The sequence below is a fragment of the Pungitius pungitius genome, chromosome 17, assembly GCF_949316345.1.
Source record: "Pungitius pungitius chromosome 17, fPunPun2.1, whole genome shotgun sequence".
NCBI lineage: Eukaryota > Metazoa > Chordata > Actinopteri > Perciformes > Gasterosteidae > Pungitius > Pungitius pungitius.
In genome coordinates this window covers 11,768,063-11,831,774 of record NC_084916.1, presented here as the reverse complement: position 1 = coordinate 11,831,774, position 63,712 = coordinate 11,768,063, and the positions used below count along the sequence as shown (strand labels likewise).

Sequence of the window (63,712 nt, the reverse complement as noted above, 5' to 3'; positions counted from 1 at the left end):
TTCAATTCGCGTGATCTGATAATGTCTGCCCACATATTTGGTGAGAGCTGCTGTATCGACCACTAGTGACACTCGAACCACCGGCTCTGGCCAGGACCCATTCAGAAAAGAAAAAGCAAACATCACCCTCCTCTACTATCATTCAAAGGTAACTGGTTTGTTAGGCTGCAATTCCTAAAGAAGGAAACATCTGGAAGAGAGAGAGAGAGAGAGGCTGTAGTCTCGCGGTGGGTGACCAGACAAAGACGGGATTAGGTGCAAAAGTGGCAAAAATAAAAAATGATCACTACCGCTGCCCAGCAACAGGGTGGCTCGTGCACGCGGAGGTTCGCCGAGGTTCACGTGTGCACGCGCTGCCGCTGTAGCGCCCCCCCCCCTCCTCCCCCTTCCTCTCGCCGCCCTCAATGTGTAACCAGGCGTTACCACTGTGACATATTGACCGGTATAATACGCTGGCATGCTTTAAATCACAGAGACCACGTGGCTGTCGACACATGTGTGCCATTAAAAGTACTCGCTTTTCTGTCCCTCTGGGTTGAATGTGGACGTTTAATGAGAATGGAACGAGCATAAAGGTAAACCACAGCAGACATAGCGGGACATATAGCCTTACATTCCTGCAAAAGGCTTATTTCAATTCATTCAACATTTTGCTTAAATTATAAGGACATGGGCAACACGGCCATCCCAACTTCTAAAGCCCAAGAGGGATGAAGGAAAGCAGCATTTTTGGGGGGTCTCCTGCAGATTAGTCAGGTAATTAATTAATCGACTAATCATTTCAGCTTTACGTAAAAACCAATAAGTCCATCCTCGGAAACGTACAGACACAGATTGTCCTGGTGGTAATATGGATGAGATCCAGGCACAGGGGCTTTGAGCGCGTGCATACTGTGAGGTCCATCTGCCTTGCAGCCCCCAAAAGCTCACGATAAGTCACATTAGATCAGATCATCATCATCCCCCCCCCCCCACCACTGACTCCTTTTTATTCACAATCGCACACACACTCACACACACTGCAGCCATGAATATAATGGGGCTGGATGTTGCCGGTTGAAGAAACCATAATTGGTGTTAGTTTAGATTCCCTGTGTATTAACTGCAACCTTAATCTGAATGCGGACTAAATATGGCGGCGTGGACGTGTATCCCAAGTTGTGTCTCCATCCAGCAACAGCAGTCGCCAATCAATAATTGTAACTGTCTTGCTGGCTAGATGAAAAGGCTCATGGGAATCAGCCCTCTAGCCAATCACAGCGACTTCAGGTATAAAATGTCCTCTTGGTGACATGCTCAGTGTGATGCCAGAGGCGAAGGGCGGTTAAAAAAAGGCGTAGCAGGGGAGTGTGTGTGTGTGTGTGTGTGTGTACGTGCTTGAGTTACGCTTGTAATCTCTGCATGTTGCTGTTTGCTCTTGTAATCGCCAAAAGACTGACAGCATCTTACATGGTGCTGGAAGTCTCAATAGGGAACAAATTGGCAGATTGAACCTTTAAATGAAATTGAAGTCAGTCTTAATCAGCCTTAACTGGTGGTGCATGTCCATCTCGTTCACAAACTGTGAAGCATTCAAGTTCCTTCCCAACCTTGGTATTTTTCCCAGAGCCCGGAGTTGGCGTAAAACACTTACTGGCTGATTGATTGAAAAACAAGAGAGAGAGCGAGAGCACAAACACTGGATTCTCTGTTTCCACTGCAGCTCCCTCGCCCCACTCTTCCTTTCAACATGGCACCCCTTTACATCTCACCATGGCAACTGCAGTGTGCGTCTCAGGGTGTGTGTGTGTGTGTGTGTGTGTGTGAGAGGTGAATCTCACGGTTCCTCCGCCAACACTAGTCTTCGTGACTCGAGGCACGTTCAGATGGTTTTGCTATTAGCTGTGAATAAAGCGTCAGACACTGAAAGCAGTGATCTCCAAGGACACAGCGATTTCAGGGTGCCAGTGGGAGAGAAGTCGTCCGGCCAAGTATTTTGTCCCCAGAACCTCTGGTGCAATTCCGAAATTAGCTTCGCAAAAAAAAAAAAATCATTAAAAATCCTTCTTTGAGTTTGAACATAGCTGCACAAAATGAGTTTGTAATTAAAAGGTTTTTTAAGACCTCCCCGGTTGCTGTCTTCTCTTTTTTTCTGTGCATCTTTCATGCAAGATTGCCAAGGGCAGGAGAAGTGTCTGACCAGTCGGCCTCTAACCCATTGCTTTAAAGCCTAATCTAATCCTGACCCATGCTCCATCAACAGAGCACATTAGTCAGTCACTCAATGGGCTTAATCCCACATCACTGCAGTCTGATTACACCACAGTCTTCAGCCTTTGTTCTCATTTCCTTGACAATTAATCACTCAGCTCTCAAACCACAGCAGGTTCGTTTGCAGAGCTGCACTTTGCAACAAATCAAATCTCTGATGAGAACACGTTTTGGGCGTAGTTGCACATTTGCATTGTACTGCGTGTTGTCGAATTCAGCGGAATTTACGGTGGAGTATGTTGTGACTCGACAAACCTGATACGGCCATAAGGCATCTCTAGTATAACAGTAGGGACCCTTTTAAATGATTAATTTATCATCCTTGAGCCATAATGTTTATCCAACAAAACACGGTCACCTTGGGACTAGCTCCAATTAAAAAATAAAAGCAGTTTTTCATATTCATAGATACACGCCAGAGGATGTAACAGAATATCCAGAAAAAAACGACAAAATCTATTCTAAAATATCCAGCAGTATCGTAACCAGAGGATGTGAAAAAGGAAGAAAGGGGGGGGGAAAAACTCAAGGGAGACCATTAAATTACTGGCCTGCTTCATAAATTCCCATTTTGTGTGTCTGACTGACAGGGAGGCACTCGCTGATAAGGCATCATCATCACCACCACAACCAATCATCTTTGAGCAAGGAGGCACTGAACACCAGGATGGTGCTCAGTGACGACTCGGCTGAGCGGGACCACCTGATTGGAGCGGGGCTCGGGGCCAAACTCCCACTCGGCTCCACCCAACATCTCCACAAACATGCCCACCTAGACGTTGAAGAGGAGGACTCACCTGTGGGGGACGAGCTCACGGCCGGAGGGGCGGGTCCAGACCAGCCCGGAAACCCCATGTCCGATGACGTCATCACCGTCGAGTTTCACAGCCCTGCGCCTGATATTGTGCCCTCCGATGTCGCTCTGGATTGGGCCAAAGCCCCCAAATCCCAGAAACAAAAAGGTGGAGACCTAACAGCATGGGGGCTGTCAGACTTTTACGACTACCTGTCCCCTGAAAACGATCTGTCGGCGCTGGGCCCGACTCCAGAACCTGAGCCCACGCCTTCCCCCCCTCCTGAAATGGAGGACGAGAATCCACTCCTGGCTGGTTCTTCTGCTGCCCCTGCCTCTCCTGCTTCTCCTGCTTCTCCAGCCTCTCCTGCTTCTCCTGCTTCTCCAGCTTCTCCTGCTTCTCCTGCTTCTCCTGCTTCTCCTGCAGCTCCTGCCGCTCCTGCCGCCCCTGCTGTTCCTGTCGCTCCTGCCAACAGGAGGCCTAACATGGCCAGCGGGCCCTCCTTACCAGCTATTCCCATGCCCGGGACGGAGATAGCGGATGGGTTCGGCTTCGGCGCCATGGGGGCCGACGGCTGCAGACTGGGCTTTGTGCGCTCTGGACCTGGGGTTTGTGTGTCTCAGTGTGACAACCAACCCAATTTCTGCTTCAATGGAGGAGTTTGCACTGTGGTGGCGGGAATGGGAGCCTTCTGCAGGTCAAAACTATTTTAATTTTGTAATTTGACTAATTTTACTTTTTTTGTTTTAACAAAGATTACACATTCTTCTTTTCCTCATAGCAGTATTGGTACTGTTCAGTATGTGATTGGCAACAAGGGTGTTGGGGGGGGGGGACTGTAAGGCTCAAACACATTGCCCATTTTAATTGTCTTGGTATGATTTCCACTACGTTCCCCTTCCAAAACAAAAGAAAAGATTTAGGACACACCAGACGCTGAAAACACAGACACACACATAGATGGTTGGCTTAAAGCGTCGTGTGGGTTCCAGAAGATCACAGCGGGGTCGCCAAAGGATTAGATTTACACATGAAGTATAAGGACAATACAGTGAGGTCAGGGAGGGACACACACACACACACACACACCACGCCTTGCTAGCACCATCTGTTCTATGCGGTGGACCCAGTGTAAGCTCGGAGGTACACTGTTGCTCATCTCAGATACCTGCTGATTAACAGCACACACACACACATTTTCTCACACTCATGCGGACACGCTTCAAACAAACGTCCAATCATTTGTATTCAATTGCACAGAAAAAAGAATATGGGAAACACACACACACACGCTCACACATGCACGCACGTACGCTGATCGTTTGAGCTTATTAAAGGCTCGGCTGCAGGTCGAATCCTTGCTTTGCTGGACAGACCTCAGGACATTATGCAGCACTTCTTAGTACAACATATACTCTTTACCACATGCTGTGGATATAAATATGGTAAATATGGTCGTTCAGTGGGTTTGAACCGCTGTAGGAGCAGAGAACGATGTGTTATTAATGACGTGTTTGTGTTGCCTGACATCCAGGTGCAATGTGCAGGACTACATCTGGAACAAGGGCACGCGCTGCGATTGGGCGGTCACTGAGTTCCAGGTGATGTGTGCGGTGGTGGGCGTGGCCTCCCTGGTGGTCATCTTCCTCTTCATGATCATCGTGTTCTTTGCCAAGAGGCTGCACCGCCTCAAGAGTGAGAACATGCGCCTTCGCAAACGCAGGTGTGTGTGTGTCTGTGTGTGTGTGTGTGTGAGATGTCCAAGGGGATTCAAGCCAATGTTTCACACTGTGCGAAGCGACGCAGCAGAATATTTTTGTCACAAACCTCCCCACCTTTTGCCTCCTTCAGTAAGTACCGCCCACAGAGCAGCGAGCCTCAGACAGACGGCCTCTCCGTTTCCACAACAGCCGACGGCTCGCAGCCAAACGTAAGAAAACTGTGCGACACCCCTCCGATCGCTCCGCAAGCTCACACTCACAACCTGGCGTACTATGACAACATTATCTGTCAGGTACGCCACAACTTTCCTCTTCTCCTTCCATTCAACCTCTGTTGCTCACTGTCTTTGTGTGACGTTTTCCTTTCTCGGTCCATCTCTGTGTTCTCCATCTGTTTTCCCTCGTTGTTCATGAAGTCGACTCCGCTGTTTTTCTCTACTGTCCGTGATTTGTTTTTTTGTATCCGTCTTTCTGTCTCCATTCATTGCCATCCATCTGTAGCTCGTAATGTTATGCACGCATCCGTGTGAAGTGTGCTGCGAAAATGGGATTCCCACCTAAAATTTCAATTGTCTAGTTTGTGTGTGTTTAACGCTGTCCCCGTCAGAAGCCATCAACAACCAGCTATACCTGGGAATGTAAACCCAGAAACTCTTATAATCACTTCAAGGTAAGCACGGCGGAAATCCCCACATTGCGCCACAGCAATACCCCTCCCTGGCTTTGCTTTGAACCCACTGTGTGCGGCTGCTAGATGCCACTTTACCGCAGGCCCCGCTCCCCCCAAACTATTTCAGCGGCTGATCTCGTATCAGCTGCATTCCAGGAACGCTGTGTAGGTAGAAATGATTACTCACTCCCCCCGCGCAAAGAATCCCGCAAATAGGTGTTAAGCCGTGTGATTAAATAGCTAGTTCCCGCACACTTACCTGTGCCTTCGCAGCTTCCCGGGGAAGCTTTAGGAGAAAGCTCGGCCTCCATTTTGTTTTAACTGCCGGCTTCGCTAGTTCAGTCGGCCATTTCAAGGTCCCTGTGTCGCAGGTTTCCCCTTTTCCTCCGGCCAAGGTTGTGCATGTTGTGCTTCTATACGGTTCTATCCAACACATTAATCCATGCATTCATTTCATTCCATGTTTGTGTGTTCGTGGGGTTTTGTGACCGTGGTGTACAGTGTTCAACCGTCGCTTAGTAACTGGGTAATTAAGCTAACAAAAATATGTAGGTTTACTGATGCTTTCTTAAATTCCGAACCTCAATAAACAATAGAAACTCTTGTTAACAGAGGCTCATATGAGCAGAGATTATTCATGAGCAGCGAATAATATCATAACAGAACAAAGCCATGCGGCTCCCAGAACTTTAAGCTTTTTGAACGTGTTGTCTCTAATGTGAAAGGCCGTTTAGCGACTTTTGTCCAGCAGTAGCCAGTGGGGCCAATCGATGGTGCCCTACTTACGGCCTGCTGTCCCCACGACCTTCAGATGTCTGTGACACGCCAATCAATCGATGGCTTGGTAATTTACAAGCCGACGCATGCAGACGTACACAATAGTTTTGTTGTCATTGACAAATACAGCTCTTTAAATGATTGTAGCACGCAAACACAAGCGCAGGCGGATGGATTTTCAAACTCATGTATTAATTTGCCGTCCATTTGCAATACCTGGCTGGGCTAATTTAAAAAAAATAAAAAACAGTGCTCTCCGCGCTCGGCTGGCATTTAAGTGCAGTGGTTATGAATGCGTGTCTGTGACTTCGGGACGCTCTGAATGTCAGGTCAGAGGCTAAAAAGCCTGTGAAGACACTTTGTCTGCAATGCAGTTTTTTAAATGTCAGAGGTGGGATTGTTTTTTTTTTTTAATGCTGAGCCTGGATTGGTTGAAAATTATAAGCATACAATATCAGTATCAGCCCATAGAGTGACCCGTATCAGCTTAATAATGCTTAAAAAAAACAGCTGTGTGAAAAATGACACCTGCCCTACTATTATTGAGGGAGAGTGCAGACTCCCAATACACATCATGTAGCCAGCTTATTCTTTTCTGCTGTTCCCTTTCAAATGATCTCCTCCAGTTTATTGGAAATGTCAAGAAGTGTTACCCAGTCCATTCAAATGATGTGTAATGCACACTTTATATACAAAAGGTATCTATTAACAAAGCATCTGAGGCATAAAAGGTGTTCCAAAAAATTGGAACTTTGTCGTATTGCGTCCTGCGTGTGTGTGTATTCAGGTGTGTTTGTACATAAAACTGTGATGGCATGTTTTAAAAAGGTAATAAACTTCCCCCACAGGATGATCCTCAGAAGCAGGAATACCCAGCCAAGCCCCCTCAAGCCAAGGAAGAGGGGTCAATGAATATCCTCAACTCGCATTCCCCCAAACGCGAGAACAACCGCCCGACCTCCGTCGCCCACGACCACGGCCGCCACACCCCTAACAACACTGAGGAGAGCGCCGAGGTAAACTCGCTCCAGAACAACCTGGTATAATATCACCAGATGCCACAGAGATCCAGATCACCTACATTTAACGAGCACACAAACTAGAGGAGATTGTTGTTTAATGTTGCACACTGCGTGTTTTTAACAGTCCAATCAGGCCTAATGTCAAAAGCAAGCACCACATAAATTTAAGGATACAACTCGAGAAGCACAATGGTCCTGTTTACAAGGCTGCCATGGCGATGCTGATCAGATAGTGGCACCTCCTTTCTTTCCTCTATTGCCTCTTAAGCTGGACTAAAATCTCTGGCTTGGACCAATTAATGACTTACTTCCCTCTCTACTGATGCCCTGCCTTGGTCTTTGGCCAACGAACTCTCGCTCCTTCATTGTCTCCCCGCCCCCTCCCCCCCCTCCCCTTCCTCTGCCTCTCCCGCCTTACTGTCTCTCTCTGCCCGCATGCATTGTTGTTATTGACAAAGTGTCTGAAAACGTAATATTTGCAAAAGAAGTAAGTGGAAATCAAGTGAATCTGTATTTGCGGAACATTCATGTTTGACATAATAAGTGGATTTGTCTAGATTACATGAGGTCAAAATAATTGCTTGAAGTTGATATTTGAACCTATCTTGGTTTTCAATGTGATTTATAATACTTTAATGTACTTGAGGTTCTTTTGTACTTTTTGGGGTATGGAGAATTATAGTTCACAGTTGTTGGAATAAATCTTTTTAATTTTATCCAGCTTGTCCCTGTGTGTTGCTCTGAGCTCTATACTTTCCTTCTTGTTCTCTCTCTTTCTTTGCATGCCTGCTCATCATGAAGCTAACTACTGCCCAAACGGCTCCCCTGCTAACAATAACTGGCTGCACTGCTGACCCCGCTTGTGTGTTACAGTATAGGCCGCCGACAGATTACACCACACAAACAATGGTTACAGTGTGCCGATTCAGCACCACGGACAGCTCTGCAAATTGAATGGAAGCCACCACAGAAATATACCTCTTTTTTTAATCCTTCTTCTGAGAACATTCATATTTTACGCTGGATTTTTACTTAAAACCTCAGTGTTGTTGCTGGGTAAACCATGAAGAAATTTAACATTCAGCAGAGACTTACATTCATTCGTTAATTACAAAAAAGACTCCAAATGAATGCTAGTGTTGCTCCATTTGCCGTATGCGTGAATAGTCACGTATTGTTGTTTTAACTCAAAAGGTGATGACGTGTCAGTGTTGTTTATCCTGCCCAGAAAGTGGCCATGGCATCAGTTGTTACAGATTTCAGACCCCGCGTCTGTGCCCAGGGGTTTGTTGTCTCATAATTCATCCATGCCTGTATATTTCTTTCTATATTTTTTTATTTCTTCATTCTGGCCTTCTACATATTTCCATCCTTTTCCTCTACTTTCCATATTTCAACATCAGGATGGAGTCACTATCGGCCTGGAAGTGCTCTTCCCCAAAGAGGCCAAGCTCCACTCAGAGACCAGCTCGCCTCTACAGTATGACGTCTTCCTGTACAAGGTTGCCAACAACGGAGACCCTCCCAGTGCCAACTCTTACTGCTCTCATCCAATACCAATACCTAAATCGCCCAAAACACCCAAGTCGCCCAAGTCGCCCAAATCCCCGAGGTACACCAAGGACCACCCAAACAGTAACGACAAAGCCTTGTCTGGGGGGCGATCTTCACCTTGCCGTCACCCGTCACCCGGTCGCCACCCATCACCCGGTCATCACTCTGCTCCTGGTGGATATCCTTCCCCCACCTGCCACTTGTCTTCCCATCACTCCCCCTCTAAGTTCAAATGCATGCCAACCACCTCCTCCTCCTCCTCCTCCACCACCACCCCACCTGAGTTGCGCAGGCCCAGAGGTCGGTTGCAAGGTCCTGGCTCAGAGTGCTCTGGGACCGGGAGAGAGTCCCGGAGCGGACACATTCGTCCATCACCCTCTACCCCTCACCTGACCCAACCTTCGCCATCTCCATCCAGGGTGAAGTACAGCCCGGTCAGCACCCGATCTCTGCCGCCACTCTCTTGACCTGGCCTCCAGCCAGCCTCATACATTCACACACACACAAACATCTGTCACAAACTAATCGGCTCAGTGGCATGTCCATCGTGGCTCTAACTTTTTTTTATTAGCGATAGATAGATTCTCCATCCATCATATATCTCTGCACCTTGCCTCCTCGCGTTTATAGCCTGAGGAGTATGTCACCTGGCCTGCTCGAAAGAACCAGAACACTACAACTCTGCATACACCACACTCTCTAAAACTCAGACGTGGATGCACCGAAATACGCTCACACACACAAAAACACTGCACAAAAAACGAACCCCTACATGTGAACATGCTCTCCTAGCATGGTGCCAACGTCAGCGACCGTTGAAAATAATGTTCATTGATAGGTTGATGTCATTAGCCTTAGTATTATCAATGCTTTGTATAAATATTTTGCTATTCAATGTGAACAATTATTTCATGTTTTCACAGGCTTTTTGGTATGTTTTTCATGTTTATAATCCTCAATAAATAGACAAAACAACGAAGTGTGTAATATTGTGTTCTAAAGATGGGGGGAAAAGAGCAGAGAGGAAAAAACGAAGACTAAAACAGACAGAGAAGAGACAAGCAAACTGAGCTGAAAGGATATGATGGTCTCTACTGCCGTCTGGTGGCTCTGCGCACACTTCAGATGCAACGCCATCAGTGGAATAAAACCAATGCAGTAAATCACAGGAATCGCATTTTAATGTTCAGCGTCTGTCTACCGTGATTTCATTTGGCAGCGCACGTGCAAAAGAAGTGATTGACAACGTCTCCACATTTCGTAGTGATTACTAAAAACCAAGATGCAGCCCGGATAGCGCTGGACTCAGGGGCGGGTCCGCCGCCAGGTCGCCAGAGCCGCGCACCGTCTCACAGGACTCGGCCACGCGCCCGCAGCAGATCCGCCCCGCCTCCGGATCGCGCACATGAACGCGCATTTTCCTCCGCTAGCTCAAATACTGCAGGCAGGACGCAGGCCGCCTACCATTAGGACCCAGGCAACGGAGAACGGGACGGGCTGATCCACCTTGGTTTGTTAAGCGGTTTTTTCTTGCTTTTTTAATGTTGAAAATAGCTTTAAAAACATTTTCAAGAGTAACATTTTCGAAACACGGTGTGTTCTTTTTTTAGTTCATAGCAAAACAAATTGAAGATTTCGATAGGACGGTGACCTAGAAGGATAAATGAATACTTTTACGTTGTTGAGTGAGTGTGTGTGTGTGTGTGTGTGTGTGTGTGTGTCATTTGGTGACAAATACCTCCACTTCTGCCTGACTACACTCACCTCCCGCATGGTGCAGTTTAGTTTAAGTTGGTTTCTTTCTTTTCCGGTTGTTTTGATTCAGGCATTGTCAATAAAACATATTTTCTGTATAGCAGGATCCAGCTACAGGACGTAACACGGTCACGTGGAATCCACAAACGGCCCCCCGCTGCATCTTGGGTAACAAGCATTAATGCACACATGTTTGGAGGGAAATGTTTTCACAGCACCTTTAAAAAAACTAATTTAAGAGGGAATTTCATAACTAACTTTAAGAAAGTTGTAGTTTTAATGATATTGTTATGCTTGTAGCACAAGGAGTTGTTTTAATCCATCAAGATCTTTATTTGTTGAATTTTTAAAATTAATATTTTTCTAGATAACATGAAGAGAAAGACGGTTCCTGTCGCCAGCTCCACCCTAAGACGGAGGGGCCGTCAAGATGTTGAAAGAAGACTGGAACAAATTAGGGAGGACTGTACATTTTTAGGTAAATACTTGCAGGGAAGGCAAAGGACAAATAACTATATTTCTTCCGACACGTCCGATCAAGAGTCTGAAGTAGAGGCAATTCCTATAAAGAGCGAGCCAATGCCTGTGTGAGTAAATACACATACATTTTAATTTTTTTTTACCTTAAAGCATCTCATTGTGTTCTGTTATGACAAATTATTATTTTTCTACCCCCCCTTTTGTAGACATTTCTTTGAGGACTCTGATGATGAAAAGGAGGAGGAAAATCTCCGTAAAAGAGCCAGAGGTACAACCACTAGGGGGACAGTTGTCCCTTCAACTGTTGCCGCTCCTCTCTCCCGTTCTCCGTCACCTGTGCAATATGAAAGTGGACGACCAGCAGCAGAAACACCGTCTACAAGCAGCCATTTCGGACTCTCTTCCCAATGGGGATTGCCTGGATTAGACCGCTTTCCCTGCTGTGGTGAGCATGATGTTTCCGTATTCAAAGTGAAAGCTTTCATCCAATTATTTCTTCAACCATATGTGTAACATAACACGTACATATGTGTCAACAGCGGCTCAAATTCATATGCTGGGTTTAATGGAGAACATCAAACAGCAGCTAGATCAAGTGAAACAGCAGCAGGACCAATTGCTGGCAAGATTTGACAATCTTCTTCACAATAAGCAACAGACAACTGTCCCTGAAGTTGAATTGAGTGAAGTCCCGGTTCAGTTTCCCCTGAGCACCGTGGAGGAAGTGGATCTTTTTGAGGCACGGCTCAGTGATCCCCCCGACTTTCGACTGCAGAAGAGTGTGGTGAGTTTGGTTTTAAGCATCAAAATCGAGAGCTGAACTATTGTATCTAATTAATACTAGATATTGCCCTGCTTGGAAATGTTGTGGCTAAACAGTCTGTAAAGTATCAGATATAATGGTGCTTTTTTTTAATCCGTTTTTAGATTTCCTCCCTGGCAACCATCGGAGGGCGTGACTCAAAACGGGTTACGTGGAACATCCTCGCCCGCATGTTCAGTGACGATGTTGGGAAGAGCATCAACTGGAAAGGGGTGAATGGCAAAAGGGCTTTTAGCCAGATGACATCAAAGACGCTGCTCCTGCGTAAGTAACTAATTTGATAGAAAAATTTGAAGCCATCCAGAGGTCTTCAAACTCTGCATAGTTCCCGCGTCCTTTTCTAGCGTTTAGACGGCACGTCTGCTATGTGTTCCACTGAGGATTCATGGGATTTTGTACAATCCACTCGTGTCGTTGCAGATGCCGTCAGAGAACAACTTGACCCGCGACGCCACGGACGATAACATTCTCAAACATGCAATTCGGTGGTTCAACCTGGCAGCTGACCGGGGTAGCTCCAGGAGGCGTGCCACTCTCAACCCGCCACTCACTGACCAAAAATAAGTGTGTGTGTGTGTGTGTGTGTGTGTGTGTGTGTGTGTGTGTGTGTGTGTGTGTGTGTGTGTGTGTGTGTGTGTGTGTGTGTGTGTGTGTGTGTGTGTGTGTGTGTGTGTGTGTGTGTGTGTGTGTGTGTGTGTGTGTGTGTGTGTGTGTGTGTGTGTGTGTGTGTGTGTGTGTGTGTGTGTGTGTGTGTGTGTGTGTGTGTGTGTGTGTGTGTGTGTGTGTGTGTGTGTGTGTGGTATACAAATCTAAAAATCCATGTAAATCCCCTTTTTTAATTAAATTTTTTACGGTTGCAGTATATTTTTCCATTGAAGCATGTTGAATTATCCAAGCTATTTCTGGGGTTAGTTTAAAGTAATGGCTCTGCTTTGTGAACAGGTCGAAATAAATTACAGGTCTGGTCCAGAATCGGGCCGATGTGCATCTAGACCCCGCCGCTCCAGACCCATTTGGATCTAGGATTCTATCATTTAAGTTGGGATTTTGTCTCAAAGGAGAATGCTAAGATTCATAGAGCAGATGCGGCTGTTTTAGCAGCACAAATACCTGGACTACTAAAACCTGTCTGACATCGCCTACAGAGTAAAAAGACCACATATGCCCACAGTCATATTGATCTAGTTCACACATGGATTCCCTTTGAAGCCTTTTTACAGTTTCTCCTGCATGTTTTCCTCAGGTTACTGTATTATTTATAACGTGAAGGGCAGTGCTTTTTGTCTTTGGCGTTCAGGACATGAATCTGCTTACCTCTTGCAGAAGGCACTTCTGTTTCTTCGGGCGATTCCAATTAAGACTCTACGCCCATTTCATGCAACGTGACCTCCTCCGCAGTGGTTGCAGGCTGCAGTGGCTCAGCTAGCTTTTGTTCTCTTGACTGTTTCCTGGATTAAAAACGCCTCTTTCCAGATGGACCGGGTGAAGGTGACGTTATCCTCCCTGCTGTACTCCTCAGCAATAGGCTGTGTTGACATGAAAATGGTAATTGACAGGCTTTAAAGTAGTCTCTGTTTCGTGCATGGACACTTGAGGCCTCCAAAGAGCCCTCCTGTCTTCCTCCACCTGCACAGTGCTTATGATGTGTCCTTTAGATGCCCTCTGTCTCTTTTTTTGACTAGAGAAATGCCCCCATACATATTTTGTAAGGGCTTCTTGAAGCCCAGTGTACTTGATAAAGTTTCATTTTGGTGTGACAGTGAAACTAAAATAGCAATTACTGTATTTTTTTGCCATTCCATGAAATAACCCACATTGTAATAAAAGAATTAGCCAGGATATGTGTGAAAAAGATGCTTATACATTTATTATTTATGACAATGTTTGATTGCAATAATATGCATTTTTCCTGATTTTTTTGTGAGCAGCTGATAAGAGAGACCATTAAGATATTTTAACTTATTAATGTCAGGAAAGGTTTTTAGTATCAAGATATTTTTGCCGTAGGACATTGCAATCTATTTTATAGGTCATAAACATCCTGCCATTTATCATTTAGTTATAACCGGAAACATTTCAAGCAGCAGTGAAATTAAATACGGAACGGTGTGCGGAGAGCAAATAAATGGAGGAATATGGCTCAATTACACGATTCATGCTCGGGCTGAGACTTGCCCTGGGCTGCATTACTCTTCTAAGATGTCACCTTGCACCATCGTCTCTCCAACTTGTCCCACTTTTCTGCATGTCTTGTGTGTTGTGTGTGTGTGTGTGTGTGTGCGCATGCTGCTCCTGCAGCAACCACAGAGGGGCACCGTTGCCCTGCAGTCCAACATCCACTGCTGCTTTCGATTCAGATAGGGCCCCTGGTACTTGGAAATTGCTGATCTGCATCTTCATTTGCATTCAACCTCAGTCGACTGTGAGGGAATGTGGGCTGATTCGACATGATACTGTGATAATTGATACTGTTATCATACCGATATCAGGGCAATCTCTTCTGATCTTTGGCGTTTAGAGCTCTGCAGGGGAGGCGACGAGAGCTGTGGTAGTACACAGGTGTGTGTGTGTGTCTGCGTGTGTGTGTGCGTGCGTGCATGCAATGAATCATATGTGATCTGCAGCTAATGCTGAGCTGGGTTGATAAGGTTATATCTTTGCTTACTGTGGATATTAGTGTGTGTGTGTGTGTCTGAACTAAAGGCCAGCTACATTACTGCCTCTTTAAGTGAGGCTGCAAAGTTTTTTTGCTGACCCAAAACAGATGTAATTTATCTTTCTCGCTATGTCCTCCCTCCTGTCTTACCTCACACACACACACACATCTCCTAAGATGCCTATATAGCAGATGGAGGTTTTTAATTAGTGCAATGGCCTACCCTCCAAATGCAGTTAATTGACTTCATTTTCATACAAATGCCAATTTATTTTTCGAAATCTTGATTCATTCGTTTACCTTCGGAAGAAACGGGAAGGTCAAAAATATTTTCTCTGTCTGCAGCAATCCAGACAGATTTTATTTTAAAATGAACTGAATTTGTATGTGTGTTTTACACTCCATGATATTGGGAGTCTCCCTCCCACTCAATTTCTTTCTCTCTCTTTTTGTTGTCTTTGAGTCCGCTCCTCTCTGTGAGTCCAAATGGTTTTTCTATTGAGGCATGAGAGCTTCGCACATCACTTTGTGTGTGCGTGTGTGTTAATGAGAAGTGGGCACTTTTTATTGAGTTAGTCCAAATCAGAGAAAGCACATTTGTGTTCTTTTGTGTTAATCCGCATACCTTGGTTTCAGTTATACATATGTTGCAGGCCTTTGTGTGATTTGGGTTTGGTGATATTCTATCACTTCCAATAAAATGACCAGAACTAACCTCGTTGTTAGCCGAGATCTATTGAAAACCGCGAGCTGCATGACATGTTCTGTAATTGCAGTATGTTTTCAGTCCATGCCACACGCACCATCCTGCCTCTGTAAATATCCAGAAACAAACCAAATGTCTATTAATGCGCTGCTGAAAATAGGTCCTAAACTGATGTACTGTTTATTTCTGTTTGAGTGACATTTATTCACTTTCTCTGGCAAATGCCAGACAGGAGGAGCAGTCATCTCCACTCTATAAGTCCTCTCTCCCTTCTTTGCTTCTTCTCTTTTTTTTTTTTAATTTTTTTTTTTAGGTTTTCACCCGCGGTAACATCCTTCTCTCTTAACCCCCCCCCCCCCCTCCTGCAATTTCCCCCCCTGGCTTCCATATTGATTTACTTGGTATCCCGCCGTCACATTCTTGCGGTGAAGGTTTCCGGCTGAAAACCGATGACATTTACCTCCCAGTCACCACACGGCTCTTTTTAAACCCCACAACACACGTGCACGTGCTTTTGCAGCTCACGCTGGTGCTGTGAGGGGGTAAAGGAAGATTGCCGACATTCTGCACAGCCAACGGTGTAACGGACCACTTTTCTGCATCCGACAAGGTGAGTTGAAGGCCTGAATGTTTTGGGCAAACCACTATGAACACGTAGGTCTTTGTTCCCATACGTTGCCTTCTCCTTGTCTCCCCCATTCTAAAGCCTACTCTACTCTCCCATTCCTCCATTGGCACTTGTTACCATGGAGATGTCTCGGCACCAAGTTGGGCTTTAGCTGAGAGTTAAGAGTGACACAAAAAAACGCAATGAGAAATATGTTTTTCTAAGGTCAAATAAGTAGAGGCAAACACACACACACACACACAAGCACACACAACACCTGTGGAGAGGAAAGTTGAGACCCAAAGGCTGCACCCTGCTTTCACCCAGTGGTGCTGGAAGGAAGGAACCCAAATTTACCGAGGGAGGGGCTCGCCACAGCGGGAACACCGGCAGTGAGGCTTAAAGGGATGTGTGGTGATGGAGGTGAAAATACGAGCAGGGTTCTTCGCTTTTCTCGCGTGGAGTTGACAAAGCCCTCTTGTTAGATTAGATTATAATAAATCAAATAAAAACATCCATTCAAATATATGTGGGATCCCTTCATCTCCATCTAGTTTGGAGAAATAACTGTTAAAGTTAGAGTTATGGCTTTGATGCCGCTTCTCTGTCGCGATGGGAAGGAAACATTATGCACTCTATTATGCAGCGCTTGGGTGTCTGGCTCTATTGAAGACTTTAAATGTTCCTCATACGTCTCGGTTTGCAGACTGTGATTCTATTTAGTCTACTAAGAACAACGTCCTATTCTCTTTCTGGAGAGAAGATTAATGCTCATATTAATTGACTTGAGAATTTATGTAACTACTTTATAATTCGTTGTGTACTGATGCTAAAGTCGGTGTGAAATTGCATTAACATTCTCTAATTCCCCTCTCCCCTCCCGTCTAGAGACTCGCTTCTGCCACCGCTGACTTACGAGCGGCTCTCTAACTGAGGGAGTTAATGTGTTCAACAGCCAGCTGTCCCTCAAATAACACACTCAATAATTCATATTGCACAAACACACACACACACACGCTGATCTGTTTGTGCGTGTTGGCGTGTGTGCTTCCAGTCACTTCAACACGTTTTGTGTAAACCCGGCCAAGGAAGTAACAACGTAAGTGCTGACCAGTCACTTAGCGGGCAAAAGATGTTGCTTGCTGGAGGGGATAGAACAATGTGTGTGTGTGTGTGTGTGTGTGTGTGCATGCAGAGCAATGGAGCGGGGATGCTCTGTTTGCTTTTACGTCCTCTTTACTAATGAGCCAGCAGAAGTAGAGCAGTGGATCCATCGTGTCAGACTGGAGTCACGGTCGCACTGCGACCTTCACTCGCACGCTGTAAGTAAACTCAAGTAATTCCCCCCCAAAATGTTTACATGTGCTAAAAACCAGCCAGCATGAATCCTTTCAGGGATCAGACATCAGACCGTTTGGCACACAGGAAAGCAGTTGGATAACCTGGATTTGCACTCAGAACGGACGGAAACCAACGCCGGCTCGAGGGAGAGAGCCTCCTGCCTCACGCTGAGGAGCTGAGGTCCCGTGAGGAGGAAGACTGTGGCTCCGCCGGCCCGACGTCCCGTTGCTCCTTTGGTGTCATCGGGGCACGCGAGGCCTCCGAGCCGAGCGGACGCCGTGACCACGTGTTCCCGCGTTGCTGTAGCATCGCGAGGCCGTGAAGCGAGCGGAGGGTCTGCTCTGTTGGTTGCAACCTGCAACCACACCTATAGACACAGTCAAATCGATTTATATTTTAGTATTTGATGGGTTCATTTTGAGGAAAAAAAAAAAAAAGCATTTCGAAGATGTCAACTAGGGCTTTAAAAAACTTGTGAAAGGCATTTACTCCCGTTTTATCATTTTATTATTTAGAATATTAAACGCATCCTGCTTAGCTCTGTATTATTTATTTTATATATTTTTTATTGTTTGATCGGGTCACAACCCAACACTAAAATGTGTTTGTCCTCCTCAAGTCAAAACATGTTGAGTCCCGAAAGCAAATAGAACTTCCCTTATTATCTGAACGTGATCAGATTACTCATATTAACAGGCTAACATCAGTGACATTAGATGACTGATATCAAAACCTTTATTGCTAAAATACATGATTTATTACCACTGATACTATACCTGAACCCTTCCAAATTCCCAGGAGTTTCATACAAAAATCAGGTCATTACTTCAATTTGATGGCGTAGCGCAGTGAAAACTCTCCCACTTTCACATGCGCACCCATCCTCTTCTCCCCCTGCTCTTCTGCTTTGACAGTGAGCAAACCCCCTCCCCCCGCTCTCACCCTCCGACCAACACCACGAGGAGCTTGATGATGCGCAGGCTCCACAGAGCAGAACTTCCTAAACGACATCGTGACCATTTCCCAGGACCTGCTGCCGCCTCACGGAGATACGCGCCGTGGCATGTTGTTTTGCCTCTAACTAAATCACCACCTTAAATATACATGCATCAAAATGACGACCGCACGTCACGCATTCCTGGGTGAACCAGCTGTTTGAATCAGGGGGGGAAAGGCGTCAATGCAGAGTGTGAGGACCCGCAGATGTTGCGGAGTTCCACGTCCATCACAGTCTTGTTCTTACCATTTGGAGGAGCTGATTCTCATTTGATTATTTATTTCAATAACACAAACACACAGACTTAAGCGCCCAGCGGTTCCTGCTGCAACATTAATGTCCTCATTTATCCTCTTATGCACAAATGTCAACCTTTGTCATGCAGCCTCCATCCTGCCTCTCCTTTCCTCCCCGACCACCTCTCCCTGTTTCACTCCTTTGTATCTGCCTCTATAACTTCTAGCACAATCCTTCCTCCACCCCAACCAACAAGAGCCATTTCCTGCTGTTTGTATTCCTCTCACTCTTGCTTGCCCCCCCCCCCCTCTTATCCTGCACCCTGCAAGGATATTGCACATTTCTACACCACATCTGCCTCTCTTGTTTTGTTTTACTGTCCTTCTTTTCTTTTCTTCTCTTATCCCCTCTCTGCTCGGGGATCCTCCAGTGACATCATCACTCTAACAGTTACCATGGTTTCAGGGGGGTGGGCAGGGGGGGGACGAAATACATTTTAAAATCAAACACGACAGGCTCTGTGCTGTTGCGTCTCACACAAAAAAATAAACTAGAGGGCACAGGACGTTCAAAGCAATTACTCTTTATTACAAGATCCAGACGTGGTGTGTGTGTGTGTGGAAGGGGGGGGTTTAGGTCAGTGCTAGCGATGGGTCTGTGTGAATGAACAAGTTGTCGTCGTACAGGTCTTCGTCCAGGTCGCCTTCCTCTTCTGTGAAGTAAGTAGGGAAAGGAAGGCTGAGCAGGGTGGAGCTCCTTGTTGGCAGGAGAGTATCTCTAATCTGGAAAAGACAAACACACACATATACAAGAAGTATTAATAGCAGTGAGGACATTCTTCTTACTTAGCAACAATGAAACAATTGTGTGACTGTGCTTATTGTTGCCTACAGCTTTAATGGTTGTTGTTGTAAAGAAAGCAATAGAAAACATCCTGCATCCCCCAACTTCTCCAATGCGAAGATGATTTGTTTATCTGTGTTTTATTGAATTCTAAGTACACTATATTTGAGTTTTCTACAGCTTGTAGAAGAAATCAAGTTCTTTGGTAATGCTAGCATGGGGTCTGGAAAATGTGTTGCAGCAATTTATTATATAAAGATTTCTTTCAATCTAATCAGCAGTTGAAACCTTTTCCTTTCGGGCCCCCTCTCAGAGGCAGAAAAGACCCTCAAGAAATCAAACACATCTATATATATGTATGTATGTATATATATATATATATATGGAGAGAGAGAGGGATGTATAAGTACTCTCTATTATAAGTCTGCCGTTCCTGCTCTGAATGCACGAGGAAGAGCCAGGGGGCCGAGGCATGTACACGTGTTAACAAATCAGTTAAAACTCAACAATATTGGTGAAAGATCGGTGTTTCTTATGTCTTCCCAAATTAATTATATCAATTCCCTGTGGGCAGACTGTAGTGGATCTAAAAGCTTTTTCTGAATTTTAATCCAATCAATAAAAGTTATCATCAGTTACAGCCTTTAAAAAAAAATTTAAATCAATAAAACGGCAATTTCTCATTTACATAGAGACATTAGAGCTTCACCGAACAACAAAAATAAACAACGAACAAACGTAATTAACCGTTTTGGGTGCTCTTCAAGGCAATTTAATATAAGTGACTCTATGAGTGAGTGTGTGTGTGTGTGAACAACCGCTGAGCTGGGTGAAAGGCGATGCACATTTGTATTCATTAATGCTCGCCTGAAAAACAAATAGTCATTGGCGCACGAGGCGAACGCAACACGTCGAGTATGGAGATGGATGCTGTGGATGTTATTAACACCATTACGGTGCGCGCTCCCATTCCCTCACAGAAGAACAGCCCAACACAAACCGACGCGCGCACACACAGACACACACGCGTACAGCTGATCCAGCACAGTGTCATTAAGATGGATCACACTGTGTAAAGGTGTAAAGGTGTTTTTGAGGTGCGAGGTCACTCGTCTCCGTCACAACGCTAAGCATGCTGGGATTGACCTTTGATTTCCTATTTCACAAGAGTATCTGAATATGATTATTATTTTTTACCTTTAACACGCAGTTCTTGTGGCCAGGGACCGAGCCGTTGACATACAGCACGTTGCACTTGGTATTGACCCTCCATATCTGGAAGAGGGAGGAGGCAGGTGAGAGAGTATTGAACGATGCGGTGGAGGACAAGAAAGTTCAAAACCGCGGCCTTGTGCACGTGTCCTTGTGAGTGAGTGTGTACCTTCAGTCCGTAAGCTGTGACAAAGACGTTGCCCATCCTGCCAGGCATCTTTTTCCCTTTGAAGACTTTGGCCGGATCCTTGACGCAGATGATGAAAGACACGCACGCTCACATGACTGGATTACGGGAAGCCAACTGTTCATATCTGGCAGGGATGAGCGTCTCACACGGTATTTGTGTTTGCTTTGTCTCTGTGTGTGTGTGTGTCTCACCCCTCCAGGTCCAGAAGCTCCTGGTCGGCGATGAGTTTTGGTTTGGCCGTGGGTGGCCGGCTGACCTTTGAACCCGTATCTCTTCATCACACCTTGAAAACCCTTACCGATGCTACACACACACACACACACACATACACACACACAAGAAAAGTTTTTACATTCAAGTAAGTTGACTTGTTGACTCAGACAACAGAGACATAAAAGTTTGGACTAAAAGGGGGTAGGAAATAGGAGAGGGAGCAAAGAGGAAGCGAAGAAGGGAAGGCTGGCAGAAGATTGACTTACGATTTGGCAGTGACATCCACATATTGGCCTGGACGGAAATGTGCCGCGAAAAGAGGAGTGCCTGAACACACAAACCAGATTACACTACAACAATTGTACAAGGCCGGCAAAATAAATATATATATATATATATATATATATATTTTATTGTGTGTCATGAAAATATAGTAAACAATGATGTATTTATTTAGTGGCTACATCCCATGTGAGTACCTGGCTTTATGAGGGCGTTGTCTGAGACTTTGAAGGTGGTGAGTTTTTGTTTCGGGGGCACGCCGGCGTTCCTGAACTTCTCCATTTGCTCTTCAGACTTCTGTCGGTCAGAGTGACGGGAAAGAGAGAAAATGGTGAGGAGGGGGATTCAAGTGCTGGTAGGAAGAACGAACAGCAGTTGGACTTTGGCATATTAAAATTAACCGTGGGCCTGTTCTCACTGTGCAGGAGCCAACACAGACCGGCACACGCACACACGCTTGGCAGTCAGCCTCTCTGACATTTGCTTTCATTCGGCTCGCTCGCTCTCATCTCAGCCCCTCCAGTCACTGAAAACTCTCCCTCTCAACAGAAGGGTGAAAATCAGCCTGCCAAAGCTTCTCGCTCCGACAAACTCTGCCGCCGACTGGAAAGCGATGAGGCGGTGTGCGAGGGATTCTAGACCCCGGCCCAAAGAGACCCCGACGAATGCATCAACTTTTGATTGATTAACCCATTTTCATTTTTTTTTTTTAACTACACTGATGAAACATTTGAAAACAAAAATGCCTCATCATACATACTAAGAGACTATTTGCTACACCGTATGAGATTTCACCCCTAGAGATAAACAGAGGAGCCGGGGTTGCATTCTGTCACTCTGCTGTGTTTGCGTTATAGAAGTCCGATATGCAGTCCGATGCAGTGGTGGGACCTCGAGTTTATTACCAGCATGAAAGACAACTTGCAAATGTGTGTGTGTGTGTGTGTCACTGTTCGCTGGAAATAGCAGCAATGAAATCTATCGGATCCAGTTTATTTAGACGCCAGAGATGAGAGATAGTCACTGATGGTTAGTGGGTGAGTATAATTTCCTGACTATGGATCTGTTTTCATAGAACTGAGAGGCTCAATGCCACAGGGAAATGACAAAACCCAGTTATGCTTCCATAAAGCTGTCACAAAGATCAGATTTAGTTTTTCATGATTATGAAATGTAGCCAAAACTAAAATGAGACAAAAATGGACACTGTGATGCTGCTAAGTATTTGGTAAAGGCTGCTTTGCTGTTATTAAGAGCATATGATTTGTTATGATATTCTGAAATGTCACAATTTAGCACAAATTCAACAAGTTATCCCCTTCAACATTGTTTATGATGATTAATGTAACTAATATTACATGTAAATGGATTGTCTACGATGTTGAGATTTTTAGTGAACCTTTCAATAAATATATTTTTTGGATTATAGCCAGAAAGACTTGGCAAAATGACAGCTATAATAATTTCGTTTTGACATTTTGCAAGTAACATCATGATATGTAATTTTCTTTATTATGTTAACAGCTATTTCTTACATGGAATGGTGATACGTTTTTTCCTCCAACCAAGAGGGCGGCGGTGTGTCCATCGAAATCTTCCTTGGACAGGTGCTTTATTACATGGCAGTCCTGCACCTGGAAAAAGAAAAAAAGACGGGATTAACAAAGTAGTCCGATGGAGTTTTCACCGTGATACTCAACAAACAATTACATAGTCAGCTTCAAGTCTGCGGCTTTAAACACTTAAATATGGGGCGACTGGCTAACTCACAAAACCTCACTATCACTAAATCTATTCAAAATAGAACAATAAGAAGACACTGCCATTTAGCAGTACATTATTCATTGCAAGTAAATCAGTGTGAGGAAAGAAGAGGAAGCAATAATCAAATCTGTAATTCTTACACTGACTCATTTCATTTTTTGAGATCATACATTACAATGCCAAATTGGTGGGAGTACTTTCCCCATGAGAAAGTAAATTTAAACACCCTAATTTTCATCTAGCACCAACTGTTCCCAGATCAGCTAAAACAAAACAATTGACTAAATGTGAAAAGTGAGTCATTAGATGGGATTAGAAGTTTCTGTTTCTCCTTGATTTGTTATAAAGTGGAGGTGAGGAGAAAATGTAACAGTCTGATTATTAAAGTTGACATTTTACTCAATATTCAATTGCAGCGTGCCGTGCTACCCACTACAGTGTGCCATTATTAATAAAGAGGAGAGTCAGCACACACGGCGGCAGTTTGCAAAGGATCCACTTCACCAACGGATTAGTCGATTGTAGATAAAACAAGATGTGCATGAACATCAAATAACTTCAAGGTGTCCAATATTTGCTGTTGTTCCTCAACAGAGGAACCTAATTTATTTCACTTCTACTCCAACCTGCTGCTCATTTTATTGCCGACTACAAACTCTCATTATCACTCCATAAAAACATCCGCTGTTGTCTTGACGCAAATCTAAGGCACGTGTGTGTGTGTGTGTGTGTGTTACCTGTAACATTGTGGCGACATGTCTTTCCCCTGTTTTCGTCCAGATAGGAGCCATACCCAACTTCACGGCTACTAGCCCAACTCTTCGACTACCTGAGCAGAGGAAGAGTCGAAAGGATGAATGAAAAGTGAGCGAACAGAAAGGCGACTCGCAATCTACGCAGCCCTCACCGATCACCTACCCGGTGTCCACTCATGGCGCTGCCACGGCTCATCTTTGAGTGGGTTGAGACTATCTGCGGTTTGTCTCCTGTATTCCTGCGCCATGCTTTTCCTCATGTACTCCTGGTTGTCCTCTGTGAGGTGTTCATCAAACCACGTCGTGGTGTTTACTGATCTAATGCAACCCACCAAATGGGGAGGACTGCAAAAAAAGACGGGGAACCGGTTAAGTTGTTTTCACATTAAGTCCATTACGCACGTCCAGATCCAATCTGTCAAACTGCTCCAAACTCAAACACAAACGTGACATTTACAGCTAACACATTTCAGTCCTTGCATTAGTGCGCCCACGGATGAATGTCAAGCCTGTGCAAAAGGACAGTTAGTGCATGACTTTCACTGCTTAGTGAAGTGTCAATCATCATGCTTCATTTGGTCCAACAAATACACTATTGCCAAAGAATTAAGACAGAAATAGAAAAAGTCACCCAGGACTCAATGAACCAAAGTGACATGTTGTTATAACAGTTGTTATGTCATTTATAGCAGTGTCTACAATAATCATTTCATAAGGAGTGTAACATTAGACTACTAAAAATCTAAAACCTACCAAATAAATACAACGCAAGAAATCGTAGGAAAAACGTGCAGGACACAGTTAACGTTAGTTAACGTTAAAGGAGTTAATACAGCTTTGGTAATATTTTGTAATGGGGTAATAAGATAACAGTGGCTAATTGATTAAACAAATGGATAAGACACAAACACTACCAATAATAACATAGAATTACGATTACAAACGTGTACAGTAAATTAACAAAGTCAACCTGAAGCTAACTCCAGGTTAAGTTATAATATCCCAACTAGCCAGTTAGCATTAGCCACCTTTCAGCCGCCGTCCGGAGAGAAATCACTCGAGTTCCCCGCTGAAGAAGAAGTCGACAGCTCCACGCCGCCATTGCGCTCTTAGACGTGTACACAATATAAAAACTGCACAAAAACTAGAGCGGCACGACCTCTCACAACATACACACAACCATGCCTTCGCTTTCGTCCTGTGCTAAATGTCACCCTGGCTTTTTCCGGTACGTCACAATAATAGTTCCCCCGCACAAAGGAGCAGGACAATGGTTCCACGCAACTTTTCATTTTTTCTATAAATTGCTAACCTGATACAAGTTATCGAGTTTACCCAATTTCGTTTGATACAAATAACTTAATGGAAACGAAGACTTCCTTATTGACCTTGGAAATAGCAACTATGATAACAGTTAAAGATCAATCAGTCAGCGTGAACACAAGCTCTTGTCATCTCCCGCCTTGACTAGTGTAACTCTCTCCTGGCAGAGCAGCTCGACTGATCTTTAACCTTCCTAAATTATCCCTCACTACTCGACTCCTCCGTTCTCTTCACTGGCTACCAGTGGCTGCCCGCATCCAGTTCAAAACATTGGTGCTCACATACCATGCTGTGAATGGATCGGGTCCAGTCTACATCCAGGAGGACATGGTCAAACCCTACATACCAACCCGCACACTCTGCTCTGCATCTTCCAAGCTGCTTGTTCCTCCCTCACTGACAGCAGAACACTCAACAACATCACGACTCTTTGCTGTTCTGCTCCTAAATGGTGGAATGAGCTCTCTGATGACATCAGGACCACAGAGCCTTTACATCTTCAGACTATACCTCGACTAAAAACACTGACAAATTGTAGCACTTCAATTGTACTTCATTGTCCCAGGTAAGTGTATTAAATATCAAACATTTAGCTCTAGATAACGATTTCAGATTTCATTTTGATCAGAAACGAATAGTATACAAGGTACAGCATAGCTCCTTTTTGGTGGTTTCTCCCAGCCTTTATACAACATTTCACTCAATGTCTATAATTCCTCTGCTGTGCGTGTTCTCTGAAACAGATACGATTCTCGCGTGTTGAATACTGATCTGACTGTCGGAGACCGAGGCACTTATGGAGCATACTCTCAGGACAGCACAACTTTGGTTTGCCCTAATTAACTATATGGAGATTTTGAGATAATTTATTCTTGCATTTTAATGTGTGTCGGGGTGATGTAGAGGGAGTGATGCGGATAAAGGGCTCAAGAATCCATCGACCTTACAATGTCAATAATCAGTGCTCGTTACCAAATATCCGGTCTTATTCCTCCCTAATGAGTATGTTTATGTAGCCACTACATAATTAGTACAACTACACATGCACACAAAAAAAACACCAAACTGAGAAAACCAAAATGTCTTTATTTTAATCAACATGCAGAATACAGGAAGAAACAGTTTTCAGCTCACAGATGAGTGTCTACCACAGACGCTTTGCTAACCTCCCAAAACTCTTTACAATGTAAGAAGGTTATTAAGAAGTTATTACAATTATTAAGTTGTTTATTTCCATTTAGCAAAATCTCAAACAAATCTGTAGAAAAGAACCCCAAACACCAGAGACAACCCTGAATGTCGCTCAAATGACAGAGATACTTTATTTCATAACTAGCAAGCGGGTCCTGGAGATTGGATATTAGAAGGAGCTGAATTATTCATGTATTTATGCAGTACACTAACGGGGACACTACCGTCCCATAAATAACGGTTGCTATGTTAATTTTAGGCATTTTGGGCTTTGCAGTCCCACATTTGTTTTCTACCTACAGATCTTCAGGGCTACTTGCTAGTTATTTAAATAAGGTAGGAATGTCATTTTTTTTGTGCGGGCTATGGTCTGAGTCTGCATGCTGCTTCAGAAGACTGCTCTTATTCCTATAAACATATTTTAGATATACAGTAAATAGTAATAGTATTCCCAGGTGACGCTATTGTGGCCAAACATGCAACAGTCATCAAAGGAGTAGATCAAATAGTTTCACTAGAACGAGCTAATTCTCCGAGCTAGGCTACTTCATGTAGTATGTGTTATGGTTATGTGTTTGTGTGTGTATATGCGTGCTTGTGCTTTAACATGTGTAAATGTATCATACAATACATACATACATTTATATCTATGTATATTTATGTACATGATATATGCCTGTACGTGAGTGTGTGTTTGCATGTAGTCCATTGTCAGGGGCTGAAGGTCCTCGTGGACTCATAGTCCGACATACACTTGGGTGCGATGCCTTTCGCGTTGTAGTAATCCACCACCTGGTTGGGGACTTCTGCCAAAACACTCTTTGCCAGTGCGGCAGGGGAGGCCTGGAGACACAGAGACAGAGGGAGAGCAGCCATTAGATGCACACACATCACCAGCCGCGCACGATTCTGGGATGCTAAGATTTACTGTTGTGTTGCTATCAGCCGGATGCTGTCAGAGGTCTGGAAGAGTGAGAACGATGTGGTCAGAAAAGCTCATTCGACACCTTTTTGTCCTCTAGCATTAGAGTTTGGTGCTTAAAGAGAAAAGCACGACAGATGTTGCATATTCATCAAAAACATAAAAACAATGCATGAAAGCACACTCTTTACACATTACAAAGGTAGATGATTAAGCATAAAACCTGGATGCAGATTATACTGGAAAGTAGTTTGTTTGTTCCAATCTCTTGAGAACAACTTAACAACTTAAATCCAATGTTCCAAATCCAATCCAAGATATGTTTATGGAAAATTTAAATAATTTCCTAACAAATTACCATTTGAAAACTCCCTACTGAATTATGAAAACACTTTCATTGAGGACATTAATTGGAGCTATTTGTAGGGACGATGCGCATCGCAAAATTGAGCGCATTCTAGCCTTGCAGAATTGCGTTAATTATTATTCATTGAATTCTCATCTATTATGTCCTCTGTGGATGGTTCAACACTGGATAAATAATTATGTGCTTCTCTATGTCTGTATCAGACATTTCTTCCCTCTATGCTTTCTATTTTGTAACACATACGACATAAATAACTAATAAAAAAACAGTTAGTCAACGAAAGCCCTTTTAAAATCCAAAAGATGATGAATCCATTTTCACGTTCAAAACGAGGTATCATTTTCAACCAATGGACTACATTAATAATGAATTAAATGTAAAACTATTCATTTTAAATGTACACTATAAAATATTGAGATGAGGCAAAACACTTACATCCACTGCTCAAGAACAGAACACATCGTGATCTATGCTATTATATGTATGCACACATATTCCAATGCGCGCATGAATTCACACACAGGTCAGCTACTCCCCTGCGTGAACGCGCGTATGCTTCAAACAGCGCACACACACAGCGCGCACACAGCGAAATCCTGTAAGTCAGAGAGTCTGTCGTACTCCGTCTCACATAATTCCCAGAGACAATGCATCATCAAAGTGCACCCACCCCAAAACCCAGTGCCGCTCCTCTCATTTCCACCAGCCCTCCCTGCTCCTATCTACCTGCTATCCCCCACTCTGCCTGTCTCACAGCAGCCCCGTCCTGCTAATCCTTTCTGAAAAGAAACGACAGAGCAGAAAATCACCTCTCCACCTCTGTCACACACTCCCTCGCTCCCTTTTGTCTTTAGCTCCGGTCTCCTGTTGACCCCTCCTTTTCCGCCTCCACCAAAACCACCGGGCACCTTCTCTCTCCCTGCACCTTCCTCTCCTGCTCCTCCTCACCTCACCTCTCCTCTCCGAGGGTCTCTCTGAGTACTTTTATAGTACGTGTTTTGTACTTTCTTTATACATTCTCTCCGCTTCTCTCTCTGTTTAGCGGAATGTAATTTGCTTACGTGTCAACCTGTCAATGACCAAACTCCCCATAACGGACCGGGCCAAGCAGACCCTGTCAAAGCCAGACAAGATTAATGCCACCACAGAGACACACACACACACACACACACACACACACACACACACACACACACACACACACAGGCACACAGTGAGAAGATAGCTGATGGGTTTTGACGAGCACGCCAAGCATATTACGCCCACACATTCCTGCTTGTTACCCCCTGAATACGGGACTTCTTGACACCCACCCATTAAACCAACACACACACACACACACACACACAAAAACAATCACACACACAAACACACAGAGAGAGACGCGGCTGAGTAGAATGTTTTAAATGCCGTTGCCTGGTGTGATCCCTCCGAATTAAGCCTCAATACTTTTTGAGTACATTAACTCACACCTTTTTTTCCACGCTTCCTCTAAAGTTTACAATATTTTTCTCCTGACTCATAAAACTATCAGCTGCTGAGACTGAGACTTGGTTAATGCTGACATCTTACGTACATCATTCCTCAAACACAATTATATATATATATATATATGGTTTATTTTAAATGGTTATTTAATCCTTCAATGTTCATATCCTGGTCTATCCAAACGTACGTATATAGTACGACTTTAATGTTGAATGAAAAATGCTACTGTTGTTGTTGCCTTAAAGGTTCAGGTGCCCCCAATTTGTGTTTGGCATCTGTCATGGTCAAATAGGCCAAAACCATGAGATTGAAACTGTGTTTGAATTCAAACACAAAGCTATACACCTTTAATGAAAAGTGGTTATTACGGAAAACACAGTGGAGCGAATGATGTCTGCTTCATAGGAATTTCTATCAAAAGTGTAGTGACCATAAACTACTGTACGGTGAGGCTGCATTTGCAAAATCCTGGATTGAACAAAGTCGTATGAATTCCTCTTCTCATTCGTAAGAGAAGGCTTTTGTTATGTTTCTTCTATATGTTGCATCATATAACTTTAAATGATCATGATTTCTATCCGTGTTTACTGCATGAGGCACAGTAGCACTTTGTGTGCTTGTTTTCCTGTGGAGGCCTTGATTATAATGGAGGTTATTAACCCATGTTTACTTACTGTTACAGTTTTTACATGAGCCTTTTGCATAAATTGGTCCCTACTGGAGAGACGTGAAAACCTTTTCTGTGCAGAACCTCACGTGTTGTTCCGTCAAGTGTTTCTATACAGCCTGCGGCCTTGATGTGAAATTCCTTAGCATATCATTGTAGCCTCTAATTTGTAATTCCTTTTCATTTGTCCCATTTCATGCCTGGATTGCGTAACATTTAACTGTCTATCCATCCCTCGGCCACTACTCCTCCTCGATCACCACCCACGTGTTTGAAGTCCTTGAAGGGGACGAACTGGACGATGTCGCGGAGGACGGGCTCGCCCTTCGGTGAGCGCAGGATCCCGTCGTCCCCGTCCAGTATCTGCATGTCGGTGAAGTCTGCGTTGCCCACGCCGACGATGATGACGGACATGGGCAGGTGGGACGCGTGCACGATGGCCTCCCGCGTGTCGGCCATGTCGGTGATGACGCCGTCCGTCAGGATCAGCAGGATGAAGTATTCCTGATGGGAGGGGGTGAGAGTTGTGGGTGGACGTGGGAAGAAGAAGACGCAATGTTTAATGGCTTTTATGCGTTTTCAGAGGCTGATTTGAATAAAGCTTGTTCGTTTGTGGGAGGCATTAGGGCCGAGGCGGCAGCTCTAACGTTTAAGACTGGAATTAAATTATTACAAATGACTTCCTCGTTCTTTTCAATGAATCCCTTTCTGCCCTTCCCGTCTTTTAACTGCTTCGATTTTTTCTTTATTTGTCTCAACCTTTCCCTTCTGTGTGCAGTGGAAAACAGTCACAACAACCGGAAGAAAATAGCCTTCCTTTAATTAAAAAAAACAACCCCTTTTTCCATCCTCTTGCTCACCATGGCCTCTTTGGTGTGCATCTCCTCCGAGGCAGACGATGCCACTTTTTGGATGATTGGGGCAATGTTGGTGGGCCCGTAGAGCTGGATCTTAGGGAGGCAATTCTGATAGGCCTCCACCACCCCTTGGATCCCTGCAACACCCACACACACACACACACACACACACAGGTTATTCCGCCACTTGTAAATGTATCTTGACCTCTATCTGTGACCTCCCCAAGTCAAAGTTCCTGTCCTTGCAAAAGTATCCGCTGAATTGAATCAGTCCGTGTGATTACACCCTGAGGTGACTGTGCATTTTGCAGAAAGCATTCCCATAGTCCACACAAACCACGCAGAAACACGCACGGACCTTCACGGCAGGAACGCAGATAAGTGGGGAGAAGACTGCAGAGGCCCATTTCACACATACAGATTAGTGTTGTTTTTGAGACCGAAATACTTCCAGCAGCATAGTGAAGAATCTCCCAGCTGCGTATGTGTGTGTGTGTGTGTGTGTGTGTGTGCGTGTATACGTGTGTGTTGGTATATTTGAGGACAAAAACCAAAGCTGGACAGATATGGAGGGTGAAATATGGAACAAACTGGGAGGGAGAGAGACTCTACCGCAGGAACACTTTGGTCCTGTGGCGCATGGATGAAAGGGAGTCAAGAGGTCTGTGTAAATAGAGGAAAGTGTGTGTGTGTGTGTGTGTGTTTGATAGCTCACCAGCACATTCTGGATTTTCCTCATCAAAGTTCACAGCGAAATCATGTGAAACCTTCACGTGAGGGCAGAGAGACAACACAGAGCTGTTAGCAGCCACGTTAAGTTGAACACTCAGCAAATGTTCAGTCAATTTACTGTTTGGCAGATGCATTCTCTTTTCATGTTGATCAAAGGCAAGCTGTGGCTCAGAGAGAGAGAGAGATGGCAAATTTAAATCTCAGGTAACCACAACTCGCCCCTGCGACTGCAAACACACATGCACACTAATGTCCTACCTTGAAGTCTGGTGGTATGAGTGCTCCAAAACCAAACGCAGGGAACATTTTATCACTGCAAAAAAAGAAAAAAATGTCAGAAAGGTACAGAGGCGAGGACAAAAGAGGGAAACGGCTGTGAGAGTGAAAAGCGTGCGTGCGTGTGGGCGTGCTCGTGTTGTCAATAGATAAATGTTGATTGATGAAGTGGTTTCTACCTGTCATAGTCTTGGCAGATCTCTCCCACAGCCACCAGCGCTTTGAGGTACTCGTTAGGCTGGTAGGGATGGATGTAGTGGAGGGAGCAGCTGTTCCTGGGATCCCCATTGGATGCTGTGAAGTCTATTGCCACCTGAGACCCCGACACACACACACACACACACACACACAGACACACCGCATGAATGGGCCTGGGCAGACAATGACATGCTGCTATAAAGATTGAGGCGATTATATGTGACAAAACTTACTGTGAACTGAATTTGGCAGCCTCCCATGATGTAATCCAGGAAGGAATACATTTTGATGATCTGTCGAGGGGGATGTTGAGATTTATGGATGTCATGGAGTCACGGTACACTAAAAACTGAATGGAAGTTGACGTCGCCGTGCTTGATGCGTGCTGACCCTCAACAATAGTACTGAAAAAATTAATTGATTGGATAACACAAAGAAAACTTTTTCTGTTTTAGATCATTTAAAATCCTTGTTTTTATACTGCAAGTTGGACAAAACTTATAGGCATGTGACATTTAAACCATAAAAAGCTAATCAGCTTTACAATTCATTGGCATATTAAAGATACCCTGTGGATTTTCTCTGCACACTATTGGTGGTATGATTTTGCAAAGTGATCAAATGCTTTCACACTACTCCATTTAATAGCAATTGGTCGACAATATCGCAACAAGAAGTGTAGAAAAATGGCCGTTAAAGGGAGGGAAGAAGAAGAAGAAGACTGACAGCCAGCAAACATTTAAAAAGACGCACAAAATGTATTGGTGAGAAACATTACATGTAAATATAACTCATCTTTAATCAACAATTAAAACAACCATTCCTACTTGACCTGAGACTCATTCAGTCAAACTTCACCTTGCAGTGGTTGAGGATCACAACACCAGAGTTTCTGTAATTCTTCTTCTTCATCTGGTATTTAGGATTGATGCACTCCCATTGAAGCTGACAAGCCCACACACACACACACACACACACACACACACACACACACACACACACACACACACACACACGCATTCATGTAAATGTTCTGTCAGCCAAGAGTTCTGAACATCTTTTAGCTGCTAGCTTTCACTTATATGTATAGTATGTTACTTTTAATTTAAAGATACATTTGATTGAAGATTTGTTCCAATTGTATACTTTTTAGATTGGGAATCATTCTGAGATGTTCATCTAAAAGTATTTTTGTCTCCTTGCGTTTTCTCACCTGTTTTCCCTCTTGCTCTGTTCTCAACTCCTTAAAGGTGGTCTGATACTCCCCAATAAAGTCGTGTTTTCCATTAGAGTCCCAGTCCCACACTGTGCACTGGAACAGACACAAAGAAAAACACGTGCGCACACAAACACACAAGCGCACACATCTATTCATTTAGAGCGCAGCTGCAACACTGTCATCTAAATGCACTCGTGGCATGCAGGGAAATGCCATGCTGAATGATTGATAAGGTGGTGTTCGTGGGGGGGAGATGGAGCGGTGAAATATTAATCTGAGGATGCTGAGAGGGACGTGGCTTAAGAGAGCGTTTTATGTGTGTGTGTGTGTGTTTCATGGCAATAGTTTGTTTCCCTCAAAGGAGCTGCCAGACAAGATAAACTGCCTCAATCACTTGTGGAGTCAGCGGGCCATGTTTCTCGACGATAAAGAGACAACCCTAAAATTTGAAAAGGCTTGGACCCAATATCTAGACTGTGCCACACAAGTTTCATAATCAATAACATTACAGTACATTGATCAATAGAGACTCTGGTTAAAATACGTCTTCCCTTCACAAAGGTTTAAATGGCTGTGAGTTGTGTCATTTTGAGGGTGAGTTTTGTGACCTTCTTACCAGTGTTAAGAAACAATCCAACAACCATTGATTAACAGCCACCACTGGCAGTAATCCCCTCATTTCCCACATCTCGCACTCGAGAGAACAATTGCCCGCACCTAAAGTGGGCGTCTGATCATTCGTTGATTGTATGTGCTCGCGTCTGTTGCTGTTTTTTTTTTTTTTTCCTTTCCGTCCTCTGAACGCTGACGGCCAGCTGAGGGAGACCATAGAGGAGGGTTGTTCATTTGAGCGTTGGTGAGCTAGGAGCCAGCACTGGTCTGAATGGAAAAATCTCTGCCCTGCACATTTCTCACTTTAGCTGTGACGCTTCACACAGGTAGCCCTGGAAACCACAGCCCGAAGGCGTGCGCGTGATGCCGTGAGTGTGTGAGCCTCTCTCCTGCTGTCAGGAGCCGTGCAGAGTTAAGACGCCTCTGAATATTTAATGAAAAGGTTCATGTTTATTCATGGTGGGAATAACAGTTTGGAGCCGATGTGCGGCCGCCGCTTCCTCACACGCCCAAACAAGCGCACAAAGAATCTATTCTGGCAAGTAAAGGTGGGAGTTTAGGTCGACCAGGGAGCTCTTTACACACCTGCAGGACCTTTTTAATAAAACATCAGGACGAAGGGCAAGGCAACATGTGACATGAAGTCAACTCGTGATGATTGAGGCTGCTTTGTGGCTTGCTCAGTTTTTAAATTTATTTAGAGTGGGTGTGTGGGCAAATTTGTGTTTGTTTTACAAATCTCAGAATTTACAAAGAATTTTGCAGGCTTTGGGTGCTGTCAAGCCTCTAAATGTGCATTGTGTCTTCAGTGGGGGGGGGGGGGGGGCCTTCCAAAGTGAAGGGAGGCGCAGATCGTTACCATAATGTATCAAAGAATGGATAAAATGATGTTGTCATTTTACAGTAATGACCTGTCACAAATAGTTACAGGTGCAGGCTCACCTTTAGCTCCCTATCATGGTCACCACTGCAGAGTGTGTTCAAGGAAACTTTGAATGATTTCCAAACTGGGCTGAGGTTGTTCATGATTGTCTGTGGAGCAGAAACAGACAACAGTTTTTAATGATCACAGGACTGAGGCAGAAAATATGTGTGTGTGTGTGTTTGTGTGTGCAAGTAATTACCTCAGTTCTATGAACAAGAGACTCTGTGCCATCATCGTTTATTCTGAAAATCTCCAAGAAAGGGTCTGACTTGCTGAAGAAATCCTTTAGAGGGGGGACATGCATGTAAGTCATTGCCTCAGAACTGCTTTTGATCCCTACGAATCATTCAAACAGTAACAGAATCATTATTTCAGCCCTTATTTCATCCTTTCCTCTACCCAACCCGTTCATTGTCTTCTTCCATTTAACAAACCTTACCCTTGGTTTCTTCCATCTCTCCCCTGAGGCACAACTTGTTTGGATTAGTCATCCGTGGCCTGTGTGTCTGTGTGTGTGTTAGAGGCTGAAAATTAATATAGTTATCTGTGTGTGTGGTGGTGTGGCTGAGATATGAGGGTTTATTGAGGAGAGGGGGGGGGCTTACCTACCTCAGCAGGCTTCCTCTAATGCCAGATTGTACTTTTGTGTATTGTGCGTGGGTTGCTTCATCGCCAATTCCCACAGCCCTCCACCCACATACTTCTTCACACGCACACACACACCCACACACACACACACACACACACACACACGCATCTGGCTGCACGGCGCAAACACATCTTTGAATATGAATCCTCTCACATGTGAGGGGAAAACCACCGCTTTCTAATCTTTCGGAAGGATCGCACACACAATCGGACCCACCTTGTCGTCTAGCTTGCGAGCGCTGAAGGAGAGTTCGACGTAATCGTCGTTACCAGACAACTCCTCTGCTGTCACCTTCACAGGGGGGGGGGGGGGGGCAAAACAAGAGGGGAGGAAGGAGAGGAAATGAGATGGAAATGACAAAGAAGCAATTGAACAGGCAACATCATCAAGTGAATTATCCACCAAGAGAGAGAGAGAGAGAGAGAGAGAGAGTGAGGGCGCGCTGTGTGACTTGTGCGTGCATGTGTGTGTGCACGTGTGTGTGTGTGTGTGTGTGTGTGTGTGCGTGCGTGTGTTGTACCGTGATGGAGGACTTCCCGGACGTGTTTCCCTGTTTGAGCAGAGCTTTGGTCAGTTTCCTCTGCGAGACGATCTGAAACGAACAGAGATGAAAAGTCCACAAAACCAGCTGACGACGTCCATTGTTTCTCCTCAGAGGGACGAGCCGCGTGACCTCACACTCCTCCGTCACATTAGCATAAAAACTGTCTACTTCACACATCAAACGGACGGGAAACAGCATGGTGGAGTCACCTTTCTTGCTAATTTTCTCAGGTGTTTGGTCTGTCAGCTTTCGGGCTCTTTTCACCAATTACTATTTGTGGCCGGCCGGGTGCTACCTGAGCCACAATGAGCTATAAATGACCGCGTGCTTGTCTATGCTTAAAGAAGAGGGAGTCATTCGATTCAGCGTTAATCAAAAGAGCAAAAGTAGTACATACTTTGTTTTGAAGGCTACTTACTGTCTATTTCTTTCATTTTGAATAAAAAGCTTGAATCGGAGTCTTTGAATCTTTATGTGTTTAGTTGTAATGTCCAAATTTGAAAAAACCCGATATGTTTTATTTTTAAATAAAATATTTACAAAGGAAACTGACTTGCCCTGCCTCAAACTTTATTATTCATACAAATGATTTTAGCCACTCAGGGAGAGTAGAAGCAAGCTTGCAAACACAATGCTGACATATCATTTTTAAGTTGATATAACTTATTAACAAGCAGTAGCCTTTTTATCATTTTTATTCATTTGGAACAGTATTTCTAGCCAACAAATACATGTACTCCTTTTTTTTGTCTCCAACAATAAATGGCTATTAAGCTAAATGACCAACAGAGTTGAAAGAGTCTATAAAGATGCACACTGCTTAGTTAAGCGATCGTTTTATTTGTATTATTTTAAATGATTTATATTTGTTTATTATGTTTCTTACTGACTTACTTATATCTGTTGTTCTTGATTTCTAGCATGTATCTTGTGGGCACTGTCCACTTTGCCACCGCGATCCTGTGAATTTCCCCATTGTGGGACTAATAAAGGAATATCTCATCATTACTTATTCCCTGTAGTCATGTGATGTAAAACTTACTTTTCCCTATTTCCACGACTTCAATAAACAAATCAGTTAAAGTCACTATTGAAATGATCATATGTGCATCTGTTGCTTTCCTATTTTTCATATTTAATAGTCACTTTGCTTAACAACACTCTGTATGCAGCAGCCACCAGGGAGTGTTTTTTTTTAAACACAAAACATTGGCACGTTATTCCATTTCAATAAATCTCGCTGGCCTTCAAAGTGCCCTTTTGTCCGTGTAAGGTTAGCTTAGTTCTATTGTAATTGCTCCAGCTTTATGTTGCTGGCAGCGTCTCCTACAAGAGCAAGTGGACACAAACACTTTAATACTTTTTGGAACTTGTTCATTTTTCCCAGCTTCACTCAGCTGGTGAAATCCTTAAATTAACTCATTAATAGGGACTACTGCAGTTGCAAATTCTTTTTCTAAAAAGCTCCGGGACCTTAAAAGAAGCACGTAAACAAAAGGAAATCTTTAAATATTGATTGCAACTGCATCATTAAGAGAGGCAAGAACACCATTATGGGAGAAGAAATGCCCTATATATTAGCGTATGCACATATAAATACTTTAAAAAATAAAAATAAATAGCTTAATGCACAGTCTGTGCTTCCTGTAACTAAAGACTCAAGGACATCGAAGGCTCTGTGTAACTGCAGGTAGGGACAGTAGCCGACCTCAAGAGAAAAGATCACGTTAGGATTTCATTCACGTCTAAAGTCAGCCTCTCTAATTTTAAAGTTGCTCTCTCGCCCTGATTGACGTACACATCACCGCATGCCTGGTGTTTAAAATCCCAACACGCTCATTTTACTAATGATGATAAATATGAGCCTCCGATTCTTACAATCTGCATCCATGCTTGTCTAGGTCTCACGAAGATGTTCATGCTCTGGTAAACACAACACCCATACACTAAAAAACATACTGGTTGAATGCAATTTGCTGCTTTAAAGTGCTTCCATTAATCTTGACATGCATTCACCTGTAGAAGCAAGCCTCACATCGTTTGTAGATGCTGCCTCAACACCACGCGCACCACTTAGCTTGTGCATCGACCTAGCTAACATGCTCTTTCATATTTATTTGGATAAAGCCTGGTGTTGTGGAGATGTTTTTTTTGGTAGGACAGTGTACAGTTAACATGGTCAGATTACAGGAAATGTCCAGAACTGCAAAAGCTTCACTTTCTCACTTCTGTAGGCACTGATTCCGTCTCGTATCCCATCGTTGCACATTTCCACTCCTTCTAGACAATCACTGAGAGGTCAAATAGATACACCGACCTGTCCTAGGGTGCACTCCATGGCTCCCAGGAAGTCAGCGTCGCGGAGGCCATTGTTGCCAGAGCTGATGTCATGAAGTTCAAAGCGGAGCCTCTGGACCTCCTCAAAGTAGTAATCCACCAGCAAGATCTTGGAGAAGACTGGGCTGCTACTGCTGCGAATGACCTCTGTGCGGTCCACCTGCAAACACACATGTGCATGCACGGGCAGAGAGGTATGGGTGCATGCATACACACACACACACACACACACACAACACACAACTATGGGTTAACGCTAGTTTGTCCAATAAGTTATTGGAGTCTAAAAGAAAATAACTTCTAGTAGATTTAGATTTTGTCAAAATCGCAGGGCTTTCATGGCCGAACCCCAAGAGGATCATGTCAATGACACCAGAGATGGGAAAAGACATTTGGTAGGTGAGAATACCAGAACAGTTAATGCAATACTGGAAATTATTATAGAAATACATTCAACAGTTGAATGTATTTCTATAATTATTTCCATATTAATCAGTTTTAATGCTTAACTAGATTTTATGTTCGATTAAACATAAAGTATTTTGATAATTTTTCATTCATTTGATACGTCGATTCTATTAATAATTGCTGTTTTTAGGCCCAATTGAAAATCAATAAATCATTTTAACACCACCAATATCTTTCATATAGAGCACCCAATAAAAAACTACAAACAACAAAATATCCTATTATTATTCTGATAGTTAATTTCATACAACACTAAACGCACTGATGATGAACTAACTTAATTTATGTGAACTTCAGCAGACTTTTCTGCACTGAAGCAATTAGCCCAAATAGTTATTACCACATTGTTCACACTTCAACTTGAGGACTAGGAGTATGGATTTTGTTTTTGATGGCTAACATTGCAACAAGCTGTTTGAAAACACAAAGAACTGACTGACGCTGGAACATTGATCTCCCTTTTCTTCTCTCTAACTGCCTGAACTGCCACAGAGGAATAGAAAGCCAAACAAAAGTCTCCCTCAGTATTGCCAACAAAACCTACCCAAGTCTATCAGCAACAACTGGGTCCCTTTTATTGTTGATAACCCTTTGACCCCCCCCCCCCCCCACACACACACATGGACACACGCGCGCACACACACAGACACATACACGCCATACACAACACACATTCAGACACATGGCCGACTCAAAAAAAAAAACATTTGTGATTTTTCTCACACTAACCTCAACAGGCTGGCCACACACACACACACATCCATACACACACATACACACATCCACATACTTCAGTACATACATAGATAAACACACCCGAGTGGCTTGAACACTCTCTTAACAACTATCCAATTATTCCAACAGACTTTGATTCCGATGGGCACAAATAATATACGTCCAATCCTACAATCCCACTAAGGGGCTTATTGTAACACGACCATGCACACGCACACACACACACACACACACACACACACACACACACACACACACATACACACACACCAGTAAGCTGGACAAAGTAGCTTTCTGTGCAGTCTCCAAAGACAGAATAATGCTACACTAATATCTGAGCCCTATAGTGGAAATCCATGGTTGTGTGTGATAGAGTGGGTCACGGGCACCGCATGTGTGAGGATGTGTTTGGGTAAATGCGTCTACATATTTCAAAAGCATATGCAGCATATGTCTGTATATCCCAGGCAGAAGTGGAAAGTGAAGAAAGATGCAAAAAGAGACACTTCTTTCTAATTTCCTCCAGATGTATCTTTTCCCTGATGCTAGGTTCTGACAAAGTTCAGCTAAGTGCTACTTCCCTTCGATGAGACTACAGTGGGAATGAGATGTTTGTTTAAGCAGGAGATCCAAGTTCTGAAAGGGCAGGTTGGAACTCGGAGATGAAAGGAGAAGAGGAACATTTGCAAACAAAGAGCACCATCAATTTTTATTTCTATATCAATTTTGAGTGCTAAACAATCTCTACTCCCTCCATCTATTTGAGACATTCCATGTGTAAAGTGAGCTGGGTAAACCCCCCCCCCCCCCATGACTTCAGAGAAATTCTCTTCTCTCCCATCCATCCTTCAAGCATATCCTAACGTGAGACGGTTGGCATCGCAATCACAGCTCTGCACGCCAGCGTAGGTCCTTAATTTGCACTCAACCATTTAGTCAAACGTTAATAAAATATGCTTGAATTATTTCAAGTGTTGTCTTCAGGGAAATCCACGAGGAGCCTCTCACTGAGAGCTGATGCGTGCAGCATGATTGCTGCATCAGGTCGTGGATTGTGATCAGGACTCCCACAGCATATTGCTGAGTTAGTGTCACATGTCAGGACACTATGACTGATGTAACCATTTTGCTCCGCCCTCCCGCCTCATCCCAACCCCATCTCTGTACCTCAAACCACTGCCCGTGGGACTGCATCTTGAGCACCACGCAAGGGTCAGGCTTGGAGAGAGCGTCGCGGTCCGAGATCCCCCGGCAGGCCACTCTCAGCTCCACTTTGGCCAGGCATGGGGAGCTGATGAAGCCCAGCGTGGCTTCTGCAGACTCGTAGATGTTACTCATGCTGAACACACAATCACACGCTGAAAGGAGAGGGAGAGAGAGAGAGAGAGAGAGAGAGAGAGGACAAAGAACAGGGTCAGTTTCTTAAAGACAGATGGCTAGATAAAGAGATGGATAGACAGATGAAGTGTTGTTGGCTTTCACATGATCAAATGCAGTGGGCCTGACTAAGCAGACTGCACTCAAACTGTTCAAGGTCAGGGACTCTGGAGCCGCTGACCTTCAGTGACAGTCACAAATGCACACATCCACGACAGTATGAACACTAATGCACACAATACATAACACACATGTACATACATAGAATACATACCATGTAAACTTGCATGGGGATGTACACATTCTGTATACACATGCCTGGACAAACGCACACACACACACACACAAGCTTTGCTGAGTAACCAGAAAAAGGTTGGCAGGGTTTCTCCTCCGGTTTCCTAACAGTGTATAATGTTCACAGTCCCCAAATAGAATCCTGTCAGCATCGAATCACCACAAAAGACCTTTTACTCTGTGATAATGTTAAATCAACTGTTTATTACGAAAAAAGTTTAAAAATCACATCGTAAAAGCTGCAAAGAACCCTAATCACCTTTACAACCTATAAACATTGCTTTTTTATTTGTTCAAGGTAAGAGACCTCGTAGAGCCAAAACTAGCTACTTCTTGCGGGTGTCAAACTATGCAACACATCTTAAAGGAGTTTTTGTACACAGCAGTGATGGTGAATATGACACACACAATGTCAATAAAGTTTAATGTCTTACGAGGGACAAGGCTCCTGAGCTTAAAAGAGCTGCACATCCATCAACCACCAACACCGGTGGTTTCAAAGACTCTTTAGACCTAATTAGACCTGTGTGGGCATGTGCAGACTCAGCACTATTGACATCCTCTTCCTCCCCTTCAGTTTTATTGCACTGGTTCGAATGAAGCACACAGATTTATAGTCGTTAATAACGCATGGACTCTTGTGACTTGGTGTACTTCCCGACATAATTCCAACCCTCTGCAACCTGATGAGAGATATTACCAATTTGTAAAAAGAAACACCTGCGTGGGTGTACAGGACCTTTAGAGGAGTAGTTCAACACGCGCTTATGTTTGCCTTCTTGCCAATGATTACTGATGGTTACCTTCAGACAAAAGCAGGTTTTCATCTGTGCCCTGCTTTCAGTCTTCATGCTCTGCTAAGCTCCGCATCTCTTGACTGTAGCTTCATATTTAACCAAAAGACATGACATTGGTATCAATCAGTGCCGTATAGAACACCGTGAATGGGGCAGAACGCTTAAAAATGCTTTAAAGCATCAATAATACTTTAATGGCCTTCTAATGTGCTCTATACCCCTGAGCTTACGATGTCTACAGCACAATGCAGATGACACCGCCTATGAATCCATTACGATTACACTGGAAACACGTTATACATGTATAAGTTATCTCAAAATGCATCAATCCATTTTCCCAGCTGCATAATGCACATGGAGAACTGGACTGAAACGTTAGGTAGCCTCAAGTCAAGTTAGTCCAAATTAAAGGATAACCACAGGTCTGATGTGCTGGATGGTACGAACTGAATATTAATGCAGCAGTCTAGTAATATCATCCTTAGGGAGCAAAAGCTTTTGGAACTGGGTCTGACTCTGACCTCAATGTCTCTTTTGCTCTTGCTCTCTTGCTCTCTTGCTCTCTCTCTCTCTCTCTCTCTCTCTCTCTCTCTCTGTCTCTGTCTTCCATAATTCATGTTCTATGTGTTTGTTGGTTGCGGTAATTATTTTTAGCGAAGCTCACTGAAGGACCCGTATACTGACAGGTGGGCATGGACAAAGCCACGGGGCAGTTGAGGGGCCATACAGCAGGGACCTGGGTGTAGGTGCTCATTGGTGCACATTGGTGACCATGTCTGTGTGTGTGTGTGTGTGTGTGTGTGTGTGTGTGTGTGTGTGTGTGTGTGTGTGTATGTGTGTGTGTGTGTGTGTGTGTGAGAGAGAGAGAAGCAGCAGATGCCTGTCTGTTTGGGGTGACGGCTGATGACTTTGATAAGTGACGGAGGATGTGGACCTTTTCTACAGCTACTGTATTCTGGGGAGCTATAGAGCAAAGGAGTAGCTGTCACATGTGTATCACATTTACAGAGGTGATGATGAATTTTTAAATCACACTTCGTCACAGGATCTTACAAATAGCTTTTTGGTGACATTAAGTGTTTTGGAATACTGACAGCTGTTATATTTAGTGTAAAACCAATGAAACATATCAGTGAGGATTTAGTATTCAGATTTTTACAGAACTTTTTTCCCCGTGATTTTGAAATGTATAAACTTATTGAATAACGGGGCGTTTGACAAGAAATACGACGGCAGAACGTTGCAATTTCTCATTTTTTATCTGTTGACAGAAGCCGCGATCATCAGCATAAACATGCAAATTGCAGATTGAGAGGTGGAACTATTCCTGTGCTCTGAAATGTGTGTGTGAATCAATATAATGCCCAACCAAAATACCAGAATAGTAATGATTGATTGCTGGGCGGTGTGGTATGTCCCGAAAGTCATTCGAAGGATCCTCACTGTCAGCTTCTCCACTGTGTGACAATCAATCATGCCCTGGAGCTTGATTGCCACGACCCTGGCCTGTGTGTGTGTGTGTGTGTGTGTGTGTGTGTGTGTGTGTGTGTGTGTGTGTGTGTGTGTGTGTGTGTTCGTTTGTTCCAATGTGTAAATGTGTGTGACCATTCACCTTCACGTGTTTACAGTGACTGGGGCAAAAGTGACATCAAAGATTCATCCAAAGGAAAATCTATAACATTTAATTACTGTAATTGCTCCGTCACATATTGACTATTGGGCAACGAGGGTAACAAGGCGCAACAAGGGCAAAGGAATAACTGTGTGGTATGGAATGCACATGACTACACAGGATATTAACCGAGAAAGGCATGCATGCTCAGCTGAATGAGTGTACACGTGAAAGGCGGCCGGGTGTGAGAAAAGAGAGTAGTATCAGAAGTGAAGCAGTCAGTGTTGCGAACTCGATGTGTTATTAGAGATGACAGAGAGAGAGAGAGAGAGAGAGAGAGAGAGAGAGAGAGAGAGAGAGACTGAGAGAAGCAATGCGAGTGAGGGAGACAGAGGTTGTGAGAGCGGGGATTAGAGGGATGGAGTGAGAGAAGAAACTGGAGAAAGGCAAGTAAATGAAGCAGAGGGGCGAGGGGAAAATATATGAGGATGAAGCCGATCTCCCTCACCCTTATAGGGCTTATCTTGTTTTGTAGCTCTCCAGGCAAGAGAAATACATTAAAGCAGAGGCTTTCCAAGAGGAGTCTAAGGTATTTTCTCATAAAGAATCTCTCAAGCCACTATTGATTTTATTTGGAATAATATGTTGTTACCAGATACCTATAAAAGAATAGTTTTAAGGGTGTAATCATTGCACAGAATAAACGGACAAAAAAGTCTCACGAGCTGTATATGACATACCGGGCTAGAAACATGCATATGATTGACATACGTCATTATTTACGCTTTTCACTTGCAAGAAGATACAGAAAAATGTCCAGGGCATTTGTTTGCAATAACCTCCCCAGACATCTCACGCAGCGGCTATTAGACATGCACTATCCGGGATGCGTGCTCCCACCTCCTGCAGAAAAACAAAACTCACCTCAACGACCTGGAGGAAAAGATCCGAGCAGAGCCGAAAGAACTTCACTGCCGTTTAGCCTACTTGACAATCACGGAAGCCTCGCCGCCTCCGGACCCATCTCCTTCTCCCCACTCTTTAGTCTCTATGTTCCCCTCGGTACCGCACACTGCAGAGCCTCGGACGGTTTGGCGCTGACAGCCAAAGGAGCTGCTTGGTAAATTCCCACAGGGCAGAGCACGGTCAGGATGCACTCCGTGCGCCTGGGTTGAAGGAGGAGGAGGAGGAGGAGGAAGAGGAGGAGGAGGAGGAGGAGGAGGAGGAGGAGGAGGAGGAGGAGGAGGAGGAGCAGGAGGTGGAGGAGGAGGAGGAGGAGGAGGAAGACGGTGCGCCACTTAACTAGAGTTTGAAATCCGCTGGCTCCATCGGGGGCCGGAGAGAGCGCATCGTACCCGGGGACCAGCGGCCTCGGAGCACGGTGCATCAGCGCCATCTGGCGGTTGCTGCGGCCAACTGACACGTGTAAAACTGATTTTCCGGTTCTCGGCTTTGATTGGCTGCGATATGCTTCAGCGGTTTTGTAATAGACGATGACCGCACAGCTGAGACCGCTTGGTAGTTATTAAAGTTCCCTCTGTGCCCACCGAATTCATTGGTTCGAATCCATTTAAATCGTATGAACGTAGTGGACCAAGCTTTGCCCTGCTAGGAATAGAAACGATGGGTGCTATCTTTAGCGCTTTTAATAGATTTGGTTGGTTTTTTCATGCATTGGTTTGCATATTGGATTTGTTTGCTACCGTGATCACCAGATGATCCCCCACCTATGAAGGAATAAATACAAAAATAAATATTTATTGATCTTGAATCTGTGCTGAACGTACAGTGACATCAACTATTCTCAAAACTACGCTACTTTAGATAGAATAACGTATTTGACTCGTTTAAACCTATTGCAAAATCCATGATGCTCTTAACATTATCTTTTTAATACTGTTTATTTATAATAGTCCATTTAAAGTGCATCCAATTCCAACACGGTATTATGTCTAAAATCCTGTAGGCTCATGCCCTTTGCCAAGTTTTCACAAGTCAAGGCATTGATTTATGAGGCAACCATTTTAATAGGATATATAGTCTGAAACGATGTGTGCGGCTCCTTTGAAAACCCATTTATCCTGATTTATTCTGATAAACCGGCCGGGACAAGCAGAGGACACGCTATAGCAAAGCATTTTTAATACCCTTTACAGTTGATATAAATCATGGGCTATCCACCATTGATTTAGGATGTATTTATCAGTCCCAATCCACACATTTCACAATTCAACAGTGGCAGATAATTGATTTCCTTCTTGGCTTCTCCATCACAGATTTATCTCCAATAAATGAATAGCATAATCAGTTATAGGTTCTCTCCCTTGAGATACCTGGGTGTGGACGGTCGGTACCGATCTGTCCCTTTGGGGGGGTCGAGATAATTGTGCGTCTGGAGCAAAGACCCCGCGCGGACCACGCCCCGGCCCCGCGAGGCGGTGCACCACCAGGCTAGGTTAGCGCACAACTGCTACATCCGGGTTCTCTCCTCGATATACAACAAGCCCTGCGAAGATGGCGACTTCAGGGAGGAGTGCATTATTATCCTCCACCTCAACTGGATCTAAGAGCACACTGGAGAACTCCAACCCAGAGGAGGATGATGGACAGGACTTATGGTGGGCGATACGTCATTTACGATGGTTTATTATGAGCAGCGGTTTGTGGGCGATAGACGTCCGTTGTGCTGGGATGAGGATGGTTTGACAGCTAGCTAGCTAGCTCGCTAACGAGGCTAGCTAGCATCAGCACCAGACTGACTGGTGGCACCGCACCACCATTAGCTCACCGAAGCTATCCGCTGTCAGTCGTTGTTTGTTAATCAATGAAGAAGCGCTTGTTTTGCAGTGTTGTAACGGGACTGTTATGTCTGCAGGTCCACCATCCTGAGTGAAGTGTCAACCCATTCACGATCTAAGCTACCGTCGGGGAAAAATGTCCTGGTCATGGGTGGGTATCTGTGAATGTCTGCCAATGAGCATCGTTAGCTGGTAGACTTAATACGGCTCCATTGCAAAGCTAGCTTGCTCTGGACGGAGGCTGCTTTTGTGTTCAAGCCTGCTAGCAGCTGCTTAGCATAGCAGAGAGAGAGAGAGAGAGACAGAGGGAGAGAGCGAGGGAGACAGGTGTGTTTTTCGGAGCGCACCTGCACAGACGCCGCGCCCCCCTCCATCATCTTATGAGAGAATCGGGCCGTTTTGAAACCCTGCAAGTCATTCTAGCAACCAGTGATGCTAGTAGCAGCTAGGGGGGGATGATGCTGAGGGGATCAGACGAACCATCCGCCCGTGTGTGTGTGTGTGTGTTTTTCTTTTTTTCAATGTGGCCACGATGCTTAATGCGACTGAAGCTGAGAGGGTACATCCCCATCCCCATGCCGCTCGGTCCTCTAGTCCCGCTGCAGCGCACACACACACACACACACACACACAGACGCGCACACACTACTACTACTACCCGCCGGGGTTAATCCGCAGGCCACCCATTCCAGGTAATCAGGTATTTGATGACCGGTATGACGTCACAGCCGTTTGTCTGTATCCATTTCCAAAATCCGCAAGCTCTGCTTCATGATGCATTGAGTCGCCCTGTCCACGCCGTACGGCACAGAAGAGAAATTGAAGAAGAACTGATGGGTCTTTGACCTTTCCGACACACAAGGTGACAATAACAATGTCACGCTGATGACGGGACAAATATTAGGGCTCTACGGGCGCTACATATTAGGGCTGTTGGACAATCCATGACAACATAACACTTTACACAGGAAAGAGTGTGGCTCAGGTGAAGTGGATTGTTTACAGTAGATGTATGGTATGCACACACACACACACACACGTGTTCAGTGCTGAACCAATTGATAATTAATCATACAAGTTATTTTCTAATTGATTAATCCATTGCTCGAGTCATTTTAGTACTTTTTGTCGCTTGGGATTTAAACTCAATACATTTGTGGGTTTTGGACTGTTGACTTGGTGTGTAATGGGAAATCTACACTTTTTAAAAGCATGTTCAAATGATGAATTAGTCAAGAGAAAAAAGTGCAAATTATTTGTTAATGAGACTGTACGGATGATGCTGGATGCACTCTTTGTATAAAGTTACCACTATCGTAACAGACGCATAGACGACGCTACAATCCATAAATTGCCTACTGTGCATTATTCTGTTGTTTTACTGATTTTGTGTGTGTTTAGGTGAGGTGGGTTCGGGGAAGACCGCCATGGTTGCAAAGCTTCAGGGGGTCGAAGAGTTCATGAAAGGGCGTGGCTTGGAATACCTCTACTTCAGTGTCCATGACGACGACATTGATGGTAACAAGCATTTGAATTTTTATAAATGTCTGAAGTCCACCACGCGGTAATGTACTTGTGTTTATGGGTTCCGTTCTTTTTTTGTGTGTCTGTGTGTGTGTTCAGACCAAACCAGGTGTAATGCCTGGGTGTTAGACGGAGACCTTTACCACAAGGGTCTGCAGGGAGTAGCTGTACCTGTGGACTCCATCAGCAACACGTTGCTGCTGATAACGGTGGACATGTCACGGCCATGGAATGCCCTGGACTCTCTCCAGAAGTGGGCTGCCGTTGCTAGGGAACACATTGACAAACTCCGGGTCGCCCCAGAAACACTGCGGGAGCTGGAGCACAGACGTGAGTCATCCTGAAAGGACTCAGGCAGACAGAAGAGGAATTTATAAAAAAAATGTGTATATGTGTGTCCTCACTGAAATGCTCTCAAGGGTAGGAAATCACCTGAAAGAGGAGCCTCTCTGCCAATCTTTGTTAAATGTTTTTGATTGGACCGCTAACCTTTCGAGGGTTTTGTCTAATGAAGCCCAGTTAGGACAATGATATGCCACGTGTTTGAAATGGAAAAACTACGTCCGGTCTAACGTGTGCGTGTGCGTGTGTAGTTGTAAAACAGTTCCAGGAGTACACAGAGCCGGGAAGCGAAGACGATGGCACCCCACAGAGGAGGAGTGATGAGGAGGAGAGTGTACTGCTGCCATTAGGAGACAACACACTGACACACAACCTGGGAATACCCATGGTGGTGGTCTGCACCAAGGTACACACTCGCATAATCCCTGCTGACCTACAAACTGAACTACTTAACTTTTACCTTCAAATCCTAATCGTGCTTTGTGTGCTGTACATTATCCTTTAACAAATGAAACCTGTGCGTGAATGTTTAGTAATTTCCAAACACAATGTCTCTTGTATATTTTTCTCTTACATGGAATCTACATGCACACCTGTCTCCGTCACCTACTCGTCTGACCTCAGTGTGACGCCATCAGCACATTGGAGAAGGAGCACGACTACAGAGACGAACACCTGGACCTCATCCAGTCTCACATCCGACGCTTCTGTCTGCAGTGTATCCTTCACTGAACACGCTGCTGTGAGCTAATAAGTGAGCAAAACAAAAGTGTATGGTGCCGCGAAAACAAAAAGATGTGTGTTTTTAATGGGGCTCTCGATCAATACCACAGACTTTCCCTGTCATGTTCTGAAAAATGAGGCGTTCATTCACATTTTGGCCTGTGCTCTCTGAGCAACCAACTGCTCACAGATGAAGGACGGCAATACGGCCGAGTGACTTTGCCCTTCAAGGTGTTTTGTGCTCGGGCCAAACGCCAAGTTCCCAGCAGCATTGTTTTAGCCCTATTTTGACCCTTGTAAGCTGTATCTGAAACAATTGTTTGGTATTGCTTTGTGCCAAGAGCATTCCATAAAAGTCATGCTGTAGATTACCTATTGATGCATGAAATGTATTTTTTTTTTTTTTTTGTTCAATGAAAGCGCTGTTGGACTTTCAAGGGTTATCAGGTGTGAAATGAGCCAAGATTGAACACCTCGGTTCTTTTCATCTTTTGTATACTGGCCGCAATTAATCGCACTAAAATATCTATTTCTGTAGTGCGACTTATAAAGATACATGTAGGATTCTGTCTCTGTGCTGTTGTTCTTATTTCCGCGCCTGTATTTAGAAATGGTGGTTCTCAAAATACCCTTGACAGCCTGGTCAGACGGAGCATCCCTGGTTTACACATCAGTGAAGGAGATGAAGAACCTGGACATCCTGTACAAATATCTGGTCCACCGACTCTACGGCTTTCCATTTCACTGCCCGGCACAAGTGGTGGAGAGAGATGCCGTCTTCATGTAAGCCATTGTGTGTGTGTGTGTGTGTGTACATGCACTCTAAATACTGTGGGGCCACATATATTTGGTATTCAACCCTTCCTCTGCTCTTCCAGCCCATCGGGCTGGGACAATGAGAAGAAGATTGCCATACTTCACGAGAACTTCCAGACAGTAAAAGCAGACGACATCTTTGAGGAAGTAATCGTCAAACCACCAGTCAGAAAGGTACAGCACCATACAAAAAAACCCCTCTAACTTTAAAAGATCCTCTGAAGTGAGCTAAAGTTACAGCGCAACAGATTGTAATATTACGTATCATTACCGCCTGCATGATTTTCACAGCCAACACTTAAAGCAAGTTCCCCGCAAGAATCATGAATGTTGTTTCCAATCTAATTAACTAGATGAGTGGAGCTGAGCTATTGGGAAAGGACTTTTTTTTTTTTAATCTGTATTTTTTGTCACCAGATTGTACATGAAAAGGAGATTCAGGCCGAGGATGACCAAGTGTTTCTGGTGAAACTCCAGGTCAGAAAACATTTGTGTTGTGTTAATGCCATTTGTTTAACTGCTTGTCCGTACTCCAATCGAATCTGCCTTGAGCGTTCTGATATGTTAACTGGATACTAATTGGAGTGAGTGCGCATATTGTGCTCTAATTTGCAGTCGCTGCTTGCCAAACAGCCCGCTGTGACAGCAGGGCGACCAGTGGTGAGTGCTCCTGTTGTTTATTTAGTTTCTATATCTAGTTTTGGCTCATAAGATAAAGGAAAGCTCCCTCCGATGTCTATATGTGTGACACAAACTGTCGGCGCTCATAGGACACCACCAGTAGAGCACCAACCGGCTCCCCCAGGACCAGTAATCGCTCCGCAGCGGCCAACGTAGCAAACGCAATGCCACAGACGGGTACGTGGTGCATGTCGTCACTACAGTGCGTGTCTGCCTGTGTGTATGTGTGCGTTTGTTTTTTAAACTCTGGCGTCCGTACGCTGCAGGTCAGACCAGTGAAGGCGTGTTGGCGAACTTCTTCAACAGTCTACTGACAAAGAAAGCTGGAACAGGGGGGCCCGGGACGCCAGGTGGCGGTAACAACACTCCAGGAACAGTACGCAAGTCAGGTGAGTTGGGGGGAGGGAGGGGGGAGTCTGTCTGTTGCTCTGTGAGTCTTTGCACTCGTAGCTGTGTTGTGCAATCTCACGGTGTGTGTATGTGTGTGTGTGCGTGCACTAGTCAGAGGATGTTGGCCACGTTAAGGTGTGTGTGAGAGATATTTTTTTTGTTTTTGCTTGTGTATGCTATTGTTCATCCCTTTATTTCCCTTTAAGCACTCTTCCCCCTGAGCCTCTGACTTTCCCCAGTAACCAAGGGGGAACATTACCAGGCTCTAGCTCCCCGTATCAGTGTTTAAAAACACATGGACTTTACTGTGGGCTGCTATTTTAAATGGAAACTGTGTAGGTTTTAAACTCTTTGTTTTGTTTCAATGAGGGTGATACGTGCAAATGAAACGACCCTTTTAGTCTTATTGAGATCACTAGTTGTGGTTTAGGTTCAGGAGACCACCACCTTTCTATTGAATTACTTTTGCACCACATGGCTGCATTTTGTTCTTAGGAATAGTTCACTTGCAAAACAATTGTTTCACTTCTTACTTGGAAAGGTATTTGATTGACTGGTGAATGACTAATGTTTCCTCTCCTATTAACCCGTGCCCATTCTGGACCCTTCTATTATTTTTGGCATGCTGCATTGCATTTCTCATCACCCATCTGCCAAACACATTGCACATGATTGTAAATGACACCTGGCGATATGAGACAAATACTGGATGCCCAATGTTTGGTTTTTCTCTGAATTGATGTACTGGCATGGTATTATGGTTTTCAGTTGAAACAATATTTCAGCCTGGTCTTATTTTAACCATGTGTAATTGCCTTTTGCATTGTGCTGTGACCACATGATGCTGTGCTATTGCACCAATTCTTATGTATGTATTCACACTTGCTGCAGGTTCGAAGCTGGGACTGAGCGACGTACAGGCAGAGCTGGACCGCATATCCAGCAGGGAGACTGACTCTGACTTGCCCAATGCCAACGACGCCCCTGCCACCGACGGCCAGGACACATGAAGACCAACACACTTCCCCCTGCTCTCCTTCTCCCCCGCCCCACTCCACCCCTTTCCACCTCAGTCACCTTCCTCCTCCGTTGTTCTTCCTCCCTCCACTCCGTTACAGAGATGCGGCGAGAAGGAGAGATGGGGGCACACAACTTTTCCTCTCCATCTTCTTTCACTTTCTCTCCAAGGAGAATAACTCACTCTCTCTTCCCCTACCGCTTTTCCAGCACCATGACAACCCCATCCCACCCACCCCTCCTCCCCCCCCCCCCCCCCCCCCCCCACCCCACCCCACACACACCTCCGGCCCGCTCTCCTCTCCTCCTCGCCATTGCTGGCGAGCATTTGTCACTGTTACATTCAGGACTGTCTGTTACATGAGAGTAAATGGCTACGGGGGACCAGTTGGGGTGCGGAGGTCGAGGTGAGAGGAAGTGAGACGTGTGTTGAAAAAGATTGATTACAGGAATGAATGAGAGGGAGTTGTATCCATCCATTTAATGTGATGGTGAAGTTGGTGTTTTTACAGTAGGAACTGCTGAAGGGTGCACGTTGAAGAAACGACCCTTTGGTTTACTAGAGGGATGATTTTTGTGTTTAATGTACGTGGAGGCAAGTCACACTATAGGAAGAGACTGAGAAAAACAACAAAAAATGCCTGAAATAAAATTGCAGACAGTCATGTTTTTTTAAAACGAAGGGACAAACATACCAGTATTTTTGTGTGAATGTGTGTGGGACAGTGTGTGTGTGTGTGTGTGTGTGAGAGAGAGAGAGAGATAATGAGGCAGATAGACCGAAGGAAAGGAAGTTACTTTAACCTAGACCTGTATGGCAAGAGATTTTGGGCTGTTTGCATTTCAACCGAAAGGCAAAAACTTTACTATGCTCTTACACTACAAGCTCTTAAACCAGTGCATACACTTATGATTGGAGCAGCACCACTCAAGCCAAACGTGGCAAAAGGAAATACACTTCAGATCAAGGTTTAAAACTCACGCATTAGTCCGGTGTAGAGGACACCCGGTTCTACAAAGGGCCAAACTTCCCCTCATGGATACTGCTCAAACTGTAGAGAACAGACCGAAAAGGCCGGGTGGTAGAGGGAAGGTGGGTAGCTGTGCTTTGCTTGCACAGAAAGAAGCTCTAGTGATTCAGTCCTATAGTTACTGCGGGCGGGTGGGCAGGTGGGCGGGAAAGGGAGTCAGAACAACGGTGGGTCACATCAAGAATGTACAGTCATTGTCTCGCTGATTGGTCCTGTTATTTCAGAGCTCTGTGTGGGCGTTTGTATAATCAGATCTGTTAATCAGTCAAATAAAAGGTGTATTTATTCGGATTCATCCACCTGGCTTCTTTGTTTGGTTTTTCTTCCAATCTCTCTCTTCTCCTGATTCTGAATGAAAATGTTGCATATTTTGTGACGACATATTACAGTTTTGTAATGCTTCAGTTGGATCATCGTAATTAAGACTGTTGGTAAGCATCCACCTGCTGTAAAGGAGAATTTAGAAAACATCCAGACTTGATTCATTGTAAGTGGTTAAACCTATTTTTTCATACAGGCACTATGGCCACTGCTGTCTTTCAAACTCCAATATTGATTTTATATTATTTATCTTTGGTATACTTGTATATTGCTCCAGTGTCTTGTATCAGAACTAGATATTTATAGTTTGTGTAGCTTACTTTAATGTGTTTGTGTTTTCATTAGCTGCATGCTGATAAATGCAATACATTTCTGATGATCATTTAGAGACTTGAAACAAATTTGCATTCTGATTCAAAGTAATAAGTTTTGTTAGGAGGTGTTTGCCAGGAGAGTCTAATTTTCTGATGGTATCTTGCAGACATACAGTTGTGATTTCTATTGTCTTTTGTGTTTACTATGCAGCATGTGTTATTACTTGGAGGAATGAAATATACACAGTTGGAAACTGTGGATGGGCTTCATTTCGTTTCATCCTGAGGGTTTGATGTTAGTCCCACATACTGACAAGAGTATCAGAAACTAATGAAAATCCATAAGCTGCTGCTGAAATAAATGTCATCGCGTCGCACTTCACTTGCAGTGGTGGCATGTGGTCTGATTTATTTCTCATTCTCACGTTGATAGTATTCAAACCACTTCCACCTTTGTAACTCATTTTTTTATCAGTCTATTACACATTTCTTGCACTGTCTGAAAGACAATAAAACATTCCATCTCATAACTTTAAGTTTCTTTTTCTATTTCAAGTGTTATCACAAACACACTCCCCTATTGGACTTTGACCTTTTGTATTGCATGGCACGCATAAGACACATGAACATTCACTTTGCTATGTGTGACCATTAATTCTTTTTCATTTTCATTTAAAACAAGTCTGGGTTTGGAAGGCGGAAGTATAGGTGCACAGCATGCACATTATTTATTGAACTGATGTTTACTTGTCGTGCACATGGCAATTTGATTACAGCTAGTCTAGGATTAACTTCCAAAAATGCATAATAAATTGTGTACAATTAAAAAAAAAAACCTAGGCAATGTTTACCCCTTTTAAAGACACACATAGCCCACTTATAACCAAGTATATCCATATTTTACTGTTCGCCTTCAAACTGATGGATTGAAAAGGCTTTTCAATTAACCACAAATGCAATTATGGAGACAAGGGATCCAATGCAATTTAATCAGCAGAGCATTAAGTTGTTCCCCTTCAATCTAATATGTGCTGTGTATGTCTCATGAAATCAGATTAGGGGTTCATATTGAAAAGTGAAATTCAATTTTTCTGAACTTTCAACCTGGTTTACTTATGTGGTCTATATTTGTTTGTTCCTCTCCAATTAACTACTGCAGTTGATCATTTGCAACATAAATCCTTGCATGTATGATAAACATGGGTGAAATAAATGGATGGAAAGCACTTTTAATATTTTAATTAAATAAGATGTGTGGATGAATGATGTTGCAATGTTAGAGAGACAATGTTTGTTAATATACTCCTTCACTCATTATATCACAGCTGCCCATAAATTCCATTCCATTCCAATGATTGCTCCTCGCCCTGCCTTTAACACACATCGTTCATATAAATTATTCAAAAATGGATATCATGAAAGGACAGACTTCCTTTAACATTAAATGATATAGATACCCGCCGAAAACACCAAAATAACAGTTTATACGGCAAAACTTTATTTTAAATGGCGCTCTATTTTTCCGAGTGCGGCAGAATACTATATTTTTCCACCTCGCCATCTTGATGTGAAATCGCACAGGCGGAAGCAACATCTTCCGCGGAGCAACAGCGGGTGTGGTTCGGACTTCTACGGGTGGTTCACCTAGCAGCATTTTTCCAATTTCCAGCCAAGAGAAAGGACAAACATTTCCCGACAAGAACTACGGCGGAGCCGCTTGACTCTGGTAAAGATAGTATGTCCGTTACGGCTATTTTATAACGAATCTACCGCACGTCAATGTTTGCCTCGCAAGGAAAATCATCTTTGGCTAGGGAGGGGGCTCCAGTGGGGTTTTCTAATTTGGCTGGCAGAGCAGCAGGATTTTTGTACGGTGGCGCTTGGATCTACTTTTCATACGTCCTCGCTAGCTAAGCTAATCAAACCAGGCTAAAAAAAATTGAAGGTTCGCTTCAAAGTCGCGATTTGTTTGATGGAGGTATTTGTAGCGATGGTGACTTGGGGTATTTGTCACGTCTCATTACAAGTATTCACAATTTACGCGTTGGGAATGAGCCGCTGAGCAGTGTTTGTTTATGTTAGCTAGCGTTAACTAGCGGAGGGGTTAGCTACGCACGTTAGCTTAGCGAGACTCCAAGGTAAACTAGCCAACCTGTTAGCTAGCATCGGTGGCGGATACATGCTAGCAGGGCGGTCTAAATTTCACATCTCAATGTAATCTGTGTACTGATTAGTTTAACCTCCTCGGCTCAATGGGCTTTTGGTTTTAATGATGCGACTTGCCACTCTTCTTACTTAAAACACCCCACGGGAGGAGGAGTCATCGAAGTGATTGCGGGGGGGGGGGTAGTTTACTCCCATTGGAAACCCAAGCTGCGAGGTCGGAACTTGGACGTGGTAGGGGGGAGGGGGAGAAATATGCCTTTGATGTTCTTTGCCGCTGAATGGTGAATTGTGTTCGTGCTGGCCTGGAAATACCCAACACTTAGCTATCTCGGCTGGAGGTGGAGGATCGGCATTTCCCCTCCGAGCAGCGTTGCTCGAGCCAAACAAGCCTCTGAATCAGAAGGAGCTCGCGCAGGTAGCGTTAGCGCCGACGACGGCGGGTTTATTATTGAGACCACGTAGGGGAAAAAACTAAACCGTACCAGTAGTTTTTTTTTCTCTAGCAAAAAAATCAGGTTGAGTGCGAGTTGTGCTTATTTTTTTCCCCTCTTGTGCACTTTCCTTTTGCGCAGACAAATCTGCTGTGCGGGCTGAGGGCAGGCAAGAACAATGGCGACCCAGTGTAAGTATGAGAAACTTTCCTTCGAAGTATTTCCATGTTATGAACGGAGGCCTTTCGTATTTTTTATTGTCTAGTGAAAGTTTACACAAGTGTCTCTGCACATGAAATGCCCGAAGACTTGTGGCCGCGGAAGTTGGAAAAAATGGGAGCTTGGCGAGCACATGTCCAGAGTATCTCAGTAAATTGATTTGTATTGTGGTACATCGGGGTTCCTCTCCCAGAAAACGCACGGGGATTTAAAGAGGGATATTACTTTGAATCACAATCCCTATCTGAGGTCATCGGGAATGGGGGATCAAAAGCTTTTCCTTAGCATTTTCGTTTTTTTGTCTTGAAATTAAGCGAGTCTTTTTATGCTTCAAATCCCATTTACTGAAACTTTAACATTACTCTCAATTATTTGCATAGAACAAGAAATTAAGGATACATCCACACTGATGTTTTCTTTTTGATTTTTAAAAGTAAAAAGACCTGTCCACAATAGCAACACTAAACCAATATCACAGGACGTATCGTGTAAACTGGACATGTTGGTTAGTTTAAAAAATAGTAGTCTTTCTTAAAGACCTGCTTGGTACTTTATCTACTTTAAATCTTCACCAATAATTGTAAACTGACACATTTCGTGGAAAGTGTTGGTTTTCATTGTCAGCTTGCTTTTTTCCGCTCACACGTACACACATCACATTTACTTGAAAATGAACACTACCACATGAAAGTGTCGTAGATTATGGTTAAATGAATTGTGTACACACGCATATCTCCCTGGTTTTCCGTGGTTCTCACACTTGTGTGGAGAGCAACTCACCATTTGAGTTCTTTCCAAATTATGAAGTGACATCACAAGAGTGCTGCGGAACAAAATAAGCATTAATAACAGGAAAAGTCTTTGCTTTGTTTCCGTAGTCCTCAAAACCGTAACCACGACTTAAGATGGCTGATGTTGCCGCTTGCTTCCACTGCGGAAATGCAGACCGTAATTGCATAACAGCTTACAAAGTCTGCAATGCTTAAAATCACTTCATGTTGAATTTACCTTTTTATTTGGTCTATAACAAACCATCTTGCCTTTTAAATCGGGGCAAATACCAGTACGCAATAACCCTGAAGTTTAAAACGTATCTTGGGATGGTTTCTAAACATTACTTTTTTTTGTGCAATGAAACTCTGCCATTGTTTGGATGCTCCGTATGAACGTAGCAAAAGCTATGCAGTTTTAGAATGGAAACGCAGTAGTTCAGGCATGGACTAAATCAAAGACAGGTAAAGATTACGCGTACTAACCGTATCTGCCATACGTTGTGTTTTACCACCTACTTTCCTTCTGTGTAGCTGATCTGATGGAGTTGGACATGGCAATGGGAGACAGCAAGGCTGCAGTGAGCCAGTGGCAGCAGCAGTCCTACCTGGATTCAGGCATTCAGTCTGGAGTAACAACTACAGCTCCATCTCTGAGTGGCAAAGGAAATCCTGATGCTGAGGAGGATGAACCAACTCTCTATGACTGGGAGTTCAACCAGCCCTTCACCCCAGAGCCTACAGGTATATATATAATATTTTCCATCATCGGTATGGCTACATTCTCTGATTTGTTATATTAATGACCCCTTCGTGTTTCCTTCAGACATGGAGGGCTATGCCATGACCCGGGCCCAGCGTGTGCGTGCTGCCATGTTCCCAGAGACTTTGGAGGAGGGCATCCAGATCCCACCTACTCAGCTGGATGCCGCCCACCCCACAGCAGTGCAGCGCCTTGCAGAGCCCTCTCAGATGCTGAAGCATGCCGTGGTCAACCTCATTAACTATCAAGATGATGCAGAGCTGGCCACTCGTGCCATCCCTGAGCTTACCAAACTGCTCAATGATGAGGACCAGGTATGAGTGTTATCACAGGCAAATGGTGCCTGTTGAGTAACATGTCTCATGTGGTGTCGACTCCTTCCAAAACATGCATTCCTAACAAAAGTTGTCCTTCCTAGGTTGTCGTGAATAAAGCTGCCGTAATGGTGCATCAGTTGTCGAAGAAGGAGGCATCGCGTCACGCCCTGATGCGCTCCCCACAAATGGTTTCGGCCGTTGTTCGTGCCATGCAGAACACTGGTGATGTGGAGACAGCTCGCTGTTCTGCTGGCACCTTGCACAACCTTTCTCACCACCGTGAGGGGCTCCTTGCAATCTTCAAGTCAGGAGGCATTCCTGCCCTGGTCAAGATGCTGGGGTAAGAAACTTTGAACACGTGTGCAGTATCAGTGTCCTGACAAATGGTCCACAGCTAACGACAAAAATGCACAGAAGCTGTCTTAAGTAGAATGTTTTTTTCTTTTTTTTCTGGCAATGGCAAAACAAAATCTACCCCACTATTTAACTCTGTTGCAGTTGAAGGCTGGACACAATTAACTACACTAATGAACTCTGCTCCACTTGTCAATGAGTCAAAAGATTACTAATGGTGTTAAAGGTATAGCTTTCACTAAGCATTAGCCGGATGCACAAACCATAAGCTCGCCATAAACAATCATGAATAACTAGCAAATGGACATAAAATCTAAACTCACTCATCACTTTGCTTAGATGTGAGGTGACTGTCAAATAGTGTCTACACTCTAAAATAATGTGTTCATCCCCCATTCTCCAAGACTATGGAATGCGTTCCAACATCTTCCGGTCTGACTTTTCTTTGTTATCCCAACGAGAAGCCAAAACGCACAGCCATAACACAAAGTTGGCCTGCAAGTTACAACATGTCGGAAATCACATTTGTGTTTGAATTTGCACCCGGAATCATATTACCGCACTGGCTGGAACCGTTGCTTGACAGTGGGTGATTCACATTTACAAGACTACAAAATGTTGTCAATTACATTTTCGTAGAATATTGTAGCATTAGTTCAAATGTACGTCATACTCTTGTAAGTGCCGCAAAGTTTTATTCCAATTCTTGAGTTAATCCATCCAACACTGCTGCCTCTGCACCCAGATTGTGACTGGGACGAGTGGAACCAGTTTTTCCTGACATTTGCCCCTTTTATAAAACCATTTCATGGGATAATGTATATTTGAATCCCAAACTAAATTTTGAAAAGGTATTTTGGACTAATCTTTTTCTTTCCTTATACTCTATTTTTATTTTTTCAGCTCGCCAGTAGACAGTGTTTTGTTCTACGCCATCACCACGCTCCACAATCTGTTGTTGCACCAGGAGGGCGCAAAGATGGCGGTGCGTCTGGCTGGAGGACTCCAGAAAATGGTGGCGCTGTTGTCTAATACCAATGTCAAGTTCCTGGCAATCACTACTGACTGCCTGCAGATCCTTGCATATGGAAACCAGGAAAGCAAGGTACTGGAAGACAAACGAGTCATTCATCCCAGTCAGGCCCAGATGCTGCTGACCCCGCTTGGCCGTGCGGCCGTTTTTAGCACGTATAAACATAAACCTCTATTTGTTCTAGCTGATCATTCTGGCCAGTGGTGGTCCCCAGGCTCTGGTCAACATTATGAGGACCTTCACATATGAGAAACTGCTGTGGACCACAAGCAGAGTGCTCAAGGTGCTCTCAGTTTGCTCAAGCAACAAACCTGCCATCGTCGAGGCTGGTGTGTACAAAAATTGGCAACAATACAATGAAAAATGCCTGATATACTACTACTTGTTGTAGTTTGATACAATAGTGCAACTTCCCTGATTTCATCCTTTGTCCTGTGTGCATAGGAGGCATGCAGGCTTTGGGGCTTCATCTGACAGACCCCAGCCAGCGCCTGGTCCAGAACTGCCTCTGGACACTGAGGAATCTTTCCGATGCTGCCACCAAACAGGTACGACACACTGAAATGACAAATGCTAACTTCTGATGATCCCCGGATGTAATAGTTTGGAGAAATCAGAGTACGTTCAGTATGTATGTGCTGTACAGAATGACGGGAACCTCTAACCCCACCTCATTTGTTTTCATAACCGTCCTTTTTTCTTCCAGGAGGGAATGGAGGGTCTTCTAGGCACCCTGGTCCAGCTGCTGGGCAGTGACGACATCAATGTAGTGACATGTGCTGCAGGCATCCTCTCCAACCTCACTTGCAACAACTATAGTAACAAACTCATGGTCTGCCAGGTGCGTATCACACACACACAGTCGTAACTATGCATCTCTGTGGAATGTAGGTTGCGTATTCATCATCCGTTATGTTTGTGTAATAACGTGCAATCCTCCGTTTGGTCCTGTGACCTGATAGGTTGGCGGTATTGAGGCTTTGGTGCGAACCGTGCTGAGGGCCGGCGACCGAGAAGACATCACAGAGCCCGCCGTCTGTGCCCTGCGTCACCTGACCTCCCGCCACCAGGATGCTGAGATGGCCCAGAATGCTGTGCGCCTTCATTATGGCCTGCCTGTGGTGGTCAAACTGCTGCACCCTCCATCCCACTGGCCACTAATCAAGGTCCATAGATACACTTCTAGATAGTAAAACTTCATATCCCCACATCATCGATTGACTTGATTTAATGATCTCCAACTAAAATGCATTTACATTTCCCCATATTTAGGCCACAGTTGGTCTGATCCGCAACCTGGCTCTTTGCCCAGCCAACCACAGCGCACTTCGCGAGCAGGGAGCTATCCCCCGCCTGGTCCAACTGCTCGTCAGGGCTCACCAGGACACCCAGAGGCGCACCAGCATGGGAGGCAACCAGCAGCAGTTTGTGGTGTGTAACTGAGCCAACAACCGTTTTTTCGGCTTTATTTATTTGAGCATAATAGGAGTTTCCACGTATTTGACTTCCCTCGTTCCCACTTTGCATCATCAGGAGGGTGTGCGTATGGAGGAAATAGTGGAAGGTTGCACAGGAGCACTGCACATCCTGGCCCGGGACGTCCACAACAGAATTGTCATCAGAGGGCTCAACACCATTCCACTCTTTGTCCAGGTAAAACATTAAGGCCCGTCTCACTACAGTTAACACAAACTATTGCACAGCCATAAATATTCCTGTCTAAAATCTGTTTTGCAACTAAAATGTCTAGTTTTTAACATCCCAAATCTGTTACTTAGCAACTGCAGTTCCTCCTTTCCCCGTCTCCTGGTTATTATTCAACTGCATGCATGTCATCAACTTTCTTCTGCTCTTTCTCAACCGTCTGATTGTTCTCTCTGCTATTGGTTGTCTCTAGTTGCTGTATTCTCCAGTGGAGAACATCCAGCGTGTGGCAGCAGGTGTGCTGTGTGAGCTGGCTCAAGACAAGGAAGCTGCTGAAGCAATTGAAGCCGAAGGAGCGACTGCACCCCTCACTGAGCTGCTGCACTCCCGCAACGAGGGCGTCGGTGAGTACACATGCTCAAATACAGGCCATGCACGTGTTTTTGATTTGTCTGTGTACCGGTGTAGACAATGTGTTTGTTTTTCTGTGTGTCTCCTTCAGCAACCTATGCTGCAGCGGTGCTGTTCCGCATGTCTGAGGACAAGCCGCAGGACTACAAGAAACGTCTGTCAGTGGAGCTGACCAGCTCTTTGTTCAGAACTGAGCCCATGGCCTGGAATGAGGTACACGCATGTTATTTAAAAACTCCCCACATGCTATATCATCCAGTGATGGTCTGGTACAAAATAGTCTTCACACCTGTTAGTACATCAGAAATGTATATGTCCACTGAACAATATTTCTATGTAATAGTAAAACACTGTAGGAGAGTTTTTACTAAATGTATGCAAAGACTAACTGACTTTTTTATTTTTGCTGTAGACTGGAGACCTGGGGCTGGATATGGGAGGTCAGGGAGACCCCCTGGCTTACAGGCAGGATGGTAAGTAGCGGCGCTATCTTGTATCTGTGTTTTCCCATTCTAGCAGGGGATTGCATTTAACAGCTTTAGTCTCTTTTCAACCCACAATTTATTAAATCTCTGGTGCCACACAGCAATCATGGCTGATAAGTAATATATCGTCAACAATTTTTGATTGTTTTTCTTGTCTTTCCAGATGGAGGCTACCGGGCCTACCCTGCAGCCTACGGCCAGGACTCCCTTTTGGACCCCATGATGGAAGGCGGCGACTACCACACTGACACTCTACCTGACCTGGGCCACCACACTGATCCATTGCCAGACCTTGGCCACACCCAAGACCTGATGGACAGCAACCAGCTGGCCTGGTTTGACACAGACCTGTAGGATTGGTAAGACAGACTTCTAAAGATGTTGACCGTTAAAGCACTATTTGACATGAGTAGCAACACACTAATTGCAAACTGTTTCCTGTGCTCTTCTTCCAGTTGTATTTGGATAGAACCTCCATTGTGATTGGCCTGTACTGTCTGAAGCAGCATTATGATTGGCCTGTAGAGTGGTTGAAGGTAAAGAGGGATAAGAGGGCATGGAAAGTGCCACACCAAAAAAAAAAAAGATTGTTGCCATTGGAATGTTAAAGCAAGTTGAAGAGGGGAAAAGAATGGGTTAATGTATCTGATGTGGAATCACACAATGGAGCATGTTACCTAATATGGATGAGTGGATATGAGATGGATCTTAAGTTTGTTTTAGCCTTGCCTGTGTTATCAGTTTTTTCTTATTCTGTTTTTCTAAGTTTCTTTTCGTATTACTCATTCTGTTATGGTACTGACCCAGCTTGCCTTCACACTAGCCATCTTCATTTTCTCTTCAATGCTAATCATTTGTAATTCTTTTTTAAACTTTTTTTAAAAAACGTATATTACATGTAGTGTTAAGTTATAGTGATATTATACAATGTTCCTTTGGTTAATGGCCGAATGTGTAGAACACTACTTATCAGTTGAAATGTACTCTGACTTAAAGTGTAACATTGTGTAGTTTTTTCTTTTTTATAATCTCAAAAATGGAGAATTATGCATTCTTTATGTGCTTGTTTAAGCATAAAATGTCAATGTCACAAATGTTCTAAAGAGGGAAATGGGTGAAATTGCGGGTGGGTTGGGGATAAATCTAGAGACGAAGTCTTTTATATACAGTCGTAGGTTAACAACTATTTTGTATGCTATCATTGGATGTCAGATAGAAAAGTCTTTAACGCGATCATTGGTGGTTTGATAAAACCCAGTTTTATGTGCTATCAAAGGTAGCTAGGTTGATGAACCAGTTGTAGTCCTGCTGTGCTTATTTTGGAGACGAGGTTATGACACGGCTGAACAATAAAATGGCATTTTATTTCATATAGTCTGCCCTGTGTCTTCTGTCCTCCGGTGTGATGTGATCGTTTTGTGAAGAGGAAATGTGTGCAATTACCAGCCATGTCAAACCATACATTCAACCAATCATAGTTCAGGTGTTTCATGGTACAGTTTCCCATGGCTTCCACTCACCTTAAAGACCCCACCCTCTGCAATTAAACCATGTCAGAGTAAACTCGTTACGAAACCTGTAAATGTGAAGAGTAAAATACTGGAACATGAGGAACCACTTAGTAAGCTAAGAACCTAAAGCCTCATATAAAGCAGTACCTGGCTGTATAGATTTTGTTTATTCGGCTTGATGGATGGAGTGCATATTTCAAGGCACTTAAAATACTCAAAAGCCAAAGGCTTTCCCTCACTAAATAAGCTTTGTCATGTAATCAAGGTAAAATAACATGTAGGCAGTTCCAATGTATCCAGTCACTTGGCTAACACTGAGACAATATCAAGTTTTCAGAGCAAAGCAAGTGTTTTATATGCCTGTCTTTGTTTCCAAAGTGACATTCAGGAGGTTACTGCAATATCAACCTTA

At 44.2% G+C, this 63,712-nt stretch overlaps 6 protein-coding genes across 12 annotated transcripts in view; 4 read left to right on the top strand and 2 right to left on the bottom strand.

Annotated features, from left to right (window-relative positions):
• Positions 1-9,763, top strand: part of cspg5b (chondroitin sulfate proteoglycan 5b) — a 10,557-nt gene extending 794 nt beyond the window's left edge. The window contains exons 2-6 of one of the 2 annotated variants that reach the window (XM_037474296.2): positions 2,841-3,741; positions 4,579-4,767; positions 4,896-4,974; positions 7,061-7,228; positions 8,638-9,763. In XM_037474296.2, coding sequence (XP_037330193.2) covers positions 2,841-3,741; positions 4,579-4,767; positions 4,896-4,974; positions 7,061-7,228; positions 8,638-9,255 — 1,955 coding nt within the window. In that variant the 3' untranslated portion in view covers positions 9,256-9,763. Of the gene's footprint in view, positions 1-2,840; positions 3,742-4,578; positions 4,768-4,895; positions 5,059-7,060; positions 7,229-8,637 lie in introns of both variants that reach the window. The other variant, XM_037474295.2, reaches the window with a different exon arrangement.
• Positions 9,764-10,166: 403 nt separating this feature from the next.
• LOC119219244 (uncharacterized) lies at positions 10,167-12,465 on the top strand. 2 transcript variants are annotated; one of them, XM_037474298.2, is made up of 7 exons: positions 10,167-10,298; positions 10,648-10,711; positions 10,911-11,130; positions 11,230-11,468; positions 11,563-11,807; positions 11,951-12,110; positions 12,267-12,465. In XM_037474298.2, the coding sequence occupies exons 3-7, from the start codon at positions 10,916-10,918 to the stop codon at positions 12,308-12,310; spliced, it is 903 nt and encodes a 300-aa protein (XP_037330195.2). In that variant the 5' UTR covers positions 10,167-10,298; positions 10,648-10,711; positions 10,911-10,915; the 3' UTR covers positions 12,311-12,465. The 2 variants fall into 2 exon arrangements, with proteins under 2 accessions (XP_037330195.2, XP_037330194.2); XM_037474297.2 differs by having other exon boundaries at positions 10,645-10,711.
• Positions 12,466-18,992: 6,527 nt separating this feature from the next.
• On the bottom strand, positions 18,993-24,892 carry mrpl3 (mitochondrial ribosomal protein L3). The gene is made up of 10 exons (XM_037475067.2): positions 24,678-24,892; positions 23,813-23,994; positions 23,632-23,723; positions 22,666-22,764; positions 21,328-21,427; positions 21,115-21,175; positions 20,827-20,938; positions 20,615-20,692; positions 20,431-20,508; positions 18,993-19,172 (listed from the first exon to the last, which is right to left on the bottom strand). The coding sequence occupies exons 1-10, from the start codon at positions 24,749-24,751 to the stop codon at positions 19,023-19,025; spliced, it is 1,026 nt and encodes a 341-aa protein (XP_037330964.1). The 5' UTR covers positions 24,752-24,892; the 3' UTR covers positions 18,993-19,022.
• Positions 24,893-26,038: 1,146 nt separating this feature from the next.
• On the bottom strand, positions 26,039-44,434 carry cpne4b (copine IVb). The gene is made up of 16 exons (XM_037474797.2): positions 44,164-44,434; positions 40,327-40,517; positions 37,937-38,116; positions 35,596-35,667; positions 35,292-35,366; positions 34,626-34,709; positions 34,444-34,533; positions 32,884-32,982; positions 32,529-32,615; positions 31,904-31,963; positions 31,652-31,785; positions 31,455-31,509; positions 31,180-31,231; positions 30,468-30,601; positions 29,875-30,111; positions 26,039-27,006 (listed from the first exon to the last, which is right to left on the bottom strand). The coding sequence occupies exons 2-16, from the start codon at positions 40,495-40,497 to the stop codon at positions 26,875-26,877; spliced, it is 1,662 nt and encodes a 553-aa protein (XP_037330694.2). The 5' UTR covers positions 40,498-40,517; positions 44,164-44,434; the 3' UTR covers positions 26,039-26,874.
• A 1,263-nt stretch (positions 44,435-45,697) lies between these two features.
• On the top strand, positions 45,698-52,858 carry dync1li1 (dynein, cytoplasmic 1, light intermediate chain 1). The gene is made up of 13 exons (XM_037474784.2): positions 45,698-45,857; positions 46,115-46,188; positions 47,439-47,555; positions 47,661-47,891; positions 48,155-48,309; positions 48,528-48,621; positions 49,274-49,409; positions 49,505-49,616; positions 49,860-49,919; positions 50,058-50,102; positions 50,213-50,300; positions 50,390-50,512; positions 51,405-52,858. Exons 1-13 carry the CDS (start codon positions 45,754-45,756, stop codon positions 51,521-51,523), a joined length of 1,458 nt encoding a protein of 485 aa, XP_037330681.1. The 5' UTR covers positions 45,698-45,753; the 3' UTR covers positions 51,524-52,858.
• A 1,904-nt stretch (positions 52,859-54,762) lies between these two features.
• Positions 54,763-63,159, top strand: LOC119219258 (catenin beta-1-like). 5 transcript variants are annotated; one of them, XM_037474331.2, is made up of 17 exons: positions 54,763-54,919; positions 55,934-55,984; positions 57,317-57,526; positions 57,609-57,859; positions 57,964-58,202; positions 59,120-59,321; positions 59,434-59,578; positions 59,694-59,797; positions 59,956-60,090; positions 60,212-60,415; positions 60,522-60,680; positions 60,783-60,902; positions 61,147-61,297; positions 61,396-61,517; positions 61,717-61,777; positions 61,953-62,148; positions 62,245-63,159. In XM_037474331.2, the coding sequence occupies exons 2-16, from the start codon at positions 55,972-55,974 to the stop codon at positions 62,141-62,143; spliced, it is 2,307 nt and encodes a 768-aa protein (XP_037330228.1). In that variant the 5' UTR covers positions 54,763-54,919; positions 55,934-55,971; the 3' UTR covers positions 62,144-62,148; positions 62,245-63,159. The 5 variants fall into 5 exon arrangements, with proteins under 5 accessions (XP_037330228.1, XP_037330227.1, XP_037330229.1 ...); XM_037474330.2 differs by having other exon boundaries at positions 54,763-54,922; positions 55,935-55,984; XM_037474332.2 differs by having other exon boundaries at positions 54,763-54,931; positions 55,935-55,984.
• The last annotated feature ends 553 nt before the right edge of the window (positions 63,160-63,712 follow it).

Bases quoted from the DNA above. Each gene is read 5' to 3' on its own strand.
- LOC119219244 (XM_037474298.2), top strand. From the start codon at position 10,916: ATGAAGAGAAAGACGGTTCCTGTCGCCAGCTCCACCCTAAGACGGAGG. The intron at 11,808-11,950 runs GTGAGTTTGGTT...ATCCGTTTTTAG, and splicing joins TTCGACTGCAGAAGAGTGTG to ATTTCCTCCCTGGCAACCAT. The intron at 12,111-12,266 runs GTAAGTAACTAA...GTGTCGTTGCAG, and splicing joins ATCAAAGACGCTGCTCCTGC to ATGCCGTCAGAGAACAACTT.
- cpne4b (XM_037474797.2), bottom strand. From the start codon at position 40,497: ATGAGTAACATCTACGAGTCTGCAGAAGCCACGCTGGGCTTCATCAGC. The intron at 31,510-31,651 runs GTAGAAACCACT...CTTTTTTTGCAG, and splicing joins ATCTGCCAAGACTATGACAG to TGATAAAATGTTCCCTGCGT. The intron at 31,232-31,454 runs GTAGGACATTAG...CCTCACGTGAAG, and splicing joins TCATACCACCAGACTTCAAG to GTTTCACATGATTTCGCTGT.
- dync1li1 (XM_037474784.2), top strand. From the start codon at position 45,754: ATGGCGACTTCAGGGAGGAGTGCATTATTATCCTCCACCTCAACTGGA. The intron at 46,189-47,438 runs GTGGGTATCTGT...GTGTGTGTTTAG, and splicing joins GAAAAATGTCCTGGTCATGG to GTGAGGTGGGTTCGGGGAAG. The intron at 49,617-49,859 runs GTACAGCACCAT...TTTTGTCACCAG, and splicing joins TCAAACCACCAGTCAGAAAG to ATTGTACATGAAAAGGAGAT.
- mrpl3 (XM_037475067.2), bottom strand. From the start codon at position 24,751: ATGGCGGCGTGGAGCTGTCGACTTCTTCTTCAGCGGGGAACTCGAGTG. The intron at 23,995-24,677 runs GTGGCTAATGCT...CTTTTTTTGCAG, and splicing joins CTCCGGACGGCGGCTGAAAG to TCCTCCCCATTTGGTGGGTT. The intron at 21,428-22,665 runs GTAAGAAATAGC...TCTGACCGACAG, and splicing joins AAAACGTATCACCATTCCAT to AAGTCTGAAGAGCAAATGGA.
- LOC119219258 (XM_037474331.2), top strand. The intron at 60,091-60,211 runs GTGCGTATCACA...GTGACCTGATAG, and splicing joins ACAAACTCATGGTCTGCCAG to GTTGGCGGTATTGAGGCTTT. The intron at 61,298-61,395 runs GTGAGTACACAT...TGTCTCCTTCAG, and splicing joins CTCCCGCAACGAGGGCGTCG to CAACCTATGCTGCAGCGGTG.